Raw genomic sequence first — 72,089 nt, forward strand, 5'->3', positions numbered from 1 at the left:
TGTCCTCCGCATTGTAACCCGGCGCGGACGCATGAACCGGCGGCGAGGGCGGACGGGCGAGTCGTCCGTGGCGTTGTAAGGTGGTGCGGACGGGCGAGTCGGCCGACGCGTTGATGTAAACCGGACCGCGATACGCGTGTCCGTGAGGCTGCGCGGCACAACCGAACATGCCTCCGCGGTGTAATACCACCCCTTTTTCCTTTAATAGCCGCCCTGCATAAAAATATTACAGGCCAGAGTAATTGTTTTTTGACAAAAGGAATATGTGCCAAAATTATATTTAGAAGGATATCACCTGATTCGTTCGGATGACAACGCGACAGAGGCAGCTCAGGAAGACCGGCGACTCAATATAGCCCCAGCGGCTCAATGTGGCAGCAGTGACTCAACGTGGCTCCGGTGGTTCAACACAGAGGCAATTTAAGCTGAAGCGCGAACTTGGCTTTACTAACGACCATAGCGTCGATTAATTCAATGGCTTTTCCACCATCTCATCCATTTTCAACAATAATCTTGCTTTGAGGCTGCAGCCACGCACAGTAGAAATCAAGTGCAGGGCCGACGGATCAGCTATAGCGGCTCTCAGCTTGAGACGGCGGTCAGCGACTTAAAACAGCCGGAGGCGCGGCGACTTGACTCGGAGGTGGCCAGCAATGGATGGTGAGCCCGCTTGAAGCAGTTTCTCGTAGAGGCAGAAGCGGTTTGCCATAATGGAACAGCGCGAGGCGAGCGCAGCTTCAGTACAGCAGCGGCTTGCGCTGTGGTGGCGATGGCAGGCCTGGTCAACGCATGGCGGCGGGTTGAGGCGTAGTGCAGGCGTCGGCTGCGATGCAGCCAATTTGGAACAACACAGGAAATGGGCAGCCCGCAACAGAGGCCAGAGCCGGCAAAGGTGACTTGGCGAGGCGGGGATTCAATTCGGTCGTGATGGTGAGTTAGCGACTGCGTCTTGAAACCACATCCGCGGAGGTGAGCAGCAGCTGCAAGGCCGTGTGTCGGAGGCGGACAGCCGGTGAGGCGCGGCCGCGGAGAGCGATGGCTCAGTGACGGTGGTGATTCAGAGCACCGGTTTAGAAGCACGGCGGTGAGGGCGATTCGAACGCACCATGGTGACCGCCGTGGTGGAAACAACTGATTTACAACCGCTGTTTTTTGGCAGAGGAACAAACCATCCTGGACCTAGTTTTTCCAGTCCTTGAACACATCTTCCGCACCGCGTATAAGCTGATTACACTTTGTACCCAGTCTTTCTTTGCAGCCCATCCGTATGCAGAGGCAGAGGCGGGGCATGGTAGAACTAGCGCAGGCGGGTCACGCGTTGCTGGCGAGCGGACGGTTTGAAGACGAACAGCGGTTTGGAGGCGAGGCCCGGCCGTGAAAACGCGCCGGCGATGTACGGCCGCGACTGTGGCCGAGTCTGAATCCTCGTCTTTCTCCGGCTTGTAGTAGTAGTTACTTTGTTCCATCAGGTTTGACCAATCAGGTTTGACCGATCTGATTTCTTGCTAGCCATACATGCTCGTGTAAAATTAGCAGTAGTACTCCGTAGATACATCCACTTCCGGGTTGTGGTCCTCTTCCTTCTCTTTCTTATTTTCCTTCTCCCCCTTTTTTTTAAGCACTGTGTTCCAGCTACTTATATATGCAGCATCTTTGTTTTTGGAAACAATACGTCCGAAGTTTGATGGAAAACAATGGAGCAGCGATAGATAGCTTTTCCCTTTGAAAACCTCCGCAAGGTGAGACGCCATGCATTGAAGGCAGTACCAGAATCGCCTTTAGCCCGCGGCAACTTGACGGATTGAGTCGCTCGTAGCTTTCGGATTAAATCCTCTACATTGCTTGTGGACAGGAAAGATGCCGTAGCACTTCGGACACGGCCGCCGCACAAATTGATACTGTAGCGGAAACTCTACGTCCTCAAACTCGCAACTTGCAGCGGCGCACGGACGTGTAACCGTAGTTTCTTTTGAACCTCGGATGGATATTAGATCTGATTGCTCGCCTTCTAGACAATATAACTCCTTCCGTAATGATTCTTCTTCATCTAAACAATCGCAAACTTCTCGATCCCTGTGAGACATCCCTCCAAGAACTCATCACCACCGTGCGCGAGCCCCACGGTGGGCGCCAACTGTCGTGGAATTAACACGTCAGATGTCCTAGGTGTAAGGACTTAGTCGTGAGGCCAACGCATCTATGTAGTAGCTTGAGAGGGGTTGATTGGGATGAGAGACGCAGGGCGGATCAACGCACAAGACAAGGGTTTAGACAGCTTCGGGCCCCGGGAAACATCATCCGGTAACAACCCTACATGCTGTTTGAGGCTAGGTCTCATTATGCTTATGAGAGAGTCGCCGGTAAGCCGGCTCTTTGTGTCTAGCCCTAGAGATTGTTTCTTGTTGCTCGTCCCTCTTTGGGGTGCCCTGCCCCTCCTTATATAAGTTAGAGGGGCGGGTTACATGTGGAGTCCTAGTAGGACTAGGACTAGTCTATCTTCTCTTACAAGTTAATTACAAGTCCGGGTCTTGCTTCCTCGTAAAGGAAATATTCATCATCCCTTTCTACTTAAGCCGGCCCATCATAAACGTGAGCCGGCCTTCTGGGCCTTGGGCCTAGTCTTCTATCTGACCCGCCGTCGGGGTCATCCGTGAGTCGTCTGATAGTGAGTCGCCAGACCCGTGAGTCGCCAGTCCTCCAGCGGGTCACGGTGAAGCGCCAAGTCCGGCCGGGTCATACTTCCGGCCGGGTCATACCGCGGGGTATATCCCCGACAGGTATGGTAGAAAAACTGCTAGCTAATCCTTTTGCAGGAGATGGAACATTACATCCTGATGAGCACCTAATCTATGTGGATGAGGTTTGTGGATTATTTAAGCTTGCAGGTATGCCCAATGATGTTATCAAGAAGAAGGTCTTCCCTTTATCTTTGAAGGGAGATGCATTGACATTGTATAGGCTATGTGATGATATGGGATCATGGAACTACAAACGATTGAAATTGGAATTTCATCAGAAGTTTTATGCTATGCATCTTGTTCATCGTGATCGTAATTATATATATAATTTTTGGCCTCGCGAAGGAGAAAGCATCGCTCAAGCTTGGGGGAGGCTAAAGTCAATGTTATATTCATGCTCCAATCATGAGCTCTCAAGAGAAATGATTATTCAAAATTTTTATGCTCGGCTTTCTGATAACAATCGCACCATGCTTGATACTTCTTGTGCTAGCTCTTTTATGATGAAGACTATTGAATTCAAATGGGATTTATTGGAAAGAATTAAACGCAACTTTGAAGATTGGGATCTCGACGAAGGTAAGGAGTCAGGTATGACACCTAAGTTTGATTGTGTTAAATCTTTTATGGATACCGATGTTTTCCATAAATTTAGCACTAAATATGGACTTGACTCTGAGATAGTAGCTTCTTTCTGTGAATCCTTTGCTACTCATGTTGATCTCCCTAAGGAGAAGTGGTTTAAATATCATACTCACATAGAAGTAAAAGTAGTTGAACCTATTAAAGTTGAAGAAAAGACTATCACTTATAACGATCCTATCGTTCCTACTGCTTATGTTGAGAAACCACCTTTCCCTGTTAGGATAAAGGATCATGCTAAAGCTTCAACTGTGGTTCGTAAAAGAAATATTAGAACTTATACACCTCCTGAGCAAGTTAAAGTTGAACCTAATATTGCTATTGTTTAAGATCTCTTGGCTGATAATATTGATGGACATGTTATTTATTTCTGTGATGAAACTGCTAGAATTGCTAAACCTTGTGCTAAAGATAAACATAGACCCGTGGTAGGCATGCCTGTTATTTCTGTTAAAATAGGAGATCATTGTTATCATGGCTTATGTGATATGGGTGCTAGTGCTAGTGCAATACCTATTGACTTATACAAAGAAATTATGCATGATATTGCACCTGCTGAGTTAGAAGATATTGATGTCACTATTAAGCTTGCCAATAGAGATACTATTTCACCAATTGGGATTCTTAGAGATGTTGAAGTCTTGTGTGGGAAAACTAAATATCCTGCTGATTTTCTTGTTCTTGGTTCCCCACAAGATAGCTTTTGTCCCATTATATTTGGTAGACCCTTCTTAAACACTGTTAATGCTAGGATAGACTGCGAAAAGGATGTTGTTACTATTGGTTTAGGTGATATGTCTCATGAGTTTAACTTCTCTAAATTTTGTAGACAACACCGTGAAGAGGAATTGCCTAGTAAAGATGAAATTATTGGTCTTGCTTCTATTGCCGTACCTCCTAGTGATCCTTTAGAACAATATTTGCTAGACCATGAAATGATATGTTTATGAATGAAAGAAGGGAAATAGATGAAGTGTTCTTTAAACAGGGTCCTATTCTAAAAAACAACTTGCCTGTTCAAATCTTAGGGGATCCTCCTCCACCCAAGGGTGATCCCGTGTTTGAGCTTAAACCATTACCTATACTCTTAAATATGCTTATCTTAATGAAAAGAAGATATATCCTGTTATTATTAGTGCTAACCTTTTAGAGAAGGAGGAAGAAAAATTATTGAAAACTCTGAAGAAGCACCGTGCTGCTATTGGATATACTCTTGATGATCTTAAGGGCATTAGTCCCACTCTATGTCAACACAAAATAAATTTGGAAAAAGACGCCAAACCCGTTATTGATCACCAACGATGGCTAAATCCTAAGATGAAAGAAGTGGTAAGAAAGGAAATATTAAAGCTCCTTGAGGCAAGTATAATCTGTCCCGTCGCTGATAGTCAGTGGGTAAGTCATGTCCATTGTGTCCCTATGAAGGGAGGTATTACTGTCGTTCCTAATGATAAAGATGAATTGATTCCGGAAAGAATTATTACAGGTTATAGGATGGTAATTGATTTCCACAAATAAAATAAAGCTACTAAAAAAGATCATTACCCCTTGCCATTCATTGATCAAATGCTAGAAAGATTATCCAAACATACACATTTTTGCTTTCTAGATGGTTATTCTGGTTTCTCTCAAATACCTGTGTCAGCTGATGATCAAGCTAAGACCACTTTTACTTGTCCTTTCGGTACTTTTGCTTATAGACGTATGCCTTTTGGTTTATGTAATGCACCTACTACCTTTCAAAGATGCATGATGGCTATATTCTCTGACTTTTGTGAAAAGATTTGTGAGGTTTTCATGGACAATATCTTCGTTTATGGATCCTCTTTTGATGATTGCTTGAGCAACCTTGATCGAGTTTTGCAGAGATGTGAAGAAACTAATCTTGTCTTGAACTGGGAGAAGTGCCACTTTATGGTTAATGAAGGCATTGTCTTGGGGCATAAAATTTCTGAAAGAGGTATTGAAGTTGATAAAGCTAAAGTTGATGCTATTGAAAAGATGCCATGTCCCAAGGATGTCAAAGGTATAAGAAGTTTCCTTGGTCACGCCGGATTTTATAGGAGGTTCATTAAGGACTTCTCAAAAATTTCTCGGCCTCTGACTAATTTATTACAAAAAGATATACCATTTGTATTTGATGATGATTGTGTAGAAGCATTTGAAATACTTAAGAAAGCATTGATTTCTGCACCTATTGTTCAGCCACTTGATTGGAATTTACCCTTTGAAATTATGTGTGATGCTAGTGATTATGCTGTAGGTGCTGTTTTAGGGCAAAGAGTTGATAAGAAATTAAATGTTATTCAATATGCTAGTAAAACTCTAGACAATGCCCAGAGAAATTATGCTACTACTAAAAAAGAATTCTTAGCAGTTGTATTTGCTCGTGATAAGTTTAGACCTTATATTGTTGATTCTAAAGTAACTATTCACACGGATCATGCTGCTATTAAATATCTTATGGAAAAGAAAGATGTTAAACCTAGACTTATTAGATAGGTTCTCTTGCTACAAGAATTTGATTTGCATATTATTGATAGAAAGGGAGCTGAGAACCCCGTTGAAGACAACTTGTCTAGGTTAGAAAATGTTCTTGATGACCCACTACCTATTGATGATAGCTTTCCTAATGAACAATTAAATGTCATAAATGCTTCTCGTACTGCTCCATGGTATGTTGATTATGTTAATTACATTGTTGCTAAATTTATACCGCCTAGTTTCACATACCAGCAAAAGAAAAAGTTTTTCTATGATTTGAGACATTACTTTTGGGATGACCCACATCTTTATAAAGAAGGAGTAGATGGTGTTATTAGACGTTGTGTACCTGAGCATGAACAGGAACAGATCCTATGCAAGTGTCACTCCGAGGCTTATGGAGGACACCACGCTGGAGATAGAACTGCACATAAGGTATTGCAATCCGGTTTTATTGGCCTACTCTCTTTAAGGATGCCCGTAAGTTTTTCTTATCCTGTGATGAATGTCAAAGAATTGGTAATATTAGTAGACGTCAAGAAATGCCTATGAATTATTCACTTGTTATTGAACCATTTGATGTTTGGGGCTTTGATTATATGGGACCGTTTCCTGCCTCTAATGGATATACACATATTTTAGTTGCTGTTGATTACGTTACTAAGTGGGTAGAAGCTATTCCAACTAGTAGTGCTGATCATAACACTTCTATTAAGATGCTTAAAGAAGTTATTTTTCCGACGTTTGGAGTCCCTAGATATTTAATGACTGATGGTGGTTCACATTTTATTCATGGTGCCTTCTGTAAAATGCTTGCTAAGAATGATGTTAATCATAGAATTGCATCTCCTTATCATCCACAGTCTAGTGGTCAAGTAGAATTGAGTAATAGAGAGCTCAAATTAATTTTGCAAAAGACTGTTAATAGATCTAGGAAGAATTGGTCCAAGAAACTTGATGATGCATTATGGGCCTATAGAACTGCATATAAAAATCCTATGGGTATGTCTCCGTATAAAATGGTTTATGGAAAAGTATGTCACTTACCTCTCGAACTAGAACATAAGGCATTTTGGGCCATTAAAGAGCTCAACTATGATTTCAAACTTGCCGGTGAGAAGAGGTTATTTGACATTAGCTCACTTGATGAATGGAGAACCCAAGCCTATGAGAATGCCAAATTGTTTAAAGAAAAATTTAAAAGATGGCATGACAAAAGAATACAAAAGCGTGAGTTTAATGTAGGTGATTATGTATTGCTATACAACTCTCGTCTAAGATTTTTTGCGGGAAAACTTCTCTCTAAATGGGAAGGTCCTTACGTTATCGAGGAGGTCTATCGTTCTGGTGCCATAAAAATCAACAACTTCGAGGGCACAAATCCGAAGGTGGTGAACGGTCAAAGAATCAAACATTATATCTCAGGTAATCCTATAAATGTTGAAACCAATGTTATTGAAACCGTAACCCCGGAGGAATACATAAGGGACACTTTCCGGAACGTTTCAGACTCCGAAAAGGAATAGGTATGTGGTACGGTAAGTAAACCGACTCCAAAACAGTTCTAATGGTAATTTTTCTCCGTTTTGGAATATTTAGAAAAATAGAAAAATAAGAAGCAGTCCGGGAAGGACACGAGGGCTCCACGAGGGTGGAGGGCATGCCCTACCTCCCTGGGCGCACCCCCTGCCTCGTGGGCACCTCGTGCGCTCTCCGGACTCCGCTTTCTTGCACGATACGTATTTTGGTCGGTAAAAATTCATTATATAATCTCCCGAAGGTTTTGACACCTGTATCACGCAAATATCCTTTGTTCTTGTTTCGAGCTGTTTTCTGTCAGGGTTGTCAAGGCCAGGCATCATGTCGTCCCCCTCCTCCAACAATGGTGACAACGATGCTTGGCTAATGAAGATAGAGCTGAAGAGGGAAGAACCCGTGGAGATCAACAAGGATGAAGGGATCAAGAAGGCCCCGGAGGACCAAGTTCCGGCAGCAGAAGACACCCTTCAACCTGATCACAATCTCCTTACCCCAACTGAGATCGAAGCTTTCAAGATGACTGAGTTAGCTCGTATACAAAACAAGTATCTCACACGTGAAAATATTTTGTTGAAGGAGCATATCGTCGCACTCAAGGGCATTATCCGCAAGTTGGAGGATCTCTTGCGCTCGATGTGCGACTACCCATCATCAATAACTCCACTATCTTCTTCACCAGCAAAGGAGACATAACCATATGGGTATGGGCACTCCCCTTGGCAACTGCCAAGCTTGGGGGAGGTGCCCCGGTATCGTATCACCACCATATCTCCTATCTTTACCTTTTTCTTAGTTCGATCCTTTTAGTAATATTTTGATCTAGTAGAATTAAGCTTTAGTATGATTTACTTTTGAGTTTTGCTTTATGATCCCTCTATGTAATCGAGTCCGTGAGCTATATAATAAAGATTAGTGTTGAGTCAAGGGCTTGATTATTTTGCTATGATCTTGAGTGAATAAAAGAAAAGAAAAAGAATAAAAAGAAACAAAGAGATCATATTGATCTTATGGAGAGTAATGACTTCACATATAAAGAGTATGATGATTAAAAATTATTTAGAGTTGACAAACATGGCTTTGGTCATCGTTGCAATTAATAGGAAGTAATAAAGAAAGAGAGGTTTCACATATAAATATACTATCTTGGACATCTTTTATGATTGGGAGCACTCATTAAAATATGACATGCTAAAGAGTTGATGTTGGACAAGGAAGACAACGTAATGGGTTATGTTTTCTTATATCTGAGATAAAGTATATTGTCATGGATCATCCAACATGTTGAGTTTGCCTTTCTCCCTCATGCTAGCCAAATTCTTTGCACCAAGTAGAGATACTACTTGTGCTTCCAAATACCCTTAAACCCAGTTTTGCCATGAGAGTCCACCATATCTACCTATGGATTGAGTAAGATCCTTCAAGTAAGTTGTCATCGATGCAAGCAATAAAAATTGCTCTCTAAATATGTATGATTGATTAGTGTGGAGGAAATAAGCTTTATACGATCTTGTGATGTGGAAGAAATAAAAGCGACGGACTGCATAATAAAGGTCCATATCACAAGTGGCAATATAAAGTGACGTTCTTTCGCATTAAGATTTTGTGCATCCAACCCTGAAAGCGCATGGCAACCTCTGCTTCCCTCTGCGAAGGGCCTATCTTTTACTTCTATCTTCTACCTTATGCAAGAGTCATGGTGATCTTCACCTTTCCTTTTTACATTTTATCCTTTGGCAAGCACAGTGTGTTGGAAAGATCCTGATACATATATCTAATTGGATGTAAGTTAGCATAACTATTATTGTTGACATTACCCTTGAGGTAAAAGGTTGGTAGGCGAAACTATAAGCCCCTATCTTTCTCTGTGTCCGATTAAAACTCCGTAACCACAAGTATTGCGTGAGTGTTAGCAATTGTGAAAGACTAAATGATAGTTGAGTATGTGGACTTGCTAAAAAGCTCTGACATAGACTCTTTCTGATGTTATGATAAATTGCAATTGCCTCAGTGACTGAGATTATAGTTTGTTAGTTCTCAATGAAGTTTCGGATTCATACTTTGCATTGTGAATAGATTATTACTTGAGCATAAGAAATCATATGACATTATCCATATATGTTGCTGTTATGAGAGTAATCATGATGCCCTCATGTCCGTATTCTATTTTATCGACACCTCTACCTCTAAACATGTGGACATATTTATCGTTATCGGCTTCCGCTTGAGGACAAGCAAGGTCTAAGCTTGGGGGAGTTGATACGTCCATTTTGCATCATGCTTTTATATCAATATTTATTGCATTATGGGCTGTTATTACACATTATGTCACAATACTTATGCCTATTCTCTCTTATTTTACAAGGTTTACATAAGGAGGGAGGATGCTGGCAGCTGGAATTCTGGGCTGGAAAAGGAGCAAATATTAGAGACCTATTCTGCACAACTCCAAAAGTCCTGAAACTCCACGGAAGTTATTTTTGGAAATAATAAAAAATATTGAGCGGAAGAAATACCAGAGGGGGCCCACACCCTGGCCACGAGGGTGGGGGCGCGCCCTACCCCCCTGGGCGCGCCCCCTGCCTCGTGGGCCCCCTGTTGGCCCTCCGGTGCCCATCTTCTGCTATATGAAGTCTTTCGTCCGAAGAAAAATCATAAGCAAGCTTTCGAGACGAGACTCCGCCGCCACGAGGCGGAACCTTGGCGGAACCAATCTAGGGCTCTGGCGGAGCTGTTCTGCCGGGGACACTTCCCTCCGGGAGGGGGAAATCATCGCCATCGTCATCACCGACGCTCCTCTCATCGGGAGGGGGCCAATATCCATCAACATCTTCACCAGCACCATCTCCTCTCAAACCCTAGTTCATCTCTTGTATCCAATTCTTGTCCCTAAGTCTAGGATTGGTACCTGTAGGTTGCTAGTAGTGTTGATTACTCCTTGTAGTTGATGCTAGTTGGTTTATTTGGTGGAAGATCATATGTTCAGATCCTTTATGCATATTAATACTCCTCTGATTATGAACATGAATATGCTTTGTGAGTAGTTACGTTTGTTCCTGAGGACACGGGAGAAGTCTTGCTATTAGTAGTCATGTGAATTTGGTATTCGTTCGATATTTTGATGAGATGTATGTTGTCTCTCCTCTAGTGGTGTTATGTGAACGTCGACTACATGACACTTCACCATTATTTGGGCCTAGAGGAAGGCATTGGGAAGTAATAAGTAGATGATGGGTTGCTAGAGTGACAGAAGCTTAAACCCTAGTTTATGCGTTGCTTCGTAAGGGGCTGATTTGGATCCATATGTTTCATGCTATGGTTACGTTTACCTTAATACTTCTTTTGTAGTTGCGGATGCTTGCAATAGGAGTTAATCATAAGTGGGATGCTTGTCCAAGTAAGGGCAGCACCCAAGCACCGGTCCACCCACATATCAAATTATCAAAGTACCGAACGTGAATCATATGAACGTGATGAAAACTAGCTTGACGATAATTCCCATGTGTCCTCGGGAGCGCTTTTCTCTATATAAGAGTTTGTCCAGGCTTGTCCTTTGCTACAAAAAGGATTGGGCCACCTTGCTGCACTTTATTTATTTTTGTTACTTGTTGCTCGTTACAAATTATCTTATCACAAAACTATCTGTTACCTATAATTTCAGTGCTTGCATAGAATACCTTGTTGAAAACCGCTTATCATTTCCTTCTGCTCCTCGTTGGGTTCGACACTCTTACTTATTGAAAGGACTACGATAGATCCCCTATACTTGTGGGTCATCACCTGTATGTTTGCCACCATGTGATTTTCTTCGAAGTTTGTGCTTAGTTTTAGGTCGGTAGTTTACCTTCAGTTATGTTATCTGTTATCGTTCTTTCCGCTGCTCGGTTCTGAGAGTTTTGAAGTTTCCGAAAGAAATTTTAAAACTCCCATCCCCCCTATGGTAGACATACTTCATTCCTACAAGGAATTCATTAGTGGCATTGGTGTTACCCTTTAAGCAAAAAATAAAACAAAATCAAAACAGTGAGGTTTTCTAAGGAAGATGAATTAGTGGAATCAGTATTACCCTTTAAGAAGGAAGAAAAGGGAAAAAAAGAATGGCAATTTTTACATACAGTTTGCAGAGAAATTGCGCTTGTCGGAAAAAACATATACTAGTGAAATTTCGCAAAAATAGGAATTTCCTAAGACGGAATGAATAGTTGCCTCGATATTAACCTTAAAGAAGAAAGAAAATTAAATAAAACTTAAACAAAGACAATATAATGAAGTTTTCTAAGAAATAACAAATTCTTTTCATTGGTCTACCCTTTAATAAGAAGCAAAACAAATAATTATAAAGCAAAATAATTTGAATAGAAATTCTGCATTTTTACAATATGCAAGAATAAGAATATAATAGTGGAATTTCCACAAAAAAAGGAAGATTCATAAGAATAAATGAATTTGTGGCATTTGTATTATCATTGGAGAAAAAAGGAAATAAAGAAAAACAAAAAAATCAAAATACTAAAGTTTTCAAGAAAGAATGATCAGTGGCTTTTGTGTTACCTTAAGAAAAAAATAAAGATAAAAGATAATCAAAATAATGAGGTTTTCTAAGGAAGAATGGATTCGTGACATTGGTATTACCTTTAAGAAGAAAGAAAATAAAGTAAAAAGTTAAAGAATATCAAAATAATTGTGACGCCCCCGATTTGACCGTACACTAATCATACACGCAAACGCGTACGATCAAGATCAGGGACTCACGGGAAGATATCACAACACAACTCTAAAAATAAAATAAGTCATACAAGCATCATAATACAAGCCAGGGGCCTCGAGGGCTCGAATACAATTGCTCGATCATAGGCGAGTCAGCGGAAGCAACAATATCTGAGTATAGACATAAGTTAAACAAGTTTGCCTTAAGAAGGCTAGCACAAACTGGGATACAGATCGAAAGAGGCGCAGGCCTCCTGCCTGGGATCCTCCTAACTACTCTTGGTTGTCGTCAGCGGGCTGCACGTAGTAGTAGGCACTTCCGGTGTAGTAGGAGTCGTCATCGACAGTGGCGTCTGACTCCTGGGCTCCAGCATCTGGTTGCGACAACCAGGTAGAAGGGAAAGGGGGAAAAGAGGGAGAAAAGCAACCGTGACTACTCATCCAAAGTACTCGCAAGCAAGGAGCTACACTACATATGCATGGGTATATGTGTAAAGGGCCATATCGTGGACTGAACTGCAGAATGCCAGAATAAGAGGGGGATAGCTAATCCTGTCGAAGACTACGCTTCTGGCCACCTCCATCTTGCAGCATGTAGGAGAGAGTAGATGGTAAGTTCACCAAGTAGCATCGCATAGCATAATCCTACCCGGCGATCCCCTCCTCGTCGCCCTGTTAGAGAGCGATCACCGGGTTGTATCTGGCACTTGGAAGGGTGTGTTTTATTAAGTATCCGGTTCTAGTTGTCATAAGGTCAAGGTACAACTCCGGGTCGTCCTTTTACCGAGGGACACGGCTATTCGAATAGATAAACTTCCCTGCAGGGGTGCACCACATAACCCAACACGCTCGATCCCATTTGGCCGGACACACTTTTTTGGGTCATGCCCGGCCGCGGAAGATCAACACATCGCAGCCCCACCTAGGCTCAACAGAGAGGTCAGCACGCCGGTCTAAATCCTATGCGCGTAGGGGCCTGGGCCGATTGCACACCTACGCGTTGTGTACGCGGCCAGAAGAAGACCTAGCCTAGCAGGCGTTCCAGTCCAATCCGGCGCGCGCCGCTCCGTCGCTGACGTCACGAAGGCTTCGGCTGATACCACGACGTCGAGTGCCCATAACTGTTCCCGCGTAGTTGGTTAGTGCGTATAGACCAAATGGCCAGACTCAGATCAAATACCAAGATCTCGTTAAGCGTGTTATTTTAAGTATATGCGGACGCCGACCAGGGCCAGGCCCACCTCTCTCCTAGGTGGTCTCAACCTGCCCTGTCGCTCTGCCACAAAGTAACAGTCGGGGGCCGTCAGGAACCCAGGCCCACCTCTACCGGGATGGAGCCACCTGTCCTTTCAGCCCCCTCATCAGAATCACTTGCGAGTACTCAACGAGCTGACCCGACTTTAGTCACCACATGTGTCATGTATATAAGGTATATAGTATATACCCGTGATCACCTCCCGAAGTGATCACGGCCCAGTAGTATAGCATGGCAGACGGACAAGAATGTAGGGCCACTCATGGAACACTAGCATCCTATACTAAGCAGTAGGATAGCAGGTAAGGGTAACAACTGTAGCAACAAATGACAGGCTATGCATCAGAATAGGATTAACCGGAAGCAGTAACATGCTACACTACTCTAATCCAAGCAGTATAGAGAAGGAATAGGCGATATCTGGTGATCAAGGGGGGGGGGCTTGCCTGATTGCTCTGGCAAGAAGGAGGGGTCGTCAACAGCGTAGTCGGTCGGGGCACCAGCAGCGGCGTCGGTCTCGTAGTCTACCGGAGAGAAGAGGGGGAAGAAACAATGAATACAATGCAAACAGATGCATAACGATGCATGACATGACAATGAGCGTTGTTAGGGGGGCCCAATCGCGGTAGTAGGTGATACCGACGAAGGGGGGAAACATCCGAGAAAGTATTCCCGGTGTTCGCGTTTTCGGAGAGATGAACCGGAGGTGAAATGTTGCAGGTTCACTATGCTAGGGACGTGTGGTGGACGAACGGGCTGCGTATCCGGATTCGTCTCGTCGTTCTGAGCAACTTTCATGTACAAAGTTTTCCATCCGAGCTACGGTTTATTTTATATTAATTTTAAAATATTTAAATCATTTTAGGATTTATTTAATTACTTTAATTCAACATTATCCAGAACAGTGTTTGCTGACGTCATCATGACGTTAGCATGACGTCAGCAGTCAACAGAGGTGTTGACTGGATCGCTGACGTGTGGGTCCCGCATGTCATAGGTACAATAATCTAATTAACCTAATTAATTAGTTTAATTAACAGATTAGTTAGGTTAGTTAATTAATTACATTAATTGAACATGATTAATTTAGTTAATTAATTAATTAAATTTATAGTCATTATTATTAATTTCATCTCTTTTTTTAAATCGTTCAGGGGGTGGGGCCCCTGTGTCATAGACCAGGGCCATAGCGGGTGGCGGTTACGGGCGCGTACGGGGCGTGCGCCCGCGTGTCGGCCCGAGGCCACCAGGTGAGGCGCCGACCGCAGCGGTGGCTGGAGCAGCACCGCGAGGGGGAGGCCGTTGGCCGGGCAGCCGGGGCTGAGAGCGGCACGGGGCGGAGTGGTGGTTTGGGGCGGCGGCCGGAGGAGCTGCCGGAGTCGTGCTAGGGCGGCGGGGTGCGGGCACGCACGCGCACTTCGGCATGGCCAGGAGCAGAGGGAGAGAAGGAGAGGTCGGGGCCTCACCGGCGGTCGTAGGGCAACGGCAGTGGGCTCGGGGAGGCGCCGGAGTAGCAGATCGGCGGTGATGACCGGCGGGGCAGAGAAGGGGGACGAGGTCGATCCGGCGAGGTAGGGGTCCCGAGCTCGCGCTCGTGGTCGAAGAGGAGGTAGCAGGCAATGGCGGCGCGGGCTGAGAGGAAGGAGGTCGGGAGGGGCCGGCGAGGACGAGGCGTTCGGCGAGCGGCGACCGGGTCCGGCGACGGCGTGGCAGCTCCGGGGCGACGGCGTCAGGGCAACCCGGGCGGCCAGATCTAGAACGGGGAGGAGGAGGTCGTCGCCGGCGAGTTGAGGGCTGGCGCGCGCCTGGCGACGGCGGAGCGCCGGGGTAGGAAGAGGGCGCCGGGCGCCGCGGTGGCTGCCCCGATCCAAAAGGGGATCGGGGAGAGTGGGGGGAGAGGAGTGGGGCGAGTGGGGTGGGTGGTTAGGGTTTTTCCCCCAGTGGGGTGGATAAGGGGGAGGGTATGGGGTGCGGCTGGGCCGGCCTGGCGGCCCGATGGCCTGCTGGGCCGTGGCCTAGTGGGGGGAGGGGTTTTCCTTTTCTTCTTTTTGTTTTTGTTTTTGTTTTTCCTTTTAATTTTATTTCTTTTCTGTTTTCTTTTAACTTCCAATTTATTTAAACTCTATTAAGATAAATAATTAGCGCCTAAATTGGTGTTGTAAATTAAGCCTCTGCCATAAAAAAGCTTGGCTTCCAAATAAAACAGTTTAGGATTTCATAAAATACAAAAGTCATTTATTTAATTGTTTTAGCCACCGTGTTAATTACTTTTGAGCATTTAATCATGTTTCATGTATGTGGTTTCTACACCATTATTACTCATGAATTATTTGACACGTTTAGAGCATTTTAGTTTTAATGTTTGGAAACTTTTATTGTTTGACTTAAATTCAAATTTGAATTTGAATCGGTTTTGAACTAATGCGAGATTATCAACAGTAACCGTGGTGACGTGGCATCATTAACGTGTGATGACTGTAGCCTAATTATCCGGGCGTCACAATAATGAAGTTTCTAAGAAGGAACAAATAAGTGTCATTGGTTTACCGTTTAAGAAGAAAGAAAATGAATAAAATGACAGATTTTGCAAACAATTTACATAGTAAAAGTGCATTTTTATAATATGCAAGAATAAAAATACAATAGTGGAGTCTTCATAAAAAGGGAAGCTTCATAAGAATAAATGAATTTGTGAAATTGGTATTATCATTAAAGAAGAAAGAAAAAAGCTAAAAAATCAAAATAATGAAGTTTTGAAGAAAGAGTGAATTATTGGCTCTGGTATTACCCTTTAAGAAAAATAATAAAATAAAACTAAATGAAAATAATGAGGTTTTATAGGAAATAATGAATTATTGACATTGGTATTAACTTTTAAGAAGAAACAAATAAAGCAAAAACTAAAACAAAATCAAAATAATGAGATTTTCCATGGAAGAATGAATTATTGACATTGGTATTACTATTACCTTTTAATAAGAAAGAAATAAAGTAAAATAAATAGAATCAAAATAATGAGGTTTCTAAGGAAGAATTAATTAGTGGCATTGGTAGAAAGAAAATGAAAAAATTAAAACAAACAATAACAACCTTTGCACACAATATACACAAAAGATGTGCTATCCAACAATATGCAATAATAAACATAAAATAGTGGAATTTTCGAAGAAAAAATCATAATAGGGAATGAATTAGTGGCATTGGCTTACCGTTTAAGAAAAAGGAAAGAAATAATAACTAAAATTATTAAAACGAGGAACGAATTAGTGACATTAATGTTACCTTTTAAGAAGAAAAAAGTTCTAATTTTTTTTTTGCAAACAACTTTGCTCTAAAATTGCACTTTTTGTATATGTCAAGATAAGAATAATCATATAATAGTGTATTTTTCATGCATATTGCATTGTATCTATGTGCATACATTTACAGTTATCCAATCTCACAAAAATAACCACAAAATACAAATGAAAACCAACTGACAAAGAAAAACTGAAAACAAAGGCAAAGACACGTAAAAACAGAAAAAACAAAGGAAGAGAAGAGCTGGATCACGTAGTTAATGGGCTTCTGCCCAGTAGCAATCGACTCGCCCAAATATGGGGCCAGTTGAAAAAAACTAGCCCAACACTGCCAACAACACAAGCGAGGAAAAAAATGCAGCACAAATCTCAGAGCAAAATCAACGTCCAAGAAATCAACTGACTCAAATTCAAAGTTTAGTTGACTGACATATAGCTAAAGTGTTGTTTTAGAAGTACTGCCTGCATCCATGTGAAGACTTGTGTGAGATCTCACATTAGGTGAGATCTATGAGATCGTTTTTCTGAAAGAAAGAAAATACATGTTCAAACGTTCTCAATTTTTTTGTAGACACACATCAATGTTTGATGTACAACCTCAAAAAGTTTCTGCTCCTAATTCAACTTACATTAATAGAAACAAAACACAAAATCAGATGTGAATAGTGTCAAAATACTATTCACCCAAAAATGCTACTATTCACATTAAAATTTCTCTGTTTTGAATCTCTAAATGTACATCGAGTTTTGAGTTGATTTCTTTCGGAACTGTAGACATACCCCACATGAATGTTGTCAAATAATTTCAGATTTTTTTGAAATGTCTAAATATGATTTTGTGGGATTGATCTCATGATCTCACCTAAAAGTGAGATCTCATATATGTCTCCCCCCTTGCATCCGTACTCAAGTGATTTACTATATGTTTCAATATTTTTTCATTACTAGCTTCATATCTCTTTAAAGTGTGTTCTTTGATTTCTTTCAAGTATTTTTTTCTGAAGGACTTGTTTTTGGAAGGAAATTGTTGAATCTCTCATTCACCCTTTGGTCGATATTGTGATCCTACGCATATATTTCATTCGGTCACCTAGCAGCGAAAAATTGGCTCCAAGTGGTATGATGGGCTTTTGATAGGCTCTATCAATACAACCCTACAGAGGCCTCAATTGATCTACAAGATTTGTATATGACTTCTATAGGATTTAGACCCTCTTGATTTTCTTTCTTTCTTGCAGGTGTCGTTTGATTCACGATACAATTTCCCAGGAGCCAATCTTATATGAACTTCTCAGTTAACTTCATAGGAAAACTAGCATTAGGTCGGACTTCATGGGGGAAAACCTCTGTTTTGCTTTCTCACATAATTTCAGTGGACGCTTCTCCACTCCTGTAAATCAAATAAGGTCAGAATGTTCTTCTGTTATTGGACTGAAGCTTCTTTGTTCACATAACAATGCACCAGCATTTCAGTTTTGCTTATGCCATACGAAAATGACTTGAGCATACTAATTGAAATCATGTTTTTATGTTCATAATGCGAGCCTTTCATAAGTTTGTTATGGTTGTATCCATAATATTCTATGCTCTTTGAGACGTGTCGTGGATGGCGCCGTTACGACGTGTTTGGTCTTAGGGTTGAAGAATCTATGTAGAAATGCAGCCTTACGGTTAGCGAGGTTTGTTCTTTTGTCTGGTGTGTTGCACCCAAATGTGGAAGCTGTTATGTTGTTTGCATGTGTTTCTTTTGTATATGCATGAGACTCTCCTCCCTTCATGATGGATGGCACCAGAGGAAGAATCTATGATGCCACATGCTTCTTGTATGCTCCATCCTCTAGGTACTTTGTCACAACATCCTCTAGGTAATTTTCATCAATTGTTGGAAATTTGTTACCAATTTTGGAACAGGTGTTCAAACTTGTCAAAATTTAATACGCAGTTTATCGACCTTTTTTCACCGAGAAAACTCCAGAAAATGCAAAATCTATCGGAAGCTCAAACAACTTGGTATGGTGCCTTGAATTAACCATATAAGCTCGTGTGACAGATGCCGAAAACAATGTGGTCTTAAACAGACCCTTCTCGCCTACCCAAACACTCTCCGTTGAATATGGTCTATTTTTGGACATGCATAAAATGACCTAACTTTTTCCAGTAGGCGGACATACCCATGGTAGGCACCCATGCCAGGTTTGAATGAATTCCGACACCGTATGCAAGTTGTGTCATGTCCGACCATTTATTGACCACACTGAAAAAACTCTAAAAAATGCAAGAATTGCCGGAAACTCAAACAACTTGGCATGGTACTTTGAATTGATCATACAAGGCCATGAACAAAATCAGACTCTCAAACAGACCATTTTGGCCTACTCAAACTTCCTCCATTGAATATGGTCTATTTTTCTACATGCATGAATTGACCCCAACTTTCGCAAGCAGGTGGGCATGCCCCATGGTAGTCATCTATGTCAAGTTTGAATGAATTTGGACACCATATGCAAGTTGCATCACGTCCATATCGGCCATTTATCATCGAAAACTTCAAAAAAATGCAAGAATGGTTGAAAACAAAAAATGGCATGGTGCCTTTAATTGGTCATACAATACCAAGGAAAAAATTGGAGCCATTTTAGAGATGTTGAGAAACGAAGTGCTCCCAAATGGACCCTTCTCGTCTACCATGAACACGGTCAATTTTTGACATGCATGAAATGACCCCAAATTTTGCAAGCATGTGAGATTGCCCATGGTAGGCATCCATGATAGGTTTGAACGAATTTTGACACCATGTGCAAGTTGCGTCACGTCCGACCATTTATTGGCCATTTTTCGCAAAACAAACTCTAGAAAATGAAAGAATTGCCGAAACTCAAAAACTTGGCATGATGTCTTGAATTGGTCATGCAGGGTCATTAAAAAAATTGAGGTCATTTAAGGGATGTGGAGTAACGAGCTGCTCCCAAACGGACCCTTAAGGCCTACTCAAAACTCTCCGCTGACACATGGTATTTTATTGGAAATCTCAGGACGGACCCCAACTTTTGCTAGCAAGTCCGCCATCCTGCATCTGCGTAGTCGTCAGTCATGCTCTCCCAGGCGACGACCCAAAGCCCCCTCCCCACGCTATGGTTTTTTCCTTCCACAAAGATTGTGGCGCCATCGCCGTACGCGAGAGGGCGGCGGTGGCAGCAAGCAGCCGACAGGCTTCATCCTGTGTCCTCCTCCTTCCACCCTGTTGCAGAAGTCTTAATGGTTCCATCCCTACTTCCTCCACAACATAGACGATCCTACCTCGACGGAAAAGGTAGACGTGTCAGAGTGGTTCCAACGCATGATGCAGGAAGCTCATCATGTTTACCGCGCTCCGGCGCCGAGGTGGACGGTGGTTGTTGGATATGGAGAGGAGGACAAGGGATAGGATGTGCGCAAATGTGAATGCCACAAAATTAGAACATATGACCTTTTGGGAGGGGGTGTGCAAAAAAGTTGTCACATCAAAGTAGTCAACCTCCCACCCCGTGCAAGTCAAAACTGATGCAGCGTGGATAGGACTGCGAGCAACACACTTGGCAAACTTTTAGGAACCATATATAAATTTCATAGTATTCGGATTAATATGACACACACCAAGTATTTTTGAGACTTATGGTGTACTTTACTCTTAAAAAAATGTTGCCGTTTACAAAAAAAATCACAATTTTAAAAATGTTCGAGTTTACAAAAATTTCCCACAAATTCAAAAAATTACACTTTTTCCAAGTTTATGCACATATTCAAACAATGTACGTGGAGTTTCAAATAACGTTTGCACTTTCAAAATTTGTTTGGAATTTTAAAAATGATCCTGCTTTCAATTTTTTTTCACATATTCAAAAAAATGTTCGAGGAAATTCAATAAACCTTTTTGGTTTCAATTTTTTGTTCGACTTGTTGAAAAAATGTTTAAAAATTCCAATTGTTGTTCGTGTTTTCCAAAAATTGCTGGTTTTCAAAATTTTGTTCGTACGTTTCAAAAACTCTTCATGTCTTATCATTCTGAACAATGTTTTAAGGACACGATTTTTTTCAAAAATTCATTTACTTTTTCTGAAAATGTGATTTATTTTTTCCATTTATGAACAAAATTGAAAAAAACAAAAATTTCATGAAATTTTGAACAAAATTGAAAGCATTAAAATTTTGTTGAAAAAAACTTGAAATAGGAAAAAGAAACAAAAAATAAAAGAAAAAGAAAAAAACAGGGGAAAACTAAACCGGTTCCTGTGATCATTCTGATAGCTAGTGTTTCTTTATTGGACAACGAGCTCTATCAGGTGGATTTGCTAGCGATCAGCGCTTACCATACTGAGGTGCATGGTTCGAACTCTTGTGCTGGCCATTTTCTTATGGGTGTTTATTTTCTCAGTTTTCACGCAATAATGGGCCGGCCCAGTCAGACTATATTGCCCCTTTATACGTTTTAGGAGGGGGTTGTACCTTCAGAATGCGAGCCTTTGATAAGTTTGTTATGGTTGTACCCATAATAGTCTATGCTCTTTGAGACGTGCCGTTATAGATGTCGCTGTTACAATGTGTGTGGTCTTAGAGTTGAAGAATCTATGTAGAAATGCAGCCTTACGGTTAGCGAGGTTTGTTCACTTTGTCTGGTGTGTTGCACCCAAATATGGAAGCTGTTATGCTGTTTGCTTGTGTTTCTTTTGTATAGGCATGAGACTCTCCTCCCTTCATGATGGATGGCACCAGAGGAAGAATCTATGATGCCACATGCTTCTTGTATGCTCCATCCTCTAGGTACTTTGTCACAACATCTCATTCCTTAGGCTGCCCAAGTCCAGACCTCCAACTAATTAAGTTCAGTTCATAGAAAAAAAAAAGAATTACAATGCCATACCGTGAAATGCAAAATATCTCCAAGTCCGCAAGGATGTGACAAGACGACCTCGATGATCATATGAAATCCATCTAGACACCCTTGACCTATAGATCATCTAATAACGGGGTGAAAAACCTATTGACACTCAGTGGCAAGCAAGAAAAAGTATTGACACTAACTCATCAAGATGCAATGCCTAATGTTTCTTGGATGGCTTGAACTTTAAGCATTTAAGCATGGACTTTCCACGCCAACAGCAATGCCTAGGAATTTAGGGGAATGCCATTTCCTCCACGCTCCATGGTCGTATGTACGGTTAGAGATTAGGCGAGCCGGATAGTAATCATCACATGGATGGCCAAAACCGGTGGGGAATTTTGGTGTGCTGGCTCTGCTCTCTCCCCCCCTGAAGAACGCAAGCAGCGGTGCGTCGTGGTGGAAAGGGACGTGAACCGAGTGCCACCTTGCACCCTTGGGGCCTGGGCAAGCCAGCGTGTGAACTTGGCGTCTTGGCCGGCCGGACTCCTGTATAAAGAGGCCCATCCGCGCGCGGTGCGGGAAGACGACCGGCAGTAGCAAGGACGGCAGTCATGGGCTCTAAGGACGGACACCCCGCCACCGCCGCCGCCGCCGCCGACGACGCCGTGTACCTCCACGGCGTCCTGGAGGTGACGGTGTTCGAGGCGGACCACCTCCACAACGCCATCCGTGGCCAGATCATCAAGGTAAATAACGATCATTACATGTATGCAAAATGGCTGGTCCTCGCTTCACTTGTTTTTCTGTTGTTCTCGCCACGCTTCCTCCGTCCAGGTCCAGTTCCGTTGTTCGGCCTGAATGCCATTCACCTTTCCGCCATGAGCAGCAGTAGAAGCTTCCGATCGTCCGAACCAGCTAGTGGCGCCGTAGCCTTTGCTTTGGCGCTCATGGTTGCTTGTGAGCCAATGGTTTGGACGTCAAGGATACTCTCCTCCTTTTCTCGACTTTGACATCACCTAACACCACTAGCTCGCCGCTGCACCGCTCATGTCAGCTCTGCGGCGTGCTTAATTACTTACTCGTCGAGGTAAAAATGAACGTAAAATAACAAGACGATATATGGCGATGAGATACTACGTTCAAGCAGATACAGCAAAAGTCTCTGTGTTTCTTGGTGTGCACGCTATGGAGAACTCGTGCGGTGTGAATGTAATGGTGCCACGTGGTTTAATCCGGTGACGAACTCGAGCAGGCGACGGAGAAGCTGGAGCAGTCGCTGGGCGTGCACTGCCTCCAGCGGAGCAGCCTGTACGTGGACATCGACGTCGGCGCGGCGCGGGTGGCGCGCACCTGCGAGGTGGAGCCCCACGCCAACGGCCCGGTCTGGAACCAGTCCTTCCGCCTGCACTGCGCCTACCCTGCCGCCGCCATCACCTTCACCGTCAAGAGCCAGCACCTCATCGGCGCCGGCGTCCTCGGCCACGGCTCCGTGCCCACGGCCAGCGTCGCCGCGGGGGAGCCCCTCGAGCTCTGGGTCGGCCTCCGGGGCGGCGAGCGCGCGCACGGGACGCACACCCCGAGGCTCCGCGTCCGGCTGCAGTTCCTGGACGTCGAGCGCGACCCGTGCTGGGATGCCGGCATTTGGCTGCCCGGATTCGCTGGGGTCACGCCGGCCTTCTTCCCGGAGCGGACCAACTGCAGCGTCACGCTGTACCAGAACTCGCACCTGTCCAACGGGTTCGACCCGTCGGTCCGCCTCGACGGCGGTCGGCCGTACCGTCCGGCGCGCCTGTGGGAGGACCTCTACGTGGCCATCCGCGACGCGCGCCACTTCGTGTACGTCGCCGGGTGGTCGGTGAACACGGCGACCACGCTCGTGCGCGACGCGAGCCGGATGATCCCCGGCGCGGAGGGCGTCACGCTGGGCGAGCTCCTCAAGCGGAAGGCCGACGAGGGGGTGGCGGTGCTGGTGATGCCGTGGCAGGACAAGACGTCCGTCCCGTTCCTCGGCAACACCGGCGTGATGAAGACGCACGACGAGCAGACCCGGGCCTTCTTCCATGGCACCAACGTGCGGTGCTTCCTCTGCCCGCGCGACGCCGAAGCCGCGCTCACCCTGGTGCAGAGCATCGAGATCAGCACCGAGTTCACGCACCACCAGAAGACGGTCACCCTCGACGCCGCCACGCCGGGCACCGCCGACGCCCGCCACGTCGTCAGCTTCATCGGCGGCATCGACCTCTGCGACGGCAGGTGGTCTCGGCAGCACCGACTCAAACTGTTCAACTTTCCTCAACGCACTTAGAATCATCATCCTCAACGATTTTTATCTGACGGGATGCGAGGTGTTCGACCAGGTACGACGACGAGAACCACACGCTGTTCCGGGAGCTCGACACGACCTACTCCAGCGACTTCATGCAGAACAACTTCAGGCACGCCTCCCTGCGGCACGGCGGGCCGAGGGAGCCGTGGCACGACGTGCACTGCAGGCTCGAGGGACCCGCGGCGTGGGACGTGCTCGCCAACTTCGAGCACCGGTGGAATAAGCAGGCGCCGCGGAGGATACGGGGCTGCCTGCTCGACCTGAGCCCGGAGACGTTCCCCGATCCCTGCACCTTCGACACCGACGACGGCACCGGCTCGTGGAACGTGCAGGTGCTCCGGTCCGTCGACGACGCGTCGGTGGTCGGATTCCCCACCGACCCGGCCGGGGCGGCCGCGATGGGGCTGACGAGTGGCAAGGACCTCACGATCGACCAGAGCATACAGACCGGCTACGTCGAGGCCATCCGCCGCGCGCGGCGGTTCATCTACATCGAGAACCAGTACTTCCTCGGCGGGTGCGCGTCGTGGGCGGAGGACCGGGACTCCGGCTGCCTGAACCTGGTGCCCGTGGAGATCGCGCTCAAGGTCGCCGCCAAGATCCGGCGCGGCGAGCGGTTCGCCGTGTACGTGGTGACCCCGATGTGGCCCGAGGGGGAGCCGGCGAGCGACTCCATCCAGGCCATCGTGCGGTGGAACCGGCTGACCGTGGAAATGATGTACGGCATCGTGATGCAGGCGATCGACGACGCCGGGCTGCGCGGCCAGGCGCACCCCTGCGACTACCTCAACTTCTTCTGCCTCGGGAACCGGGAGGCGCCGCGCCCCGGCGGGGAGTACGTGCCGCCGGCGAAGCCAGAGAAAGGCACGGACTACTGGCGCGCGCAGGCGAGCCGCCGGGCCCCCATCTACGTCCACGCCAAGCTCATGATCGGTGCGCGCTATCCGCGACCTTGGTCGATAATTTCATAATGCGTCACGCCATGTCGCCGTTTGCGAGCTCTCGGCGTCTCACTCTCACATTGTCCGACCTGTTGTGCAGTGGACGACGAGTACGTCATCGTGGGGTCGGCGAACCTGAACGAGCGATCGCTGGCGGGCAACCGGGACAGCGAGATCGCTCAGGGGAGCTACCAGCCGGCGCACCTGAACGGCCCGGGCGGCGGGCGCGCCCGGGGGCTCGTGCACGGGTTCCGGATGTCGCTGTGGCACGAGCACTTGATGAGCCACATGTGCGCCGGCGCCGGCGAGGACGTGTTCTTGGAGCCCGAGAGCGCGGAGTGCGTGGGCGCGGTGCGGCGCGCGGCGGAGGCGCTGTGGGACGCGTACACGCGGGACAGGGTGGAGGACCTGCGAGGGCACCTGCTGCCGTTCCCGATCAGCGTGTCGGAGTTCGGGGAGGTGGCCGACCGGACGGCCGACGGCTGCTTCCCGGACACCAGGGCGCCGGTCAAGGGGAGGAAGTCGGCCACACTTCCGGCCATCCTGACCACTTGAGTCCGTTCTTCTGTCACGTGAGGATTACGTAAAGACGAACCTTGTTCATATGATTGGCTGGCTGGATACTTTGTACTACTACTGAAGTAGCATGCCACAAAAGAGAGTAAGCAAACGTATGATGGGACCTGGTGAGCTCTCTAAAGAGTGAAATCCAATTTAAATTTAAATTTTCCAAACGCACTATGTTGTGTATCTATCACCAAGCCAACGCGATTGGGTGGCTAAATCATCGAACCAAAGAAGAGTCAGCACTTGAGATCAACATGCGCGAATTTATTGTGCATTAGATGTTTACATTCTTATAAGGTTCAAATTGAGAAAAAAATATGTTTAAATTTGGTGCACCCTGGTGAAGTTAGAAGTGTTGAATTCCAAACTATGAAAAGTGAAATTCATCTTGTTTTTTTTTTTTTTGAGCTGAAGTGAACTTCATCTTGTGCACATTTCTAGTCTAAAAAACAATCCCATCAGTGTACTGCCCTCCCTCTGCTCACAGTCTCGGGTCTCTGTTTCTTTTGCTTAACTCTTTTGGGCCTTAGTTCTGGGCTCTACAGCCCATCAATCCCCAACTGCCCCTTTCTTCGGCTCACTTCACTTTCTGCCAGCCTTCTCTAAAAAAAAAAGAATTTTCTGCGAGCGGGAATACGAAATTAGCTGCGGACACCCACGAAATCGAAAGCCCCCGCTGCCCTTGCTTCCTCTCGCCAGAACCCCCAATCAGCAACCCCCACCGCCGCTCCGGCCCGGCGGAGTCCCCTCGACCCGCGGCGGCCGGCGATGGACCGGATCCACGTCACCGTGCGCGCGCGGCCGCTCCCGCCGGAGGACGCGCAGAGCAGCCCGTGGCGGATCTCCGGCAACGCCGTCGCGCTCACCGCCCAGCCCTCCATTCGCTTCGAGTTCGGTGAGGAATCCGCCCCCCCTCCGCACACACCCTCGCCTCGGACCGCGGGCTTGCTCATAGGTTGCCCTCTATTCCGTTCTCGCAGACAGGATTTTCGGCGAGGACTGCCACACGGCCGACGTCTACGGGGCCCGCACCAAGCACATCGTCGACTCTGCCGTGCAAGGGTTCAACGGTAAACATTTCTTTGGCACAATTTCGAATTCTGATTTCTACAGCTTGCTAAGTTGAAAATTGGCTCCGGCTCTGAGTAGAATCTGAGGGCCGCAATATTGGGCTCTTTCGCTTCTTACATAGTGGTGCTTGATAATAATGTTCTCACCTCTCAATTGTAACCGATACTGGATGAACAATGTACAATTTATAATCACACGAACTCTAGTTCCATAAAACGCTACTGTACAATATTCTTGCTTGCGCCTTCTTAAATCTATTTAGATTTTTTGTGAACTATCTGCAAAATATATTGTTCTCCATCATTCTGGCAGCATGTGGGTATTAATGAAATATTTGGTCCCTTTGCTTGTATGACAGGCACTGTTTTTGCATATGGACAAACTAACAGTGGAAAGACCTATACAATGAGAGGATCTGCTAATGAACCTGGAATAATACCGCTTGCGGTTCATGATTTATTTAGAACAATACAGCAGGTGATCTCTATGTCCATTACTCATCAGACAATCTTTATTCTGCTTACTGTGTAATTTGTATTGCGGATTGCTTACAACATATACACAGTTATTGCGTTTGGCTATTAGAGTACCGTCTAACTGTCATTTTTTATTCTGTGCAACTAGTACGTGTCCTGCATAATTGCGTGGTAAATGTTTGTCATCATATTTAATGTATTGAACCCACATAAAGATATATTGTTATGCTACTTGTAGAAATACAATATTATGAATGGCACAATATTAAAGTTCAGATTGTCAGTTTGCAGATTGTTAGTTTGTAAATGTTGTTGGCCTATGAGGTATCAGCACGCAAAACTGAAGCTCATGTTGCTAGCCAGTCGGTGTTTTTTATGTGATGTTAGGGCAGTGCATGAAATTAATGAGCGCATTTGACATTACATCTAGAAATTAAAGCGGATGATGCCTAACTGTAGTTAGAAAAAAATATCAGCTGTGATCAACCCGGTGAACCATAACTAATATCTAAAATATTTTGAGAACCGTGAATTTAGCAAGTCTATGTTTCGTGTCAAGTCTGCATGCATGAGATTATTTTTGAGGGCGAAAAAAAGAGAATACACAGGGAGAAACACATTGGATTGGGACTCTACTTGCATCCCATTATTTTTGAGGGCGAAAAAAAGAGAATACACAGGGAGAAACACATTGGATTGGGACTCTACTTGCATCCCATTCCTTTTTATTAGATTCAAGGTTGCATGCAGATTAGTTATTAGTTATAAGTATATACTGTTGTGATCTTCTTAGAAACAATTATGATAATCTATTGCTCGGTCTGTCTAGGCATGATTATAAAGATCTATTGGTTTTGACTAACTTATCAAAAATAAGTCTGCCAGTCCCTTTTGTGGATTTTTTGACATTTCTCTCTTTTTCTTTCGCATTGTGCTTTTAATATACAGTTATGAGATTGAAGGGAGATATGTTTGGATAAGTTTGTCTGTCAGTTATGATATATAATGTACTTGATGTCTTCTTATGTTCGTACTATGTTTTCACGGTGTAAAAAAAGTTGAGATGCAAATGGTCATAAAGGCTAATGTGACCAGCTTGGTATTTTTAAGGCCTGTTTAAAGTACTCTTAACTACCTCTGTGTTTAATAGGAAATCACCTTTGTACACTATGAGACTTTGCTTGTAGTTTTCATTGCCTATTGTGTATAATTCTGCCTGACTTAATTTTTACAATTTTAGCATATGGACAGAGAATTTCTTGTCCGCATGTCTTATATGGAGATTTATAATGAAGAAATAAATGATCTTCTTGTCCCAGAACATCGAAAATTGCAGATTCATGAGAATTATGAGGTAATATTTCATCATTAGTATCAAATAATTAACACTATTTTGAAATACTATGTATCCTCCTTGCTCTTCGTATTGATATTCTTGTTTGTAGAGAGGCATATATGTTGCTGGCTTAAGCGAGGAAATTGTAACCTGTCCTGAACAAGTCTTGAAGTTTGTGTCATTTGGAGAATGTAAGTTTTTTTACTGTTTGGTAACTCAATTAATTTATGATTAACTTATTTTAATAATTATTAGAAAAATTGCAGCCCACCGTCATATCGGGGAGACAAATATGAATGTCTACAGCAGCCGTTCTCATACCATATTTCGCATGGTATGCTTAGATTCCATTGTGCTGTCCTATATGCAATATCAACCTATCTTATGCCACAAATTACTCAGGTTATTGAGAGTCGAGATAAAGCTGATGACAGTGACACAGATTCTTGTGATGCTGTTCGAGTTTCTGTTCTGGTACACACAATTCTCAGTTTTAACTAGCATAAACTTTTATCCAAGTTACTTCTTCTTTTAGCTTTATACGTGCAAAACACACACAAAATATTTCTCCCTCTACCAAAATATAAGACGTTTTTTGTTTTGCATAGAGCATAAAAAACGTCATACATTTTGTTACGGAGGGAGTATTTCACATTTGTCTTTAACACACATATCAATAAGGAAACAACATGTGCATTTGATTTTTTATGATGACTAAAATAGGTGCATTTAAATGAAAATATTGCCTTGAATCAAAACAATAACTAATCGCAGACTAAAACTAAATTGCTACTCCCTCCATATCACAAAAAGTGACGTTGTAGACATTGACACGGTCTTCAAGATGTAACTTTGAACACTAATTTATAATACAATAATGGACAAATGTTTCCTACAAGCAGTGGTAGTTACCACCACTTGCGTTTTGTATGTTGTATGTAGTATCTATCAAAACCGAGAGTATGTATGTGTAGTATGTAGTATATAACAATGATTAGGTAGTATATATACTAATTTTTAGGTAGTATATACCATGTTTTGAGTATGTTCTTTTTTACGTACAAATATGTACGTATTTCACAAATATAACAAAAACTATGGGCTCATATGCAATTTTCTCATGTAACTTGCTTTGAAATATCTTATATATAATACATGAACATATTTAAAATAATAAAATAGTAAATATAGTATCACATGGTAGTATATGAGATATGTGGGGTAACTACCACCGGGTGGTAGTATGGATTTTCCCATACAATAATACAATATATGTATAAGACTTAGAAAATATAATATTCTGAAAATATTTTTCAAGCCAAATCTGTACATATGATTTTCAAATGGAATAATTAAAATGATACTCAGAGTCAAACGTTTTAATTTTTTGATCGGAGGCATGTCGAAAGTGTTACTTATTTGTGATTATGGAGGAAGCAAAACATTATCTCTCTTGCACTAGTGGGCAGCCCCAGTGCATGTAGCTCCCGCTTGCGCAGGGTCTGGGGAAGGGTCCGACCACTTTGGGTCTATTGTACGCAGCCTTTCCCTACATTTCTGCAAGAGGCTGTTTCCAGGACTTGAACCCATGATCTCATGGTCACAAGGCAGCAGCTTTACCACTGCGCCAAGGCTCCCCTTCATCTCTCTTGCACTAGTGGTTGTACTTTATTCAATTACTGCCAGGGTTTGTTTTGTTATGTTGCAATTGACATGTATTTTCACATTTTAGAATCTGGTGGACTTAGCTGGTTCAGAACGTGCTGCAAAGACGGGTGCAGAAGGTGTGAGACTTAAGGAGGGTTCCCACATTAACAAAAGTCTAATGACTCTCGGAACAGTAATCAAGAAACTAAGTGAAGGCATAAAGGGCCAGGGGTAAGTTAGAAACTTCTTACAACGACTCAAGTTGATTTGATTCCCCCTTTTGGGTTCATTTAGTAATGGATTTCATAATCAGGGGGCACGTTCCTTACCGAGATAGTAAGTTGACAAGGATATTGCAACCTGCTCTGGGTGGAAATGCTAACACAGCTATCATTTGTAATATAACACTTGCACAGGTATGCTATATTAACCATCTCCCTATCTCTTATTGACCGGTTCCTATATTGCTTGGTATTGGAGGTAGAATACAGATATTAGGTGTTTCTCTTTTCTCACTTACTGCATATTTGGACAGTAAAGTATGAACCACAAGTATTTATCATTTCTTGTGCATTGCTATTGTAATTTCAATCGTTTAATTCCCGCAAAAAAAAATCAACTGTTTAATTTTATTTGCCGGTTAATTGTATGGTGTTGGAAATTATAAAATGATTATCATGACATCCTCTTTGGTCATTAAAATGGATTCCATTTTAATTTTAATTTTAGGTATTGCGTCATAGGTCAGTCATTAGTCGGCTAGCCGCAACTATTACCTTGTCATGTACTCATGTGGCTTGATTGGTGAACTGAAAATTTACAATAATACCATTAATCAAAATAAGATCTGTGGGGAATTCTCGAGTGTAAATTTAAGAGAGCAATATTAACATAATGGTAGCTTTGCAATATTATATGATAACCCTTTTAGGGTGCACCTGGAATGGTTGTAAGTAAATACGGGGGTGTTTACTTTACACTTGTATCTTACTGGCCACGTAGCAAATTTCGGCTGTAAACGAAACGACGAGCCGAGACCTGTATTTATTTTACAGGTGTATTAGAGGGAACACGACAATCCAATCAAGGCCTTACATAAGGGAAACTAGTTTTTCACAACGCTTCCATCAAAGAAATCCACACATATAATTCTCATTGTTAAGTGGAGAAAAACAGGAGACGGGCCAGTTCGTTGCGGGATAGTCTTTAAGGACATTGGTGTTTTTTTCTTCTGTAAGTTAGGAATGGACAAATATGTTACATAAGTGTTATTGTGTTGGTGGTGGTGCAGTGGATAGTACTCCCTCAGCTTTAGAAGATAAAATGTGTTACTAGATCTTTTTACTAGCGGAATTCTTATCTACATACTACGTGTTCCTCAAATGATCTACTCCTAAAGTGATGTGAATATTATAGAACTAAATAGGGCAGCCCGGTGCACGTAGCTCCCGTTTGCGCAGGGTCCGGGTCCGACCACTTTGGGTCATTTGTACGCAGCCTTTCCCTACATTTCTGCAAGAGGCTGTTTCCGGGACTCCTTTCCCTACATTTCTGCAAGAAGCTGTTTCCAGGATTTAAACCTGTTGGTCCAAGGCAACAGCTTTATCGCTGCACCAACGCTTCCTTTCATGCGAATAATCTACAACCATGCTTAGAAAATACTCCCTCTGTACCTTAATACTAGAAGTTTTTGGCACTATCATAGTGTCAAAGAAGTCTTTATTAAGGTACAGAGATAATACTAGAGTAACAGAAATTGGACATTTGAAAAGAAGTTCAAAAAAAAGAGAGAACAATTATTCTTACAAAGTTACAATTATTTATTTGCTTCAATTTTTTGGCATGTCCTTGCAAACTATTCACTTTATTTGTACTGTAGGTCCATGCAGATGAGACTAAAAGCAGCTTGCAATTTGCTAGTAGGGCATTACGTGTTACAAATTGTGCAGAAATCAATGAGGTAATGACATATTTTTTTATTGTCAATCAAACTGCGTTTTCCTGATTAATTAAGGTGTTAAAAATGCATAAATGCTTACTCCACATGTATGTATGCAAATACAGATTTTGACGGATGCCGCTCTTTTAAAGCGCCAAAGGAAAGAAATAGAGGAACTTCGAGCAAAACTCAAGGTATGTATTAAAAAAGTTATGTTAAGTCAATGCATCTTGAACCTGAAAAACCGTATACCTGCGGCCACAGAACTCTCAAAGTGAACACTTGGATGAAGATGTTTTGCACTTGAGGAACACCCTGCTACAGGTCCCTTTCTAATCCTTAAGCATATCTCATCTCTTGGTTGTAGAGTATAGTGCCTTAAATAATCTGAGTACTGTTTTCAGAGTGAACTGGAAAAAGAGAGAATTGCTTTAGAGTTGGAGGAGGAAAGGAAAGCTAAAGAGCAACGCGAGAAGAGGTTGCTTCAGCAAGCAAAGAAAATTGAAAATCTTAGTTCGTTGGTTTTAAATTCAGAGAGAGATGATAGGGCTATTGTTTCTAGTAAGGTCAGTACTCATTTCCTTTATCTCATATGTACTAGTAGTCATAACAAGCTGCCCCATTTAGACAGCGGAACAACAATGTAAACCTACCTCTGATGTCTTTATATTTGTCCCTTGAACAGAACAAAAGGAGGCAAACATGGTGTGCTCGACCCCTGTCGAATGAATTCAGTGTTGAGGTATAATATACTGTAACATGTTAAATTCATCATTCTGAAAATCTAAAGGTACATTGTTCTTTTGGTGTCGCCATAGCATCATGGCCTGATTGTTCTCATGTCATTTATGAAATGTTAAAACAACTACCCCAAAATATTCACTTGGATGCCCTTCTTTGTGGGTACTTACTTTACTTGTCTCCTCTTCTTTAGTTCCTGGGATAAATTACATGTGATATTCCATTTTTTGGTACTTCATATGGATACATGACATACTTCTGTAAATGTCCATGTTATGGTTTTCTTTTCATGTTCATTCCATGACAGAACTTCATCAAATCTATAGAAGACTACATATGTTGTTAAGATATCTTTTGGGCATCTCTACAAATATCCAGGTTCAAGAACCTGCTTCTGAACAAGGCTCTGCAAGCAGCTCAGTTCGTGACGAGCGTAACATGGGGATGCCCCCATGTTTTGAAGAGCTAATGCAAGAAAGCTATGCCAGCAATGTCGAGCCTTCTGCTCATGGTTATTCATTCAGTGATCTATCGAATGAAGATGTTTCTCTTCCCGATGCACATGCTTTGTTGCATGTTACCAGCAGAAGAAAGCCAAATACAATGGTGTGTGACTCTCATTTTCAATTAATGCAACATATCGCTATTGAAGCTTGATTGCAAAAGTGAATCCACATTTTTTATTGCACATGCCTTCTGAATTTTGAAATACATTGTCTTGACAGAAGAAATCAGATCAAGAGCAACTTAGGGGTTCAGTGCCTGAACTACCCCAAGACCCTAATGAGCAGAAAGATGCCATGCTAAGTCAAGAACCCAGTGGCTTATCTGCTCGAGAGTCCGAGGCAATTCTTGTCATTAAACAACTTCAAGACCAGGTGCTAGTCCTTTTCCTATGATTTCCCTATTCTGAAATGTGTTTCCAATAAGTATTTCTGGAAATCCCAAGTAGGTAAACTCGCTGGAGTTAGAGAAGAGTTTGATTCAAAATAACTTGGACGATGTTCTGGAGGTGGCAACGCAGCAGAAGGCTTCTTTCACTGAGAAGTATGAAGAGGTGAATTATCTTACTGTATTATATTTAAAATTCAAACATATCCAATATGTTACTTCCTTTTGGGTGCTAGGTAGCTTTGTTATCTTGTCAGGCATGTTTCATTATCGATATATTTGCCTATTAAATCATGAGTTAACAACTTTAACATGCAGTTTGGTACTACTTTGGTCTGTCAACTATCGCCTGTTGCTGAGTTTGCTCCCTTAATTACGAAATTGGCCAAATAGATCTGTGTACACAAATTTGGCCATGTTAGTCCTTCTGCACAGCTGCCATCAAATGTGGACATGTTGACTCAGTTTAAATACAGCTTTCTGACTCACCACAAGAGAAGTGGGGAGAACACCATCATCTACTTCTTAGAGTTTATGCTGTCTTGTGTGGACTATTTAAATTTCATCAAAATCGGTTGTTACAAATCTTTTACAACAAAACCATTTGGTTTGGTCCTTGCATCTTGCATGTGCTGCTAAGGCCTAAAAGAGCTGTTACAGATATTTATCAACACGTCTGCACTAAGTGATTTAAGAACGACCACCAACGGAGGAAGTCCTCAGGGTGATGAGGGCCTGACGGGCACGTTCAGAGTGACGGCCTGGACAGTGAGCGACCCTCCTCGATGGCTTCCATCTGCTTTCCTGTCGTGGCGAGCATGGCAGGAAGGATGCTGAAAAGGAACTTGGAGAAGGAGATCTTGCTGACCATGATGGCAAAGGTGCCAAGGATGAACTTGGGTAAAGGATTGTTGCTGTTGACAGCGATGGTGAGGTTGCGCACTTGCGCTGGAGGGCAAGCACAAGCAGGAAGGGCTTGGTTCACGAGCTCAAGCAATAACTTGGCGAACAGGACACCGGTTGGGTATAGCCGATTGCACCCGCCCAGACCCTGCAATTAATCAACAGAAGATAGTTAAAGAACGAAGTTGTATGTTATCTTTATTAAAAAATATCATGTTATTTTAATTTTCTTGATATTGTCATACATGTGGTGATAATCAAAATTACCCATGAACCAATCGTCCAAAAAAGAGGGAACAACAAGCTTTGCTTACCATTTTGTACATGTTTTCTGTGGGAAAAGTAAGACCATCAAGTAACCTCATTTTGACTGGCATCTGGTGAAGCTGCCATCTGTTTTCACGATCATCTAAGACTCCCATATTTAGATTTACTTCTAGTGCACAGATATAAAAGAATATAGCTGTTATACTATCCATTTAGCTAAGAAAACCACATAGCATCTGTGTGATACTTTTTTCTTAAATGTTATCTGTTCTTTAAACTGTAAGTCAATAGCCTGAAAAAAGTTCATTACAGACATTGGTGTCCTTCCTTCATTATGCTCTACCTGCCTTGCATTAGCTTCATTATGTTTCCATGCTGCTTGCATCATATGAGAGCTATTTAGAATGGATTTGGATCTTTTCCTTGTAATTGTCTATTGATTCTTGGCCTGGTTTCAGCTTCAGAAGAATGCTCTGGCGTTACAAGAAGAAGCAAAAATTGCTGGTGAGAAGCTATCAGCTCTGGCTACTATTGCAAAATCCAAACAAGTACTTTCCTATCCTCATCCACTTGCATTGTTCTTTCTCTTCTCCAATATAGTGCATAATTAGGATGTTTAATCAGTTCTCTAATCTTCTTACACCATTTTGATGTCGCAGTCTGATTTATTGACATGATTGCGTACTTGAATGAAACATTTGGTATAACTACAGGAACTAGCGGATGAATTCCTCAGCAACGTGTCAATGGAGACGCAAGGAATATCTGTGCAGATGGATCAAACAACCCACTCAGTCGACAATGCTATTTCTTTCATTGAGGAACTCTTTCAGAGTCTGTCTGCGATTGCAGAGAACGTAACTGTATGTTTCTCTGATCATGATAGTATCTCCATAGTTCATTGATTAATCATGTCCCTCTTCCCCTTGCTCTCCTTTCCTAAATATTCACCCTGGAGTCATTTCATTAAACAAGTTGTCTCAGTCAAAATTCAATGTTGGGCCAGTGTGCATTTTACTAAATTATTGGTATCACCTCATTAATTAAATAATATGAAATACTTTGGCAATTCAAATGTTGAATGTGATCATATCCTCTGGATATATTGTTGACGTATAAGCTACTATTTTGGTTACGCAAATATTTGCATGAATGGGTGCCATCGACTTTGTAGGTCATAAACCAGTTGAAAAAGCTATGCAGATGATCTGGTAAATGTCTGGTGCTGACGGAATACTTTGTTATGTCTATTATCAATTTGCATATAGATCTATCTATGTAGACTTAGTACCATAGTTAGTGTTTCTGGCTGAATATTGTTTTTCTTGTAAGTACTATATTTCGAAATGATCTCAATTGTTCTTTCTGTAGGAATTCAAGCAGTCTTCTTATGGGCATATAAAACAATCCAGTTACATGATTATGGATCATGAGAAAATGTCAAAAACATTGATGGAGAAAATCAGCAGACTTGAATTGGAGAAGGTAGCTATATCAACTTATCCAATCCACACTTCAATTTTGACCAGGCCATACATACTTAAATTCCAAGGAGCTACCATTTGTTAACACACTCTGACTTGAGTGCAGAAGCTGCTACACGAACAGTTCCTTAATCAACAGGATGAACTTCAGAGGATGAAGTCCAGTCTGGAAAGCTGTGAGAAGTCCAAGGATGTCTGTCATTACTTAAGCTATCGTCAGCCATCAAGTTTCTAACTTCTTGTGTCTGCTCTAACAATGTTACTTATACTCAGGATTGTATTCTTCAACATGAACTTGAGAAGGATAACATTCTCTCAGAGCTTCTAACTCTCCAAAAGGAAGTCTTGACCTTGTCATCATCTTCCTTGATGAAAGAAAAGGAGTCTATCCGAAAGGAACTTGAAAGAACGAAAACAAAGTTACGAGAGACTGACAACAAGCTGAAGAATTATGTTCAAGAAAAAATTAAACTTGAGGTATTATTTTGTACTCAGTAATTTGATCGTTCATTACGTTGGCACAAATTCAGGTGTATCTTCTTCAAAACGGTAAAACGTAGCAAGTATGAATCCATACTCTTTGTCCAGGGTGAAAAAGCAGAGGCACACAGGGAAATAAAGAAGTTACAAAGCCAGAGGACCCATCTTGAACGTGATTTAAGGAAACATGATTCTGTCACTGTTGATAAAAGACATGAATTGAATGTGAAGCCAGAAGAACTTGCTGGATTTTTTGATCAAGCTGTGCAGTTGCAGGTTGCAGTCTTCCCAATTTGTATTACTTTGTGCAAACACACTGTTCTTAAGCACCCTGATACATGTTGAGGTGCTGGTATGATATTGTTATAGCAAGACTTACGTAAATCACCACAGCTCCAGGAATAAACCCAAACTCCAACTACACCTCATACCATACCGTGGTTCTAGATTATATGTTTCAGACAGCTGCACGTTAGTAGCTGGTATACCATTGTGGATATAACATCACTTGTCCCAAGCTACTGGCTAGGAAAAACTAGTTTTTTTTTGGATTATAATAGTTTGTTGCTCTCATACCTTGTAGTTATGCCACAAGTTTTTTTAATAAGCCCGGTGTCAATGTCTCGTTTCTTTATCCAGAAGGTTCATCATTTTAATTGACTTGCAGTCAGAAAATGAGTGCCACCTTACAATACATGTGTTACATATGTATGTATTACGGCATGAATGGCATGCAGTCTGTTCTTCATTTACTGGAGCTTATGTTTATCTATGACCGTGTATCTTGTTTCTTCATATTCAGGAGGAGTACCAAAGGCTTGAGATTCATGCTTCTGATATGGAAGATGAAATTGCTTCTTTGCAAGAAACTTTAGCTACCTTGACTGCAGAGAAGGAAGAAGCGCTATCTAAAGTAGAGTTTATGGTGTTGGAACAGGAAGATCTCGAAAACAGGCTTACTTCCGCAGAATCAAAGATAAATTCCTTGAACGAAGAGATTGCTGTATTGGTATACTTAAAATGGCTTTTCAGTATATTTTGCCAGATCCCCCACACCTTTTGTCTAACCCAATTTTTTTTCACCATGAAATTTCTTTTTTCTGTGATACAGACCAAAAAACTTGATGAATCTGAGTATTTTGGTAGAAAATTGGAGGCTTCTCTCAGTTCTATATCAAAGGAAAAAGAAGACTTGGGAATGGTAATTAGCTTTACGGTTTTATCCAAAACGTCGACGCTCTCCATAATTTGTTTCATTTTTTTGTGCTCTGAAATGCAGCAACTTACTGATGTTCTTCTGGAAATGGAATCTGAAAGATCAATGTGGATAGCCAAGGAGAAAGCATATTTAGAAACTAAGCAGCAATTGGATATATGCACTGATGAGAATAGTAAATTATCCGAAGATTTGGTTAAGGTACGTTCAATAGAGTTCTCTTGATTACATACCTGCCAGATCTAATTCATGATCAATCCTCAACGTCGACAATTAGCGTGCAGATGCAATGTGGTTATCTTCTAACTGTTTTTGTGTGTGAATAATTCAGTACTGTCTAGTTTTGGAACACATTGTGAATGTCAACTGACGCTATATCTATAATTTGAGTTAGGCAGAAGTAAGCACTGTGCATGCATGCCATCTGCAGTCTAGAATTATTCGACTAGTGATCCATTGATCAATAAGCAGTAGAAGTTGTTAGAAACTTTATACCATGAAGAAGGCATGAATTATGTTTTGCCATTTCGATTTGACAGCTCAAACTAGCTTCTCAAGTTCCTTCCGTTTATTTGATCCATATTGTACCGTATTTAGTACTCATAGAAGGACATCACTATATTTACTCATTTTTTATTAGACATCCATTGGCCTGTCTTGGCATACAGGAACAAGTATGGGGTACTGCAAGATGCCTAATTTTAGTTTATTTTTTTAGTTCATGTTAGTTCCATGTTTATTTTCATCAATATTTTTATATAATTGTCTGTTTCTCATTTCTTATTACTGTATATATTTCAATATGTCACTAGGTGAGACAAGAGCTGGTGCAATGTAGAGAATTGTTAAAAACTCTGGAAGACAAAATGATCCTTTCTGTGGAGCATAACACAAATGAGGAAAAATGCTGGTCAGTCTTCTCTCAGAACCTCTTCTAATGCAACAGTACCACTCTATTGTGCTTCAGTTTTGTATTGACTTGGTAGGTAACAGCATGCACATAGTCTATTACTAATGTAGTTTCATTCAATACTTTTCACACGGAGCTAAGAATGCTTCATATATTTTGAATGTGGTTTGATGAGAAACAGAAGAACAAACCTGAATGATTATGCCTTACGCCAGAACTGTACCTAAATATGATCGATGCACTCAAAATTATCAGAAGTTCTTTTGAATCTTTAGAGCATTAGTGATGAAAGCAATTTTAGAATGCAGGCAGTTACTCCAGTGCTAGTGAACATAAAAAGTTTATAGAGTAAATCATCATAGGTTCCAAGCAATAACAAAAGCATGGTGTGTTTGCATACGCTCATGTACTCAACTTACTGCTAGTTATGTAATCTGATGCAGCAGGGAGAATTGCGAAGAATCAGAACAACTCGTGGAGAAAGGAAGAAACATTGATAATGAAAATGTAAGCCTTAAGCCCATCCATTTTTGCTCTAGTGTGAAAATTCATTTTTTTAGAAACATCAGGAAACCAAATTTAAAATATGTATTCATATTGTCAGGACTAGTTGCACACAAATAAGTTCCATCACCAGGACAGCCATGTTGTTTCACTTTTGAGTTTTAATGATCTTTCCCTATTGAGAAACAATTGGCTAGAGTTTCTTGCTATGACTTGGTTGTTCATGGATCACACAAGATTGCTAACCATTAATATTTTTTATAATTATTAAAAATTTCAGTTGATTTTCTAGGGAGTACAACTTCAGGAGATATATTTTCCATCTTTTGTGTTTGACTCCAATTTTGAGCAGGAACTTTGCAAACAACTACAGCTTATTTCGGAAGAACGCGATAGCTTACTTTCTAAGATGAAACAGATGAGCTTAGTCATCAATGAATTAGAAGCCTTAAAGGAGGTTTCTAATAATAAGGCAAGTTAGATAATTTGTTACAAGTTATCTCAGTAAATTAAATTTAAGTTGTTTTTATGTATCATTGATGCAGCTACTACAGGCCAAAGCTAATATGGATGAGTTGAGCTGTCAGATATCTGCCATGGAGGTCAAGATGAAAAATGTAAGCATTGCCGAATCCGTCACTCTCTATGGTTGGTTCAGGCAGAGTATTTCTGCAGTTTGAGTTTTGAAGTGTTAAATCTTCCAGAATAAGTGCCTGATTACTGTACTGAGCTTTGGAAATAAATTCATTGTAGCTTTGCACGGGAGCAGGGTTCTTGTAGTAGCCTGTGCTGAGATAGGAACATAGAAAAAAAGGGCAGCCCCAGTGCATGTAGCTCCCGCTTGCGCAGGGTCTGAGATAGGAACATCTGCTGTTTTATTTTATTTTATAGCATTTTTATGTGTTCATTCATTTTTGGAGATGGAATATCATAAATATTTCACTTAACACAGTACTAGGACCCTGAAAGCAAAAAAACGTATACAAGCTAATGAGTTTAAATTCTACCACAGAACGCATTCCCATTTTCAGAATCATAAGTGGGCTGATGGAAGCAGCATATAGTTAATCATTCTGGCATCTTTTCATTGCATAAGTTGCTTGTTTGCGCACTGAAGTTCTATTCCAATAGATCGACATGAACCCTAGAACCTTGTTTCCTATAGTTCCTCAAGTTTCCAGAGAACTGAGTGGACTACTTTCAGAAACCGACTGTAATGCTGGTATTTTTGTACCACAATAATGCTATTGATGAAATTCCGTAACTTGACTGTTGACACTATATGTCGAAAGCATTGAAAATTGACAGACAGTTAACGCAACAAAGAAATTGCTGATAATTCTCTTGCAGTGCTGCGTCATCAAATTCCGGAAGAAACTCAAATCGGTGGTTCTAGTTGTCCTCTTTAAACCCATTTTACCAAAAATTCCCGTTCAAATTTTGTTTGGTCGCGTATTCAATAAAGCAGTGACTGGCCAGTGAAGTAGAAGAGCACAGTGCATGCCAGAAGATCGCCAACCAGCATAATCTCTCCACAGTACCAGTTCCATAACTTGCTTTCTTTCTACAGGATGCTTCGACCTACAACAAAGAGAAAACAAAGCTTCGCATGCAAATCCGGTGGCTGCAGCCAGAGCTCGACACGAACCGCGCAAGGCTTAAAGAGGCAGTAGAAGAACGGGCGCTGATGGATGAGAACTATCAGGAAGCAACCGCCATGCTGAAGGCAAAGCTGAGAGAGACGTGCCGTGAGGTCCTGAAGCTGAGAGAAGAGCTTAAACGACCAGAAGCCACGTCAAACTGACGCAGTAACCTTTCTTCTTCGGAACTACGTGCTCCTAACCTAGTGGAACCGTTTCACGTGTTGGCAGCGGCGATAATTGCCTCAATGCAGGTCTGACTCTTTCAGACTGGTGCTTGAGTCTGCTACATTAAGATTGCCAGGTTGTACAGAGTCGTTTATGGTGCGTAGAGACCGTCGTATTCCGGCCTGGACCGCTGGTGCCTCGTGCTACTGATAGCTTTGCTAGCATTCCGGTCTGAAATTGTAATATGCTGTACATTTGCTTGTGGTCTAATGATTCGGGCTTGGACATGGATGGGTCATGCGCATCAGCCGTAGAGGACGACTGGTACAGGCCGGGCTTCACTCGGTGCTGTAGACCTCTAATTAGCCATCCAGATCATGAATCCAAATTTTCCAAGATCGTACGTCTTGGCCGCCCTGGGCATTAAAGGCACGGTTGCATGCTGAACAGGTTCGCAAGTACGTATGCTCCTACTAGGCTGGTTGATTGGTTGATCCTGAACATATAATGTGATCGTCTATGATGGTGATTAAGCATCTGAATAACCGAGTTCATGCATCTATCCTGGCTGTTCAGGGAAAGGGGATTTGAGGTGGAGCCGTGCAGTGTCAAGAAACCGTGCTAGTATGAGTTTTGAGGCGCTTCAAACCACAGGGGAAGAGTCTGCCGAAACTCAAACATGTTTTCAGTCTGCAGCAACCTTTCTCAGGAGTCAAAACGTAACTAGCGCGGTGCACGTGTTGCCAGGTGAACTAGTAATTAGCATAGGTAACAGCACTGTTTGTGGCACCGGATGCTTTTTTTCCCTACCATTGTCTTTGTCTCCATTCTTTTTGTGAACGACGTCGAAGAGAGCGAACTCTGTCCTTCGCGAATGGCGTTCTGCAGTTTCGAGACCAAACATACTACAGTACTTTATCTACCCAGGCACCCAGCCAGTGTGCGACCAGCTGAACTGAGTGGCTGACCCGGCCGAAAGACCAGCTTTTCCTTGGGGAGTACGTAGAAAGAAGAGAAGACGAGCTCGCCTCCCACTCCCAGGAATAAATCATGTTTGGCTTGCAAGAATGTGGCATGGGCACACCCGTCCTGTCCCTCATCAGAATCAGAATCTTGGAACTGGGAACTTGGGACCGACCGACACAGGTGAGAGCGTGGCGTGGCGTGGAAGCAGCCACCCGAAGCCTTTTTCTTTGTGCCATTCCTTCCTGATCACCGTGCCTATCCATCTATCCACCTCGCTGGTCTCGTCGCCGAGACGAGACATGGTGGACAGGACGAGGAAGCTGCCGGTAGTCGATGGTCGACCGTGGATGATGAGACGGACGGACATGATCCGTGCAATCACGCACGCTTGCCCGCAGGATCCTCGGCCGCAGATCCATCCCCAGACGCAAAACAATTCCACCACCACGTATACGCAATCATGGACATACGGCCACGCTAGTACAGTGTAATAAACTTGTAGTAGCAGCCGTGTGGAGGACACGCGGCCTGCACACGTCCCCGTTCGTACACGAGGCTGCTCGTTGCTCGCCGGCCATAGCATGGCGATACCACGAAAAAGTGCAGGAAAACAACCGATCGAGGCGGCGGTAGTGATGGCTAATGACAGGGGACGGGGTGTGGTGCTCCTTGAGGCGAGCGATGATGAAATCTGCGAGATTCCACGTACCACCGCTACCACGACTACATTCCCGTGAGTGCGACTGCCCTGCGTCTGCATCTGCGTGCATGATTGCTCATGATGCACCCCCGCAATGGCCTCGACCCGATCCTTATCTCAGACCCAGTGGAGACGATGATGGAGAACGGAGGAGGAGAGGAATGGATGATCGAGTGGAGTTCCAACCCGTCCTTGACCGAGGCCTTGACCCCCACTTTTAACCCCGCAATCATTGCCCGGCCAGGGGGGGCTTGCTTTTGGTTTTGATCCGGCTTTTTGTTTGTTTGGTCTTGTTGCCTTGTTCCTTTCCCGGTGCAAAACGCCAAGATCAGCTAGGTTACTAGACCTAGGTAGGTAGCACTGGCTCGGTACGGGACGGGGTTCGCCCGAGCATCGCGACGAAGAAGCAGGACAGTAACATCTCAGTTTTGTTTAAAAAAAAAGGAACAGTGCATCTTTTCGGTATCTCAAGGACAGTACGGAACTGTTTGATTCTAGGCCTAGGAGTGCCACATGTTGCCACACATTTCTTGCCACACTTCATCCCAGGTACCCTAACTTGCACACGACGTGATGATTTAGTCCCAAACTTGCAAAACTTGACCACACCATACCTCAACTTGCACTTCATGTGATGATTTAGTCCCAGCCCAATCACAGCTCGACAATTGGCAGCCAGGTGGCTGGCCCGGTCAGTGTACGCACTTTTGCAGAAACCCCCTGCTGTTTTCTTTAATCAACCCGCGCTCACCTCCACGTTGTCGCTCCCCTGCTGGGCCCCGCCGCCGTCATCGCGGCCGCTGCCGCCGAGAAGCCCGAGATGGCCGCCTGGTCGGCCGACCTCTCGTCGGCGCTCTACAAGGAAATGGCGCCTGTGGTGCTCTGCCTCCTAAGTGTCATGTTCGTCGTCGGGATGGCGGACTTCAGCCGTCTCCCCGGCTGCGGAAGAGCAACGAGGATGGACCTCCAGGAGCTCGCGGTCCAGGTGCGCTACACCCTCGTCCTCAGCGCCTCCGCGGCCGCCGGGGTACTCTCCTGGCTCGGCAAGGCGGCCGACGACCTGAGCGCCGCTGGGTGGGACTGGGAGATGCGCGCCATGTTCATCGTCGGCCTCAACCTCACCTTAACCTCGACGTTCCTTGCCCTCTCCGCCCTGGTCTTGGAGCTCTCCTGCGACATCGTCGTCAACTACTGCATCGCGGCGGCGCTCGTCGGCGTGCATCTCGTTGCCGCCTGGGTTGTCCGTACTCCGTAGTCGTCTCCGGGCACTGAGAGGCTCCGTCGAGCTAGGTAGGTAGCCAAGAACGAGCCGAGCCGGTGGGACTATCTCTCTCAATTGATTGGCAGGGTTGTGGTTGTGTTCGATCTCCAAATGATGTGTCCGGCGCGCGTACGTGCCTGGACAAAGACATCAATCAATTTACTATCCTTGTTCTTAATCATAGGCCTCGGCATCGACTACGACGGGACGCACTCGGCGCAGACTGACATGTCGGTGGCCTACAGCCTGGAGGAGTACGCGGCGGCCGTGGTCGCCGCCGTCGGCCGCGTCTGCGACCGCAAGGGCGTGCAACACCCTGTCATCTGCAGCGAGAGCGGCCGCGCGCTGGTGTCGCACCACTCGGTCCTCATCTTCGAGGCCTTCTCCGCGACGGCGCCGACTTCCAACATGATGGACCCGGCCACCGCCTACCTGCTCGACGAGCTCACCGATGACTGCCGCAGCGACTACCGCAACCTCATGGTCTCGGCCGTGCGCGGCGACTTCGACACCTGCGGCCTGTACGCGGACCAGCTGAAGCGGCACTGCGCCGAGCAGTTCAAGGAGGGGGTCCTCGGGCTAGAGCACCTCGCCGCCGTGGACGGGCTCTGCGAGATCGTCGCCCGCGGCATGGGCGCGGCGGAGGGGCCGCGCAGGTACCACATCAACCTGTCCGTGTTCACCTCGCTGCCGGACATGTAGGCCATCGAGCAGCTCTTCCCCATCATCCCCATCCAGCGCCTCCAGGAGCGGCCCGCCGTGGACGGCGTCCTCTCGGACCTGACCTGCGACAGCGACGGCAAGGTGGACCAGTTCATCGGCGGCAGGAGTAGCCTCCCCCTGCACGAGCTCCCCACCCACGGCACCCGCGGCTACTACCTGGGCATGTTCCTGGGCGGCGCCTACCAGGAGGCGCTCGGCGGCTTGCACAACCTGTTCGGCGGGCCGAGCGTGGTGCGCGTCTCCCAGAGCGACGGGCCGCACTGCGAGAGAGGTTTCGTGGTCTGGAGCAGAGAGGACAAATCCATCTCGTGCAGGCAAACCTGCGAGATGTAGGCCGTGTCGTTGTCTGAACTTTCAACTCGCTACGAATTGATCACCGAAAGAAATGTCCGCGATCATCCTATACCGCGGGTTGATTCAGGGAAACAGCAGGGGGTTTTCTGTAAAAGTGCGCGCGCTGACCGGTCCAACCACCTGCCAGCCAATTGGCGAGCTGTGATTGGCCAGGTACTAAATCATCACATGAAGTGCAAGTTGAGATATGGTTTGGTCAAGTTTTGCAAGTTTGGGACTAAATCATCACGTCGTGTGCAAGTTAGGGTACCTGGGTGCTATTACCTCCTTGGTTAAGGTTAGTTCTTCAAAATGAGAGCCACAAGTTGTCAAGCCTAAGGGAATCTTGCCACACTTTTTGAATGTATGTCATGTGGGGCCCTAGTGTGACAAAAAGTATATTGTCTAAGGTAAGGCTTGAACCAAACACCCTTATAAGTTGATCAAAGTTGCCTAACCTTAGATGTGGCAACATGTGGCAACCATAGTCACAAACCAAACAGCCCTACGTCTCAGTATCTCACGTACCGACGTACGTACTACGTGGTCGTGGTGTACCGGTCGGGTGGCTCTGGCAGCTCCCACACATGCACGGTTGCGTGCATGCGTACGTATGTCTGATCTGATCTGCGACCCGACGGACGGACGGACCAGTCGATCGATCTTACTAGCAGGGCAGGGCGGCACGCGTAGACGGCAGGCGTACAGTGGCCCGGACGAGCGCCCCGCACCCCCGCCGCCGGGCGCGCGCTGCGCACCGCACGGACGCACGACGGATGGCCGAACTGGTCACGCACCCGTGACTGGACGCCCGAGATGGACGGAAGGGAGCACTGTGCACGGGCAAGGCGTGCGCGAAGCCACGAACCGCGCCCAAGCCGCCACCCGAACGGAATGCCCGGGGCCCTGCCGGGACCGGCCTGACCCGATCGACCACACGGACACAAGGTGGCGCGGACGAGCACGTGGATCGCTGGCTGAACCGAAGGAGCCTCCGTGCGTGACGTGCGTGCGTGCGTGCGTTTTTAGCGTCTTGCTGTTGGGCGTCACGGAACGGATTATGTCCGTCCGGCCGCTGGGAGAGGAGATGGCACTATCGGTCGGGCCCTGGCCCCTGGGTAAGGAAGGCGATGGAGGCGAGGTCCCCGGCGCGCCCGGTCCACCCAATCCAAGCGCACAGTGCCCACCTTGTGAATTTTGTGCCCATCTTGATCGAGCGCGTCCAAGGAGCGACTGGTGAGCGAGTGACCACCGAATCGAATCGGCCGATCCCGTTGGACGGCTTCTTAAAGTCCAAACAGAAGAGCGGCTTTGTCTGTTGCTGTTCACCTTGGACTTGGCATCTTCGTCCATCCGGCCATGGCATTGCCATGGGCTACCTTTTTCCACAGGGGAGGCCAGGCCTCGTGGGGTACCCTGCCCGGACTCGACTCGGGGCTGGCTATCCGTATCAGCAGCTGCGAATGTGGCTTGCGCAGGAGTAAATTGCTACAGCTGTTTGAGCATACGCACAGCAGGAGGTTCTGAAAGTCTAGCAAAATAGGTGTCCGGAAACTTCTTAATTATGTTTATTCCTAGCTCTTGCTTTTCGCTCTTAGGTCCTAGCCCTAGCTAGTTCGGAAGCTCGACTCGATCGCCGAAGAAGCTAGTGGAAGCTGCTGGTCCGAATGATTCGTTGCTTAACGACAATGAAACCGAACCGGCAAATCATCATCGTTAATCAAGGCGGCAGCTCCAAGCTTTACCTGCCAGTGAGATCGACCTTGCAATTGGAAACACACGTAGCACTGCCCCACGGCTACAGCCTACACCGCGAGCAACTGGACTACCATCCGGTCCAGCACCACCACCCGTCGGATCCACGTCGGCATGGCACCGACCCGAACGCAACCGCTAGCATCCCACACGTTTCCCGACTCGACTCGTGCCCAAAACCTCGCCACCCCTGCCCGCTACGGCGACATGCATGGATCGCCCTCGCCTCATGCACGCACGCACGAGAGAACGCCTCTCTGCACTGCACTGCACGAAAACTTTTCAACGATCGCCTCTGTTTGGGCACTGGAGACCGGCAGCGCAGGAGAGGGGACAGGGCCCGTGGAATGTGATCTCCGCGCGATCGCAGCCACGCCCCGACCGACCCGCCATTAATGGCCTGGCTTCTACGTGAAGGCAGCGCAGCGCAGCCCCAACGAGGCGGCCCCGTGTGGGCAGGGCAGAGCCGGAGATAGACGTCGTCCCTTGCCAGGCACATGCACGGGTAGTACGGGACAAAAAACAATTCATCCCGTTCAGCTCTCCGAGGCGCCACTGCTGAAAAAGCCGAGCGCACCGGCAGCGGCAGCGGCATGCACTGCGCCGAGCGAATCCGAGGCATCCATGAGCAGCCGCACCGACCCGAATTCTTCTCATACGAGTGTGTTTTCTCGCCAGACCACACACCTCATGCATCCATGCGACGTGGATTCGCTGGGCTGATTAAACATGGGCGGGAGAGCGGCGAGCACCGGGCATAGAAAAGGACGCCCAAGTTGCACCTCTCCGCTCGTGGTTCCAACTTGCGGGACAAGGGTTGACATGCATGTTCGCCGCTTGACTCGGCCGATCGGCACGAGGGCGTCCAGTCAGCTGGCTGCTCCGGTGAGCGGCAGAAATGGGAGAGACCACATGACACCGGCAGCGTGGAAGGGACCAACCGGCGTGTTTGTGTCCTCGCCTTGTCGCTTGTGCCTTGCCAGCTATGGTCCTGGTCGGAACGCCCGTCGACGGCACGCCCGCGTGCTACCGTCGACTTTTTTCTTCTGGGAAGGGCATGTACGTACAATCTTGTGGTTTAAACATGTTTTTTCAGCGGTTATTTGGATAGAGTATGCTAAGTCACCTCCATGTATTTCCAAGTGAGGGTTACTCGGGTGCATTTCCTTTCCATGTGGTTTCAGTCTTGACGGAGTTTTTTTTTTCTGAAATGTTGCCGAGGGGGTGGTTCCCCACCTGAACTTTCATTAAAGGATGGATGTGTGTTTTCAGAGCTACTCCCTCCGTCTCAAAATAAGTATCTCAACCTTAGTATATCATTTATCCCGAGGAGAAGATGCCACGCCATAGATCGGCGTTACTTTTCTACTTGTGTGTTTGAAGTCTATCTAACCAAAGAACCAGATTAGAGGCTATATTAATAAGTATTATAGATTACACTAGCCGACGTTAATGACATTGCCTAAAATGCCATGCATTTCACATTCTAAATCTTTCAGAGGACAAGCACGGTCATGTAAGGTTGCAGCGATGTTGGGAGCTATGGAGGTACGGTGATCTTCAACATGTTCTTGATGTCGTTTCAGTTTGGCATAGTGCCAATGGCACGCTAAATGGTACTCCCTCCGTAAAAAAATATAAGAGCGTTTAGATCACTCAAGTAATGATCTAAACACTTTTATATTTGTTTACAGAGGGAGTATTTGCTTTGGGGCATTGGACGAAGAGGTGTGTGTGCAGGTTTTAGTGTCCCGCACACACATGAAGCACTTGTTTGAAGACGTTGGTTGTCTTTTTTTGCATGTTTCAATGGGTGTTCAGTCCGTTATTGTGCAACAACCAACGAAAATCTTGATTGTGTGTGGTATGTTGATGACCAAACTATTGAGAGTGTAGGATCATTAACAACTTGGTACATAGTGGCGTAGGTAGCTTTTGTTGTGAACGGCTCGCCACCAATTATAGTTCGTTTATCCGACGGTTCAGTGAGCATAACATCCTGCATAGAACACAACGCGAGATAAGTTCTTGCATTGCAACACAGGTTAGCCTATTACACATTGCAGAACTGATCACATCATCATGATTATGTGAACACGAGCATTTTGGTTCTGGTGGTGGAAATAAATTGCAGGGAAAGCATGAAGGAAATATGCCCTAGAGGCAATAATAAAGTTATTATTTTATTTCCTTATATCATGATAAATGTTTATTATTCAGGCTAGAATTGTATTAACCGGAAACTTAGTATATGTGTGAATACATAGACAAACAGAGTGTCCCTAGTAAGCCTCTACTTGACTAGCTTGTTAATCAAAGATGGTTAAGTTTCCAAACCATAGACATGTGTTGTCATTTGATGAACGGGATCACATCATTAGAGAATGATGTGATGGACAAGACCCATCCGTTAGCTTAGCATAATGATCGTATAGTTTTATTGCTATTGCTTTCTTCATGACTTATACATGTTCCTTTGACTATGAGATTATGCAACTCCAGAATACCGGAGGAACACCTTGTGTGCTATCAAACGTCACAACGTAACTGGGTGATTATAAAGATGCTCTACAGGTGTCTCCGATGGTATTTGTTGGGTTGGCATAGATCGAGATTAGGATTTGTCACTCCGTGTATCGGAGAGGTATCTCTGGGCCCTCTCGGTAATGCACATCACTATAAGCCTGGCAAGCAATGTGATTAATGAGTTAGTTACGGGATGATGCATTACGGAACGAGAAAAGAGACTTGCCGGTAACGAGATTGAACAAGGTATGATGATACCGACGATCGAATCTCGGGCAAGTAACATACCGATGACAAAGGGAACAACGTATGTTGTTATGCCATTTGACCGATAAAGATCTTTGTAGAATATGTAGGAGACAATATGAGCATCTAGGTTCCGCTATTGGTTATTGACCGGAGATGTGTCTCGGTCATGTCTACATAGTTCTCGAACCCGTAGGGTCCGCACGCTTAACGTTCGATGACGACTTGTATTATGAGTTATGTGATTTGATGACCGAAGTTTGTTCGGAGTCCCGGATGAGATCACAGACATGACAAGGAGCCTCGAAATGGTCGAGACATAAAGATTGATATATTGGACGATGTTATTCGGATACCGGATGAGTTCCGAAAGGTACCGGAGAATTATCGGAGTGCCGGAGGGTTATTGGAAACCCCCGAGGGAACTAATGGGCCTCGATGGGCCTTAGTGGGAAGAGAGGAAGGGTCAAGAGGGGCTGGCCTCCCCCCCTTGGGTCTGAATTGGACTAGGGGAAGGGGGCGGCGCCCCCCTTTCCTTCCCTTCCCCCTCTTCCTTCCTTCTTCCCCCTCTTCCTTAGGTGGAAACCTACTAGGATTTGGAGTCCTAGTAGGATTCCCCTCTCCTGGCGCGCCCTAGGAGGGCCGGCCGGCCTTCCCTCCCCTCCTTTTTATACGGGGGCAGGGGGGCACCCTAGAACACACAATTTTTCTCTTAACCGTGTGCGGTGCCCCCTCCACTGTAACACACCTCGATCATATCGTCGTATTACTTAGGCGAAGCCCTGCGCCGGCAACTTCATCATCACCGTCGCCACGCCGTCGTGCTGACGGAACTCTCCCTCGGCCTCAACTGGATCAAGAGCTCGAGGGATGTCATCGAGCTGAACGTGTGTTGAACGCGGAGGTGCCGTACATTTGGTGCTTGGATCGGTTGGATCGCAAAGACGTTCGACTACATCAACCACGTTACTAAACGCTTCCGCTTTCGGTCTACGAGGGTACGTGGACACACTCTCCCCGCTCGTTTCTATGCATCTCCTAGATAGATCTTGCGTGACCGTAGGATTTTTTTTGAAATATTGCGTCCCCAACAGTGGCATCCAAGCCAGGTCTATGCGTAGATGTTATATGCACGAGTAGAACACAAAGAGTTGTGGGCGATAATAGTCATACTGCTTACCAGCAATGTCTTACTTTGATTCGGCGGTATTGTTGGATGAAGCGGCCCGGACCGACATTACATGACCGCGTTCATGAGACTGGTTCTACGGACGTGCTTCGCACACAGGTGGCTAGCGGGTGTTTGTTTCTCCAACTTTAGTTGAATCGAGATTGACTATGCCCGGTCCTTGTTGAAGGTTAAAACAACACACTTGACGAAAAATCGTTGTAGTTTTGATGCGTAGGTAAGAACGGTTCTTGCTAGAAGCCCGTAGCAGCCACGTAAAACTTGCAACAACAAAGTAGAGGACGTCTAACTTGTTTTTGCAGGGCTTGCTGTGATGTGATATCACTACAAAAAAAAGACACATCCGTGACATTTTGGGCCGAACGAATTTTTTTTCTGTCATACATATGACACTTCTATGACGATAATTGTGACAAAACCCGGTATCATCATAGATGTGGTGGGCTCCTACTTCTATGACAAAAAATCATGACAAAAAATGGGCTTTTCGTCCTGGGCGGGCCGGAGACGCAGCTGCATGACATTCTTTGGGCCGTCCATGACGGGAAAAACCGTGGTAGAAGCGAGGGCGAGGAAAATTTCGGGGAGTTCCCGGTTACGGTGGGAGGTCGGGGGCCGAGCGATGCGCGTTTCTCTCGTACACGTACGCGCGTGTGTGCGAGGCGTTGGCTCTAACTGAACTCGAGCGATTACACTGCAGGCTACGCGTTACTGAACCCGAGCAATCGATCGATGGCTGTTAACTGAACCCGATCGAGCGATTCCTTCGCTACTACTGCTAACTGAAGCCGACTGATGCTGCCTCTGGGATGAACAGTGAGCGTTGGGGGGGGGGGTTGGATGAACAGTGAGCGGTGGCGTTGCCTCTGGATGAACAGGACCCCGTGGTGTGGTGGAGGGCTGGATGAACAGTAGACGGTGGAGGGGTGCCCGTGGAGGGGTGGTTGAACAGGACCCCGTGGTGTGGAGGGCTGGATGAATAGTAGACGGTGGAGGGGTGCCCGTGGAGGGGTGGTTGAACAGTAGCCGGTGGAGTAGCGCGCGGTGGAGGCTGGATGAACAGGAGCCCGTGGAGGCTGGAGGAGGTCGACGGTGGAGATGGACAGTATCCCGTGGAGTCCCGTTTTGCGGTACGCCACACCCCTCCCGATGAACAGGACCCCCGTTTCGACCGTAGGAGGTCTGTTTCGTCCGTTTTGCGATACGCCACACTCCTCCCGATCAACAGGACACCCGTTTCGACCGTAGGAGGTCCGTTTCCTCCGTTTTGCGGTACGCCACACCCCTCCCGATCAACAGGACCCCCGTTTTGACCGTAGAAGGTCCGATTCCTCCGTTTTGCGGTACGCCACACCCCTCCCGATCAACAGGACCCCTGTTTCGACCGTAGGAGGTCCGTTTCCTCCATTTTGCGGTACGCCACACTCCTCCCGATCAACAGGACCCCCGTTTCGACCGTAGGAGGTCCGTTTCCTCCGTTTTGCGGTATGCCACACTCCTCCCGATCAACAGGACCCCCGTTTCGACCGTAGGAGGTCCGTTTCCTCCGTTTTGCGGTACGCCACACCCCTCCCCATGAACACGACGCATTCCGTTGCCTCCCCATGAACACGACGCATTCCGTTGCCTCCCCATGAACACGACGACGCTGTTTCTCCGTTCCCACCCAGCCATATACACGAGCCCTGGCCGTACGTATGCGCGAGTAGGCGTTCGAGACCCCGCCCGTATGTACACATACGTGGCCGTATTTTCTTTCTTGCACCCTGGCCGTTGTACGTACGTGTACATGCTACGTGCGCGCCTCTACTACGACACGTACGCGCCTCTACTACGGCACGTGCGCGCCTCTACTACGACACGTGCGCGCCTCTACATCCACCAGTATATATGTACGTACACGTTCGCGACCAGAATGACAACGCTACGTACGCTTCGACCAGGTGGGTCCCGACTGTCAGGCACTTCCTTGCCTGCGAAGATGTAGCTGGTGGGTCCCAGCAGTCAGGGGGGCGAATCGTTTTTTTTGCCCGGACGCACTTCCTTGCGTGCGAAGATGTAGCTGGTGGGTCCCAGCAGTCAGGGGCAAACGTTTTTTTCGCGAAATACGGTGGCCCGTCCGGTGGGTCCCCGCTGTCAGGTGGAGGAATAATTATTTTGCACGTAATAAGGAGGCACTTCCTTGCTGTGGCCGTGGACCCAGCTGTCAGCCTCTCCACGTACAGTCCACGTCCGATGGAAGCCGTTCCTTGACCACGTTGACCACGCCGCGCCGAGAGCACCAGGGCGGTGGACGACGGCGAGGCCTAGGAAGGGGACGACGCGAAGCCGGGGAAGACGCGGCAGTGGATGCCCACGCGTAGAGGAGTACGAGGGTTCACTGGTTCGCTGCGGTGTGAGACTGCCGTCGCCGCAGAATAACAGGGGGTGTGGGTGAGTAGAGGGATGGCCTGGCCAGCGGTGGGAGTAGTAGGGGCGGTGAGGCCTCCGCCGCATCGCAGCCGGCCACGGGAGGCAGGAGCACGAGGCACGACCGACGCTGGTTTGGGCGGCTGGAGCAAGAAGACCAGAGGTTGAAGAAGCACTACGGCCGTTGGATGGACATCGTACGGTCACTGGAGCTAGAATCGTGCATATTGACTAAGTTGACAAAGTCCTCCGTCCCCGTCAACTTAGTAGGCCCACAAGTCAGCCTGCCACTATACTGGGTCCCAGCTAACAGGGGGAGTATTCATTTTTTTTGTGCGTAATAAGGAGGCACTTCCTTGCGTGCGAAGATATAGCTAGTGGGTCCGAGCTGTCAGCGGCGGTAACGTTTTTTTCGCGAAATACAGAGGCCCTTTCGGTGGGTCCCTGATGTCAGGTGGATGAATCATTATTTTGCGCGTAATAAGGAGGCATTTCCTTGCGTGCGGCCGTGGACCCAGCTGCCGGCCTCTCCACGTACAGTCCACTTCAGATGCATGTCGGTCGTTGACCACGTTGACCAGGCCGCGCTGAGAGCACCAGGGCGGTGGACGGAGAGGCCTAGGAAGGGAACGACACGGAGGCATGGAAGACTCGGTAGTTGTTTCCCACGCGGAGGGGAGTACGACTGTACGAGGGTTTACTGGTTCGTCTGCCGTCGCCGGAGAATAACAGCAGGTGTGGGTGAGTAGAGGGATGGCTAGGGCAGCGATGGGAGTACGGTGGGGCGGTAAGGCCTGCGCGGCAGCAGAGCCGGCCACGGGGAGGAGGGAGCAGGCAGTCCCGCCGGCGCTTGTTTGAGCGGCTGGAGCAGGAAGAGCAGAGATTGAAGAAGCACGACGGCCGTTGGATGGCCATCCAACAGTCACTGCTTGTGCGTCAACCTTTTCTTAGGAAAGCCTCAAATCTGTGGAAAACAGCATACAACCCATCTGCCATTATTTCTAATAATTTACAGCCCATTTGCTAATTATTAAGGTTTTTTTTGGAGCCCATATTCTTTTTGTTAGCATTACAGCCCATATTGTGGCCACAGTTAAAAAATTATACGAAATTTTGCATATTTCGGTGCGGTCCGAACTGTTTTTAATCCCGAAATTTTGACCCACATTCAAACTGATTTAAAAAAATAAATGTATATCAATATAAAATCCAACAAATTCTCCACGCATAAAAATTAATGTAATTTAAAATCTCGAAATGAAAAAAAAAGATAATTGAAACTAATTGCCGGTTTGATGTGTTTTAAAAATGTACAACCCATTTCTCATTACTGATGGGCCATTTTCTCGGCCAGCCGAATGAAAACTCTCCTCGTCTTGAAAGATTTGCAGCCCAACAGGCCTGACAAAGCGACTTACTTGGCAAATCACAAAAAAACTGGGCTGTGGCCGTGGACCCAGCTGTCAGCCTCTCCACGTACAGTACTCTTCCGATGGAAGCCGTTCCTTGACCACGTTGACCACGCAGTGCGGAGAGCACCACGGCGGTGGACGACGGCGAGGCCTAGGAAGGGGACGACGCGGAGCCGGGGAAGACGCGGCAGTGGAAGCCCGCGCGGAGAGGAGTACGAGGGTTCACTGGTTCGGCTGCGGTGTGAGGCTGCCGTCGCCGCAGGGCCTGGCCAGCGGTGGGAATAGTAGGGGGCGGTGAGGCCTCCGCGGCAGCACAGCCGGCCACGGGAGGCAGGAGCATGCGACACGACCGGCGCTGCATTGGGCGGCTGGAGCAAGAAGACCAGATGTTGAAGAAGCACTACGGCCGTTGGATGGACATCGTACGGTCACTGGAGCTAGAATCGTTCATATTGACTAAGTTGACAAAGCCCTTCGTCCCCGTCAACTTAGTAGGCCCACAAGTCAGCCTCCCACCAAGGTGGGTCCCAGCTAGCCGGGGGAGCATTCATTTTTTTGTGCGTAATAAGGAGGCACTTCCGGTGGGTCCGAGCTGACAGCAGGGGGAACGTTTTTTCGCGAAATATGGTGGCCCGTCAGGTGGGTCCCAGCAGTCAGGGGGCAAACATTTTTTTCGCAAAATACGGTGGCCCGTCCAGTGGGTCCCTGCTGTCAGTTGGAGGAATCATTATTTTCCGCGTAATAAGGAGGCACTTACTTGCTACGGCCATGGACCCAGCTGAGACTCTCCACGTACAGTATACTTCCGATGGAAGTCGTTCCTTGACCACATTGACCTCGCTGCGTTCCGTTGCATGCATGCGTCCATGGGCGTGGTGCGTCCCCACTGTCAGCCTCTCACGTACAGTCATCTTTCGATGACTCTCGGTTGTTGACCATGTTGACCACACCGTGCCGAGCGCACCCAGACTGGAACGACCCGGAGATAGGGAAGACGGGGCAGTGGAGCCGCAGATGGAGAGGAGTGGGAAACTTCACTGGTTCGGGTGCGCGGCAGCATAGCCGCGGTGCCGCCCACGGGAGACAGGAGCAAGAACAGAGGTTGAAGAAGGAGGACGGCTGTTGGATTAACATCCAACGGTCCAGCTGCTAGAATCATTTGTTAATTAAGTTGACAAAGCCGTGCGTACATGTCCGCTTAGTAGGCCCACAAGTCAGTCACCAAATCTGACGGGTCCCAGCTGTCAACGGGATGAATAATTTTTTTCGCAAAACAAGAAGGCACTTCCTTCCGTGCGAAGATACAACCGGTGGGTCCCAGCTGTCAGGTGGAGAAATAATTTTTTCGCAAAACAAGGAGATCCCTCCTGTAGCTGGTTTGAATCCAAACCTAGACTATGACTATATATGGTGCTATGCTACTCTGCAAGTAATGAAACTGACATATCCAACGTTCGCTTCTCCTCTTCTCTACTTACTCTGCCTAGCATCAGAAGCTCTGGCCGCAGCAACCATGTCAGCTGGCTGCTCGTCCACCTGCTCTTCAGCAGGCAACAACCAGATATGCGCCAAGTCGCCACCCGTACCATCGCCTGTGGGTCTCATCACACCCCCGCCGGCACGCGCACCGTAGCCGATTGCTCATCGCAACCCGCTGCCGTTGGTGTGGTGCCACTGCTACAAATCACGCAGAGTCATCTGTCGCGTCTCAACCACAATCCGCAACCCTAGCCGAGTCTTCTACAAATGCCCGAATCATGGGGTAATAATATGTTTAAGTGTTGTTCTGCTGCTTTCAGTTGTTGATTTTTTTAATAGTTTGGTTGATGATCTTCCAATTTGGTTCGTGCGGAAAAGGGAAGATTCGTGTGATTTGTATTTCTGGGAAGTTGCTAATGTGGGGGAATGCAACTACACTGATTATTTGGTTAGCCGAGGAATCCCAATACCAGCAGGTTGGGGTGTTGGACAAGTAACTGAAGGAATGGCAGAAGAGGAAGATGCAGAGCAGAAGGTTAAAGATGCAGTTCCTCTGATCATGGCCAAGCAACAGCTGCTGAACGGCCTTGACAGCAATGAGGAGATGAAAGAGCTTGTGAAGATAATGGGCAAAATCGATGTGCTCTGTAGGATGATTGTCTCTTTATTTACAGTGTATGTAGCACTCGTGATGTATTCAGTGGCTACGACATGAGCACTTTGCTGAAACTAGTAATGAATAAAACCTGTGTAGCAGGCTGGGCATAGTGTTGTGAACATCTAATGATTTCTATTAACGGAAATCAGGGGGTATCCCCTTTTGCTCATATAAATAAATAAATAGCAGAGGCCCTGTCGGGTTAGCTTTGTTCTCATTCGAAGACGTCGAGCAAATTGCAGTCCAACAGCAAACTATGTCATCAAATTCAAGTTTCACAACCAAATATGAGTACAACTAAACAACAATGTCATCATGTTTTAGTTGTCATACAATCACCAAACACAAATCAGCATACATAACAAGTGATGTTCTCACAACAAAGTACTAAACAACATGTTCATCAGGTTTCAGTTGTCATAGCAAACACAATTTCACATAGTAGATAAAAAACGTCTTCTGACAGGCAAATACGACAAAAGCAATGTAATCATCATCCGCAGCAGCAGCGTCAACATCTTCGCCATGTGTATCAGTCTGAATCGTAATTCCCCACGGTGTCATCTTCTTCTTCGTCCTCAACGTCCTTGAACGTTGGCTTCTTCTTGATCAACTCTTGTATGTCCACAGCACGACAGACAATCTTTTCGCCGGCGTCATTGACGTGATGGTTCTCAAAGATTAGGAACATCTGTGTTATCTTGTACATCAGGAGCAGTGTAAGCATCATCTTGTTGTGCAACTTCATTAAACAAATTCCTCTGCTCAAACCTTTGAAATACTCTCCAGCCATCGCTACGTGCAAATGTGTCTTCCAAGAAAAATATCTGTGTTGCTTGATTTGTCAAAATAAAAGGCTCGTTGGTCTGGTACGCCGCCTTGACATTGATGGATTTGAAATAATCATCAGCTCTGGGTTTTGCGATCCTGGAAAACAGGTTATACCAACGACAACACAACAGAACCACACACCGATGAACCTCGAAACTGGAGATATATTGCAACTGAACAATGTCTGTTATGTTAGCATACATTTCAGTTGTCTCTTTGTCATACGTATCCGTGCTCATGATGGCACTGTTTTGTGTCTTCCTGCCTTCGTCTCGTGCAAGGGCGTTGTAGCGCACATCTCCAACAACGCAAGATTCATAATGTCTTACCCGAGTATCATGACCCATTGCTAGTGAGTAAAGGGCATCATCAACTGCATGCCCATCCTCCCGCATCTTCTTAACCTATGGTTAGAAAATAGACAAGCTGATCATCTTATGTACTCAATATATTAAAAAAACTGACAGTGCACTTCAAAAGCTTACATGGTTCTTGAACCATTTCGCAAATCCTGCCATAACCAGTTTGTCAATGTTTCTTGGATTTTGCGGTAGTAACTCCTCTTTGTAGATGCTGCACAACATAGTGATCGCGTCAAACATCTAAATATATAAGAATGTGCTGCAAGTTTAGTAGATTACGATGTATAAGCTGCAGTACTGCACTTACTTGATATAAGGTAGTATCTCAGGACAGTTATTCAACACATACCAAACCATTTTGTCCAAATCTTTAGGTTTGTCCTCTTGTCGACTCTTCCCTGTAACTCGAACAGAATAATCGAAAACATTGAGCCCGGGATTGTCTTCACCCACCTTTTTGCTAAGCTGATCAGCTGTTTCAATGTATTTTGAGCAGAATGTCAACGCTTCTGTAGCAATGTAGTCCTCTGCAATGGAACCCTTGGGTCTAGCTCTGTTCCTAACATAGCCCTTGAAAGTGCCTAGCCGCCTTTCAATAGGGTACATCCAGCCATACTGTACTGGACCTCGTAGTGCCTCATCAGGTAGATGAACAGCCAAATGCACCATCACATCAAAGAAGGCTGGAGGATATATCTTCTCAAGGTCGCATAGGATAGTTGGTATCTTGTCTCTAAGACGCTCCAAAGCATCTATCCTGATATTCCTACTGCAGAGTTCCCTGAAGAATTGTCCCAACTCTGCAACTGCTCTGTATAAGTCAGGGCGGCCCAATCCTCTAAGGATAACAGGTAAAGCCCTTTGAAGTAGGACGTGGCAGTCATGAGTTTTCAACCCTTGTACCTTGTTTCCATCTGCACTGACTCTCCTTTCAGGGTTGGAAGCAAATCCATGTGGGAATCTCACACGTGACAAGACCTCGCAGAATTCTTTTCTTTTTACCTTGTCCAAGACGTACACAGCTGGTGCCATATCCCGTGGTTTACCTTCATCTTGCACCCGCAAATCCTTTCTGATACCCAGGTGTGTCAAATCAATCCTAGATTTTAAGGTATCTTTCGTCTTGCCTTCAATATTAAGAAGTGTGCCGATAATGCTGTCACATATATTTTTCTCGATGTGCATCACATCAAGACTATGCCGCAGATCCAAATCTTTCCAATACTCCAAGTCCCACAAAGTGGACCTGCGGGTAAACAATGATCTCTCTTCTACCCTTCCACGCTTCCTTTTCCCGCTACCATTACCAGGATGGTTTCCTGGTGTAATATGCCTGACCTTCTCTAATTCCACTTGCAACTCATCGGCGGTGAGCCTCGTTGGCGCATCACGGTTTTCATGCTTTGCATTGAACACATGTCTTCGGTATTTTCTAGGATGCGGCTTGTCCTTGGCAAGGAAACGACGGTGTCCAATGTAACAGATCTTGCTAAGTATTGCGTATGACAGCGGATTCCTGTCACAGCGAACACATGAATTGTAACCATGTGTCGTTCGCCCTGACATAGTGTCCAAAGCCGGATAATCATGGATGCACCAAATTATAACAGCACGCAGAAAGAAATCAGCTGGTGGGCTGCTATATAGGTCTCGAGTGAGAACACCCTTCCATAGCTGTTGAAGTTCCTCCACAAGAGGCTCCATGAACAAATCAAAATCCTTTCCAGGACTTTTTGGACCTGGGATGAGCAAGGCCATCATGTAGTTTGATTCTTTGGTGCAGACATTTGGAGGCATGTTGTAAGGGATAACAAGCATTGGCCACATGCTATATGTGGCGCTCTGGTGGCCAAATGGGTTAAATCCATCTGAAGCTAAGCCAAGTCTAATGTGTCTCGGGTCAGCAGCAAACTCTTTGTGTTTATCATTGAAGCTTTTCCACTCACTACCATGAGATGGATGGCTCATTACATTCTGATCTCTGTACTCCTGGTTCCTAGAATGCCACAATACATCCTCTCTTGTTTCAGCATCATGAAACAACCTCTGCAATCTTGGTATAATTGGAAAATGTCTCAGAACATTATGAGGAATCCTCTTCACAGCATCGCCATCTTTCCATCTTGATGATTTGCATTTCGGGCATTCACTGAAGTTGGCATAATCCTTCCGGAACAGAACACAATTATTCTTACAAACATGGATCATGTCATATCCAATTCCAACTGCACGAAGGAAATTCTTCATTTTACTCTAGGTGTGTGGCAGCTCAGACGCATCTGGGAAAGATTCGCGGAAAGCAGCCAACATCGCATCGAATGATTTGTTGGTCATCCGCTCAGATGTCTTCACCTGAAGAAAGGTGACCATAGCTAAGAATACTGACAGCTTATTTCCTGGGGTGACAGCAACGTTGCATTGTTCCAACATGCGGGCCCACCGTTTTTCTTCAGCAGGTGAAAGTTCACGGAATGCACGAGCATTTCGTAGCATTGTTTCAATGTTGGTCAAACTCACTGGCTTCGCCACCACCACCACCTCCTCCTCTTCCACCTGAGCATCAGGCAGATCAAGATGGTGATCTGCTGCTTCCACGTAGTCAATAACATTGACGTTCACAGCTTCACCATGATGAACCCACCTAGTATATGTGACCGACATCCCATATAAGTGTAGATGATTTTGCACAGTTGACTGGGGTCTTGTAACTGAATTCATACAACTGCTACACGGGCAGAGCACATCTGATTTCGGACCACCGTACTCAGCTCTGATAAAGTTCATGAAGTTTTCAACCCCCTCGACATATGCAGCGGAGAATCTTCGAGCAGAAGTTATCCAAGTCCTATCCATCTGTTAGACATACAAATTAGTTCTTCTACTAGATATTACATGAAAAACATATATGCTTTTTTATGAAGTCCAGAAAAAAAATACCTAGGTCGATGTCTAAAGCTATGGCAAGATATTTGGACGAGCAGATCTAAGTAACGAAATATATGTAAAGCTAATTCAGCAAACAGATTTGAGTGCCAAATTATGGCAGGCTGTTTCAGCAGTCAATGAGGCCGAGCACACAGCCATCAAACTATCGAAGGCCATCGCAGCAACAAAGATCGAGTATAAAACGGTGTAGAGCTATTTCACCTAACAGATTGGCTACTAGACCATGGCAATCTACGTCACAATAAATATATGGCAGGATATTTTAGCAACTAATCGGCCTTGGCATGCCATCTCAGCTAAGCAGATTGAGTGCAGAACAGGGCAAGGAAGCTTCTTAAGCAGAGCATATTGACAGTAAACTACTTTGGCAAACAGTGAGATTAACAGTGTCTATCAGCTAACATTCAGCGCTACACTGACATGAACGGGGCCTCAGTCTAGAATGCGCGTACCGTGGGAGAAGCTGACCACCGTGCGTCTCCACATGAACGTCGCCAGCGGTGGCGGCGCTGACCGCCGTGTGCCTCCACAAGAACGTAGCCAGAGGTGGCGGCGCGGCTAGATGACGACAGTCTACGAGAGCGTACTGTGGGAGCGAGAGGATCGCCGAACCGCGGCGCCGACGTATCGGCGCGGCGGGGAGGGCGACTTTGGCGGAGCGAATGGAGTGGAGGGGGATAGGGGGAGGGGGGTTTGGGGAATATTATTGGCTAGTTGGCCAAAGGGCGGTTGAATCGGATTTGGGGGGAATTTTTGGGTGGGGGGGGAGGATTTTCGCGTGGTGGGCGGGGGGAGTTTGGCACATGGTCAGTCTCTCCAAGTGCAGTCCCACGTGTCAGTGAAGAGGCAAGTTGAAGCACGTTCCGTTTGCGTGAGCCGTGTGCAGGACCGAACGTGTGTGGGGTGCAATGCGACCGCGACAGGAGTGCTGTGAGTGTACCGCCTTTTTTCCTTTTAAACTACGTGCTTCGCCCCCTCAAAATTTTTTTTTGTTGCTTCGCGCGATCCATCGATACTACTACTAGTAATCCGGTAATCCCGACTAAAACGGCGCGGCCGGGTCTTTTCCCGCGCGATATGCTGGGAGGTTGGCTTAGTTGGGTTTTTTAGGATGAGTAATGCTACACCTACGTAATCCCAATTACGTAATTAACGTAATGTGAAACGTGTGAGCTGTTGATTGTAGATTGGGGGGAGGGAGGGGCCCACCACCATGAAAATCAGGGGAGGAGAGAGAGAGGCAATTTACGTTAACCCTTTCGTAGGTTCCCGTAGATGTAGAAAGATGTGAAATGCGTGAATGTGTAGTGGACGTACTATTGGAGTGCCTAAGATAATTTGTGTATGTATAGACCCTATGTGTTTATTTTACTTCGCATGTTAGATTTGTCTCGGTTCAATAAAAAGCAGAGTTGGTGAGGATGGTGTGCCTGTCATCCTGCAATATAGGCCGTCCGATCTATATCTAATGGATAGGAAGGAAACTATGACAATTTACCCGCACTCCTCTCCACATTTGCAGATAAGGCTTTCCCTCGTTCATCCTTTTCTCCCACAAGATCTTGATCTTCCGTGCAACGCACGGGCATCTTGCTAGTACTCCTACAATATGTATATTATTGTGAAAGTTCATATACACCGGCCGAGATTAATGCAAACACGGCAGATTTTCATTACATTTCAAACTTTTATAGGACAGAAAAATAAAAGAAATCCGACCCTAAACCTATTCTACGGCGGCGACCGACGTCCTCCATCTGCGATCTCTATGTATGGGGGCGGGGTTCAAGACCCGTGAAGTGAAGGTGCGGTCTCCGGTGAGGAAGAGTAGAACACGGGATACGGACCGGCCAGTTGGCACACCATGCCCTACTCATCCTCGGAGGAGTCCCCGACCTCGGCGGAGCCGGACGTTGGACGGCGGCAAGTAGGACGCGTGGCTGACGGTGCTCCCGTCGTCGGCCGCCAGCGTGGCCACCGCTTGTGCGGTCGCATCCGCGTCCGGCTACGCCGCTATTGCATCGCGAGAGGCGACTTGAACGAGGGCGGCGACCTCGAGCTTCATCCCCGAAGACAAGCTCTCCTGTAGAGCGTTCGCACTTGCAGTCATGGTGGATGTGGTGCCAGGTAGGAGGACAATGCGCTATGGTGTGGAGGTTAGCTAGGCGTTGCCGCTTTAAGTAGCGCATTCCGGTGAGGCCAAGCGTCCGGGTGCGTCATTAAGTCGCTGGAGTTGGTTCCTCGGGCACCGAGCCTCTTAACGATGACATACGAATGGACGGCATGAATGCGGGCAGCTGGCGCCGGCTGGGAAGACACCGTGCGACGGCGCAAGGGATGAGGGTTTTGGTGTGCCAGGGTAGTCAGCTGCGGTCGTGGCAACGTTGGAGATGCCCTTTGCTCACATGCGATCCCCGCATGTCATTGAAAAAGCAAGACGACCCGGCATGGTCTCAAGTCCAGGGGATGCAGTTGGCCGCGCTACACCACTCCGCAGACGCGTCGCGGCGCCCCATGCATCCTCGACGAGCCGGGTGTTGGGGTGTGTTTGGATTGTGGCCAAAGTGCACCTTACCAAAATTTTGGTCATGACCCAAAGATTGGTCTTTGTTTGGATGGTTGCCATTTTTTTGGCATGCCAATGAACTCTAGCCAACTCTAGTTCATTTTTCTTGCCAATGTTGGCCAAATCATGGGCAACCAATACCTCAACCAAAATTTTGGTCATGACCCAAAGATTGGTCTTTGTTTGGATGGTTGCCATTTCTTTGGCATGCCAATGAACTCTAGCCAACTCTAGTTCATTTTTCTTGCCAATGTCGGCCAAATCATGGGCAACCAATACCTCAACCAAAATTTTGGCTACCCAATGCTTTGATGGGGGCAACCTTGGGCACAAACCAAACATACCGTTGGTCGTGCCACAGCACTAACGCCACCCTCGGCACACTGAAACCGACCGTGTCTAGCGACGATATGAGCGTGTCGCTCACCGCGGTCGCCGTGTCCAGAGGCGGTGCTGGAGCTGCGCCCCGTTGTTGGCCCCAACGACCCACATGAACGGTTGTCGGTGGCGAGGAGGTCGTGGGCCAGCTCCTCCATTGGACTAGTCTGCGCTACATCGTCCCGACGGGTGTGCCCCACATGTCGGTTTCCCTGTTTTCCTGGCCATATTCGAGCGTCAGTGCTCCGCGTTGCGCATTAGGCCTTTCACTATGTAGGCCAAGCGAGACAACTTATTGTTTATTTGAGCCTTTCAAGTATAATCATGTGGCATTCGCTTATTTCTCATTCCTCTCCAGCCCTCTTCTCCATCGATCATGTCGCCCTCCAGTCGAGTCCATCCTCCCGCATGCCTCATTTGAACATTCCGCCGAGTATCATTCACCGGTACCCACCCTAGTCCTCTTTCAATAGATCTCCGGACCCCGAGATGAAATCGAGAGGGAACGAGTGGGGGCACGTGATACCTAAGGCGGATTCAAAATTTTGAACCGGTGATCATAGCATCCGCAAATCATATATAAAGGGTATTCAATGTTCGTTTTGTTTTTGAACATACAATATACTCTCCCTATCCTTTCTACTTTACATATAAGTTTTATGTGTAGTCATAGTATCTCTACTTTGATCAAAAAGGTATCAACATTCAACAACGCCCAATCAATATTGTTAGATTCGTACGTACTCCTAGATTTGTACTCGAGATGGTTTCCAATTTGACTATTGACAATATTAATAGTACATGAGATGTATAATGTGAAAATTATATCATTGGAAACTCCTTTCACATACGAATTTGACCGTATGCTTTGTCTAAGTTGCATGTCATATATTATTACTCTAACATTTGGTCAAAGTTAGCCTCGAAAAACGCATTAGACCCTGTATGCTTTGTGTAAGTTGCATGTCATATATTATTACTCTAACATTTGGTCAAAGTAGTATAGTGGAAGTGGATCCTCTGACGTAGGTATCCCTGCCTTACCCTCCCTTTCGGTCACTTACTGGCGGACCCCATGCTTGCTAGGCCCCGCATGTCAGTTACTCAATGGGTTCGGCCACGTCAGGGGATCCTCATCCGTAGTATACTCCCTCTGTTTTTATTTACTCCGCATAAAACGGAGGGAGTGGTGGTATAATAAATGACGCGGGCGGGGGAGGGGGAGCGACGTCGGTTTGCTCTCAACTGCGGTCCCACAAGCGAGCGAAAACGCAAGACGAAGCGCGTTCCATTCGGTGATCGACGTGGAGGGTCCAGCGTGCCGGGCTGCAACGCGAACGCGACAAGAGCGATGTACAGTCAAAACCGATTGACCGGTCGTCACCGGAACCACTATTCACACCAGAACCTTCGCTGCTCGGCCTACGCCAGCCACTGCCCTAAAACCACACCAAATCTCCAGCCCATTCCCCCACCTTTCGATCCCCTAGCCCGCATCAAGCGTCCCCTAGTTCGCCGGAAAGCCATGGTGCGCCGCAAGATCACTTACTACAAGATGCTGACGCCGGAGCGCCGCGCAGAAATTGCGGCGGCGGTCGGCGCCACAGACCTCCGTTCCCAAGCTCGCTTTGCGGCGGGCCAATCCCCGATTTCTCTGGAGCCAAGCTACGAGGAGGAGGAGGCCGATCCAATGTTCATGGCGGAGGTCGCGGCGCAGAAGGCCCCCGATGGGTATGAGACGATGGACGTCGACTTCGTACCGGCGTCCGAGTCCCCCATGGTGCAGGCGGACCAGCGGTTCAACATGGCGATACTAAAGGAGGACCGGGAGGCACAGGCTCAACTCGACGCGGAGCGCGCGCATGCCGCTGCCATCGAGGCTCTCCTGCAGGCGGAACCGGATGTGGTGGATGTGAACTGGGCGGCGGAGGCTCAACTTGAGGCGGAGCGCGCGGATGCCGCTGCCATCGAGGCCCTCCTACAGGCGGAACCGGATGTCCTGGACTTGAACCGGGCGGCAGAGGCTTGACTCGATGCAGAGCGCGCAGATGCCGCTCTCATCGACGCCCTCCTGCAGGCGGAACCAGACGTCCTGGACTTGAACCGGGCGGCGGGGGCTCGACTCGACGCGGAGCGCGCGGATGCCGCTGCCATCGAGGCCCTCCTGCAGGCGGAACCAGACGTCCTCGACTTGAACCGGGCTGTGCTCTCGTCCGTGCAGAGCGCCCGCACGCTCCGCTTGAACAAGTAGCTGGAGGCCGAGGACAACCACGGTGCGGAGACACACGTCGGCAGCGACGACTGGTTCGCGCCGACAGCCAAAGACGACGAGGCCGTCTCTTTCCGCGAGCAGTGATAGTTTTTCTTTATGTTGTTGTTTTTATGGATCTTTTGCTGTGTAAAAACATATATTTGTTATGCAAGTCGCCTGACTTGGGTCAGTCTACCATTTCAGGCGGTTGGATGAATATCCTACATCTCCTAACCCTTCTTTCCTTCTTCCTCACCTCTTCTTCTTCCCCAACAGACGACCGCACGGGCCGTATGGATACTCCCCAACATGCGGTTGGATAAACATACTCTATGAACGAAAATTATGTGTCAGCGATAGGATGGCTGAGTTTGGTTTGTTCACATGCGACAGCACGTGTCAGTGAGGGTGCGTTCCCTTGGTTGGGTTTGCGGCGTGCAGGAGCGACTGTGTGAGGGTGCGGTGCGACCGCGGCATGCAGGAGCGACCGTGTGAGGGTGCGGTGCGACCGCGACAGCCGTGCGCAAGTGTACCTCCTTCTCATTTTGAAAACTTTAGGCAAGCTTGGCAAAAATGTGTGGCGAAGTTTGGCAATGCAAGGCCTAGACCCAAACAGGATAAGTACGTACGTACTAGGAGTACTAGTGTTTAAAAAGAAAGGCGGGGTTTTCCTTCGCGGGATTTAATCGATACAAATTCTCATTTCACGTGTCAATTAATGCGTATTTTTTCTCCAAAGACCAAAGAGCTAACCATCTCACTCCTCATCGCTTGATTAATGCAGCGCCATGCAAACCAACCTTCTCACTTCCGCATGCATGCAGGGGATATTAATGTCCTTGGTTGCTAACCCCATCAATTTGGCTCGATTAGTGTTAGTGGCCCTTTGCAAATTGTAATTTTGATATACTGGCCTTGTGTACAAAAAAATGGAGGTAGTAACTATATTTGACTTCCTTCCCCATTGCGGTGACGTCGACGATATCTTTTTTTGGTGGTTTGGCGAAGTGCGTTCGACGGAGCACACCATCGAGGGAGACCACGGTAAGTCGTTCGCAAGTGCCGCCTGCAAGCCGAGACAACCGCCTTATTTGCATCCAGGAAGTCCTTTACTAGTACTACTAGGAGTACTAGTGAGGTGAGATGGTTTCTCGAAGAAGACGATGGAGAAGCGGAGTCAGCGAAGAGTGAAATGATGATTGCTTCGTCCGTGCTTTTGTGATTTGACGCCTCACTGCTTTGTGATTTGTGATAGAAGGGACAGGGGAGTAGACTCTGTGCTCTATACTATACTACATGCGTCCAAGCATGGGAGAAAGAGGAGAGACGTTGCATTTTTCTATTCCTTCAATCAATCAATCAGGGAGCTTCAGTTCCATCTTTTTGGCTTTGGCAACACCGTCCACAATGGTTCCCACAATGCCAAAAGCTATTTTCACATTTGGCTACACATTGTGGATGCCCTTAACCGTACCACTTGGTTTTGCTCCTGTGTGCTATCTATACAAATCTCAATTATATTGATCTAAAAAATTATAGAATCAAGATTAGTAAAAAGGAGGTGATTTTGCCGCGCGGATGGTGGGGGAGGTTTCTTATTTGAGCAATGCTACATCCACGTAATGGTTTACGTAAAGTTACGAACTGATGTGATGTGGGACTATTTGATTGGATTAAAGGAGAGGATTAGGCCCACCCCACCTGAAAATCAGGGGGCATATATAGATTAGATGGAAAGTATACATAGCAGCTACGTAGCCCTTTGTAAGTCTAGGATTAGGCTTCTTATTTTCGGAGGACGTTGTCCTGGCGGTTTGCTAACATGCGGTCCCACGTGTAAGTGCTTTACCAAGCCGATCCGCGTCCCACATGAGGCAGAACAACGGCAGAACCAACACGTGGTTAAGTTGAAGAAGATGATGGAGAAGCGGATTCAGCAACGAGTGAAATGATGGTTGCTTCGTCCCTCCAACTTAACTGCGGGAAAGGTGTAGCTTGTGATTTGACGCCTCATTGCTCATTACTACGCCGGCGCCATGACTGGGGTGCTTCACCCCGGCTGCTCTGCACTGCATTCCGGTATGGCACGTGGACCCGGTAGCTTGATGTCCCACATGTCAGCGAAAGGGACTAGAAGATTTATGAAAGCGAGCGCTCCACTCTTACGACGGAGGAGTAGACGACATGATGGCCCAGTGAACTGTCACTTGTAGTACTGTATAGTACTATAGTTTTGCTGTTTCGCACGATCCATCGATACAAACCCGATTAAACAGGAAAGGGCGGGATTTTTCCCGCGCGGTAGATGATACTGGCCATACATTTCAAAGGCAATTTTAATGTATGCAAACTGAATAATTATAAGTAACAATATGATATCTAGTAAAAACTAAAAACACATATGATTTATTGTGTTAGAGTGTAGTAATAGTGCTGTATTGCATAGTTGTTAGATGTAACATGCGAGAACATGTAGAGATGTAGTTTTGGAGGGCCTACAGAGAGAAAAGCATAATACGGTCACCGAACTTCAGAATAAGTTGATTACGGTCACTATATACGTTTTGCGGTGATTATACGGTCACTTGCTCACAGTTCAACATCGGATTGCACTCTGTTGACCGACCAAATAGTCTGCGTGGCGCCATGTTGACTACTTAAATTCACCACGTTCCTTGTGGGTCCCACCTGTCAGTTCGCATAGGCAAAAGGTCAGATAAACACAAATTTACGCAGGCGCGACAAGGCTCCAACCCGTGCGCGGGAATCACCTGGTTGTGTATGTGTCTGTCAGGGCCTGATGTGTGCGCATGCACGTGTAGGTTGAGCACTTGAGCGTGAGAGTCTGTGTTGGTCGTGTGGTGTACTGGTGTGTGCATGCATGCGTGCGTGTGTGCGTGTGAGTGTTGCGTGCGTGCGTGGCTGCGTGTGTACGTGTGAATGTTGCGTGCGTGCGTGGGTGCATGTGTTTGTGTGAGTGTTGCGTGGATGCAGTTCGTGTGCATGTGTGCGTGTGTGTATAATCACCACACCAGCTCCTGTGTGTTAAAACAGACGGCTCAGTATACCAATACAAGGCCACCTTGTCCGCTGTGCCCGCGGTCATGACTTCGAACCACCGTCCAAATATTTTTTTGTCGTTTGTTTTCATTCTTACTAGCAAGATGCCCGTGCGTTGCACGTAACATCAAGATGCATTTGTATGACTTGTTTATCTTGTGAGAGAAAAGGATGAACGAGGGAAGGCCTTATTTGCAAATGTGGAGAGGTGTGTGGGTACCTTTTTGCAAAATTGCCATAGTTTCTTTCCTATCCGTCAGATATAAATCGGACGGCCTATATTGCAGGATGGCAGGCACACCATCATCACCAACTCTGTTTTTTATAAGAGTGTATTTTATGTATTTTATAAGAGTGTAGATGTAGAGTAGATACAAGTTGACAGGTGGGCACGATGGTAGTGAGATAATGTGATGCAACACTAGAGGTGCCACGTGAAGCGTTTAACTGGTCAACTAGTCATGTCATGAGCAAATACAGAGTTGTACGGTGAGCCCGTGACTGTATAATAACCACTAAACGTAAATGGTGATCGTAATGAGTGGATTCTGAAGTCCAATGTATGTATCGTGCTTTCGCTTCAAATACAATGATCGTCATTGCATATATCGCGAGAGAAAGATGAAACATGCGTGAATTTTCTGGGGGTTTACTTTTAGAGGACCTGGAGATAGTTTTGTGTGCATACGTGAAAGGGGCGTACAGGGGGGGGGGTATGCGATGGAGAGAGAGATGCTCTTCGTTTCTCTTTATTATGACTAACTTTGTATATAGTATAAAAATATACAAATTCACAGTGCGGAATAAATATCATTATGGGCACCATGCAATGCAAATTAGCGTTCGTACTCCTCCATATAACTTTGTAATGTTGTATATATGTAGAAACTCTAAAATATTTTTTTGGCCACACTTTATTCAAAAGGAATGCTGTATGCGAAATAAACGTGAAGAGAGGGCTTTTTAGATCAATGGGGTACGTGATGTAACATGTGTGAATGTGTAGTTGATGCATTTGGCGGGGCCTAGAGAGGTATGTGTGTGTATTACGTATTCGAGAGAGGCATGGATAGAGGGGCCGACGGGGGGGGGGGGGGGGTGGGAGAGATAGCACGAGAAATGAGAGTGGTCTAGAAAGAGAGACGAATATGACATCACGACAAGAGATTCCATTCCCTTGAGTGTGTATATGCAAGGGGGGAGGGAATAGAGGCACCAGGAGAAATTTTCTGTGTGTGTGTGGTGTTTGTGTTGGTATGTGTGGGTGTGAGAAGATAATGAGACGTGGGGGCAGAGGGTGTGTCACCGCGTGAGGTCCGGTGGGTCGAGGTGAGGCCCTTCGTTCGGTTCCGACCTGCGCCACATTGGTTGGCCCGTGACGCATTTAGGAAGACCCATGGATGACTAGTCGTACAAGACAAAGATAGCAGAATTGTGAAGGACTCTATGTCCACTGACAAAGCCGGCTAGGATTTGTAACCCTAGGTTCTCGGACTAAGGTAACCCCTTTATCGCTGATATTACTATTCATCCAACCTAACTTTAAGGGGCATCCTACAGAATGCTCTGCTAGAATCATACTCGTCGATTAGGAAGAGAGGTGTGAGACAATGCGTGAGAGACAGGCGTAAAGATAATGTGCGTACATGAGACACGTAGGTAGGTCCATGTATATAGAAAGGGTCGATGAGGATTGTGCGTGTGTATGTTTGCGAGAGGAAGAGTGCTTGTGATAAAGGTTAGTGAAAACAGTTGTAAATGGTTACGAGAGGGAGGGAGGGTTATATCTAGAGCATGTGTGCGAGAAAGACACCTCGGGAGAGAGTGTGTGAGCATGTGTGAGAGACCACCGATGGAGAGTAAAACTACACGTAAAAGACTGCTCTACACATTGATTAAAGATATAAATTGTATCCAAATATTAGGATGGGATCATGATATTTGCAATTCGCGTAAGGAGCGGTCATTGATCCATCAGACATCTAGATTATATCGAATTTGAGCATGTCTATGTTATTAGTCGACACAATTGATCCACATAGTTAGTATTTTGAACTCCAGACAATGCATCGCTTTAGCAACGAATATAAACGTGAGTATAGTTCATGTTGTGTGTGTAAAGCACATTATACATACGAAAGTTACACAATGGACATTATAATAGCTACCTATGAACTAGCATACATTTGAATTCAACTTAAGGTGGTTTAAAAAAATCGAACTCAACATGAAGTCCATTCAATTATTTGAATTTGATATCATGGCATTTGTAAACCATACCTAAATTATGGGGGCACCAATCTTTGCTCTGATTTTGTACATAATAGCATATGTAGTCGTGTACAAAATAGAAACAAATTTAGCTCCTCCATTCCAAAATAATCGTAGTTATAGGATTTTCAAGTGCCAAAATTTCAAAAAGAAGCGGATAATTTAATGAGGTTTTCAAACATACAAGGTCAAATATAACGGTGTCTATTTAGGTCAATCCTCATAGTTCAAGAGTACTCTAAACGTGAATGCTTGTGTTTCAAAATTTCGAACGAAGCGCCAAAAGAGCCTCTACTCGCCCGAAACCGCGTGAGACCAATGTTTGGTAGTACAAGGAAATTACTTTTCTAATAACTCGAACCCGTGAAACCTACAGGCCCGACGTCCAAAGGTCTAAACCGGGGTAGGTTTGTAGCTTCATCTAGACGCCACGCAACCGCATCCGAAAAACATTCATACACAATGGCCGCCTAAGCACACATGCGCGCGGCCGAAATCGCTCCCGCCCACTATTTGGGACACCTGGGATTACCATCCTACCCCCGACCCGCAGTAGGTCCGAAATTTAAGAGGGGGGCAAAGTTTGTACTTTCCCCAAATTTCAAACAAGCGCGTCCCATCTTCTGTTCAAAAAAGCCAAAAACAAGCGCGTCCCAGACCGAAACATGGTTCCCCCCACCCGTCTGATTCCCCATTCGTACTCCGTGGGCGCCAAAACTACCTCTCCACCAGCCGCGAAAC

General features: G+C 46.1%; 2 protein-coding genes and 1 pseudogene across 2 annotated transcripts; all 3 read left to right on the forward strand.

Annotated features, from left to right (window-relative positions):
- The first annotated feature begins 22,125 nt into the window (after positions 1 to 22,125).
- LOC109765171 (phospholipase D alpha 1-like) lies at positions 22,126 to 25,752 on the forward strand. Its single transcript, XM_020323949.4, has 4 exons — positions 22,126 to 22,265; positions 22,772 to 23,772; positions 23,877 to 24,778; positions 24,887 to 25,752. The coding sequence occupies exons 1-4, from the start codon at positions 22,131 to 22,133 to the stop codon at positions 25,339 to 25,341; spliced, it is 2,493 nt and encodes an 830-aa protein (XP_020179538.1). The 5' UTR covers positions 22,126 to 22,130; the 3' UTR covers positions 25,342 to 25,752.
- Positions 25,753 to 25,989: 237 nt separating this feature from the next.
- On the forward strand, positions 25,990 to 41,317 carry LOC109765167 (kinesin-like protein KIN-7I). The gene is made up of 31 exons (XM_045228930.1): positions 25,990 to 26,248; positions 26,334 to 26,423; positions 26,783 to 26,901; positions 28,141 to 28,254; positions 28,346 to 28,427; positions 28,503 to 28,570; positions 28,639 to 28,710; positions 29,969 to 30,114; positions 30,197 to 30,299; positions 31,763 to 31,843; positions 31,948 to 32,016; positions 32,087 to 32,146; positions 32,227 to 32,388; positions 32,508 to 32,564; positions 32,942 to 33,169; positions 33,289 to 33,441; positions 33,516 to 33,620; positions 35,083 to 35,172; positions 35,338 to 35,487; positions 35,996 to 36,109; positions 36,215 to 36,301; positions 36,382 to 36,585; positions 36,697 to 36,864; positions 37,391 to 37,597; positions 37,700 to 37,789; positions 37,868 to 38,005; positions 38,617 to 38,714; positions 39,158 to 39,221; positions 39,571 to 39,690; positions 39,764 to 39,835; positions 40,789 to 41,317. Exons 1-31 carry the CDS (start codon positions 26,122 to 26,124, stop codon positions 41,020 to 41,022), a joined length of 3,672 nt encoding a protein of 1,223 aa, XP_045084865.1. The 5' UTR covers positions 25,990 to 26,121; the 3' UTR covers positions 41,023 to 41,317.
- Positions 41,318 to 43,499: 2,182 nt separating this feature from the next.
- Positions 43,500 to 45,163, forward strand: LOC109765172 (arginine decarboxylase 1-like; annotated as a pseudogene).
- The last annotated feature ends 26,926 nt before the right edge of the window (positions 45,164 to 72,089 follow it).

This window comes from Aegilops tauschii, chromosome 5 (assembly GCF_002575655.3).
Source record: "Aegilops tauschii subsp. strangulata cultivar AL8/78 chromosome 5, Aet v6.0, whole genome shotgun sequence".
Taxonomy (NCBI): Eukaryota; Viridiplantae; Streptophyta; class Magnoliopsida; order Poales; family Poaceae; genus Aegilops; species Aegilops tauschii.

Excerpts from the sequence above, each read along its gene's own strand:
- LOC109765171 (XM_020323949.4), top strand. The coding sequence starts at position 22,131 with ATGGGCTCTAAGGACGGACACCCCGCCACCGCCGCCGCCGCCGCCGAC. Across the intron at positions 22,266-22,771 it reads TCCGTGGCCAGATCATCAAG|GCGACGGAGAAGCTGGAGCA; the intron begins GTAAATAACGAT and ends GAACTCGAGCAG. Across the intron at positions 24,779-24,886 it reads CCACGCCAAGCTCATGATCG|TGGACGACGAGTACGTCATC; the intron begins GTGCGCGCTATC and ends CCTGTTGTGCAG.
- LOC109765167 (XM_045228930.1), top strand. The coding sequence starts at position 26,122 with ATGGACCGGATCCACGTCACCGTGCGCGCGCGGCCGCTCCCGCCGGAG. Across the intron at positions 35,173-35,337 it reads CTATTGCAAAATCCAAACAA|GAACTAGCGGATGAATTCCT; the intron begins GTACTTTCCTAT and ends GTATAACTACAG. Across the intron at positions 36,110-36,214 it reads GCAGACTTGAATTGGAGAAG|AAGCTGCTACACGAACAGTT; the intron begins GTAGCTATATCA and ends ACTTGAGTGCAG.